Here is a 72089-nt window from a genome sequence, read left to right on the forward strand (position 1 = left end):
TTATCAACCTAAAGTAGAGATGCAAGAAAAATAAAAAAATCCACCAAAAAATTTAGAGAGAGAGAGAGAGAGAGAGAGAGAGAGAGAGAGAGGGAGCCTTCTTTTTTTTTGCGAGAGAAAACTATGCATAGAATAGAAGAGATAGTGACAAATTTATAATAAGAGAGTGTGAATAAGAAGGGACAAAAATAAAGGAAGATGAAGGGAAAGAGAAAGAATGATATTAATGTAGAGGGTAGTGGGGAGATGAAAAGGTAAGGGAGGGAGAAATATTGAAGAAGTAGTGAGGAGATGAAACGGTAAGGGAGAGAGAAAGGTTGGAGAAGTGTAAATATTAAAAAAATAAATGTTAAAAATAATTATAAGAAAATTGGAAAAAAAAAAAAAAAAACGTTGAAACCTGAAGGCTTCAATGTTTTGTTTTGTTTTGTTTTTTCCTTTAAGCTGAAAAGGCTCACACAAAACCCTAAAACTGAACTGAAAAGGTTTTTGGTTGGGCTTAATAGTGGAACTAAATAGATAAGAGGTGGGCTGGATTAATTATACAGATTTATTATAGATTGATAGTGGAAGTAATAAATAAGTAGTGAATTGCATTTATAGGGCTGAAAATTGTAAAAACCATTTTAAAATTGTAGAACAAATTATATTTTAAAAAAGAAAAGGAAAAAAAGAATGACGTGGCAACTGATGTGGCGCAACGTGAGAGCAACAGCATTAAACGCTACGCTTAAGCTTTTAGTAATATATAGATTAGCTTGTAATCTCATACATATGCATGGATACACTTAAAGATATATAATATAATTCCTATATATATAATTTAAATACTATTGATAGTCATTTATATATTTTGTTAACTCTTTTAAAAATTTTGTAAGGATATTATTAGGTATAAAATGTAAATTGTCCATTTAAAAAAAAAAAAAAATTATTGTGAAGCACTCTTCTTTTTCTTTTTTATTTTTACGATTCATTTATTCTATACTTTTTGGTTTTTGTACTTAACAACTCACTTGGATTAATATTTATGATGTGGTCCCACATTTGATTCTAAAATTAAGAAATAAAACTCTTTAAGAATAAATAATTTAGAACACATGACGCAAAATTGAAACTCTAATTTGGAATTCTAATTTGAGTTTCTCTCAGCTTCACCTATTATTATATATATAGACTAGCCGCGAACCCGCGCGTGCGCGTGATAATTATTTTATGGTGGTTTTATTAATTTTTTTTACAATTTAAACTAATTTAATAAATAGTAATGTATTTCGTAATCATATTTTTATTCATTATAGGGACAATCATAAATGTAATATAGGAACAATCATAAATATAAATTTTATCGTATCAAAATGAAAACAATACAATTTTTCTCAAAGATTCAAATGGCAAGTTAACGAAAATATTCATTTTTTAATAAAAGTTATTAACATTTTGTGAATCATTAAAAAAAATATAAAATTTGGAAATTATTCTTTTAATTTCATACAAACTTTCTTAAACCTTTTTTTTTTCTACCTACAATCCAAAACACTAAAAAATGTAACTAAAAAAATTAATAAAACTTAACAATGATTAATTGGACCAATTAGGAAAACAATTTCTTGTTGATAATCTATTAAGGTTATTTTCTTTGCATAAATTTTAATTTCATCAACCCAAAACATATTATCAAATAAACAATTATTAGCAAAATCTAAGAATTAAATTTCTATATATGCATTGTTATTAAAAAAAAAAAAAATTGCAAAAGCTAAAATTTGTCACCTATCAAATTATTTTCATTTGGCTAACCTTTTCTTTTCTCTAAATAAATGGCATTATATAATGTACTTCTAATACAAGTATTAAGAGTACTTTGTCCACCACAAAAGATTAAAAAATAAACAAAAATTAGTAAAGTCTTATAGTTTAACATCTAAATTAAGCACTATAAAAATTCATGATATGTAATAGAATAAATACCAAATTATCCAAATCATACTATATAATAGAATAATATTATATTTTTATATGCTATATTTAATTCTTTATAACGTAATAGGATAATATTTAACAATCAAAGAGAACCAAAAAAATTTTTTTTTTTTTTTAAATAAAACTAAATCGCATTAATCCAAAGTAGAGTCTTAAACAATATAAATAATTATTAACATAAAGTAGAGATGTAAGAAAAATAAAAATTCTACCAAAAAATTGAGAGAGAACCTTTTTTCTTTTAGGGAAAACTATGTATAGAGTGAAAAAGAGAGTGACAAATTTATAGTAACAGGGTGTGAATAAAAAGAGACAAAAATAAGGGAAGATAAAGAGAAAGAGGAAGAATGATATTTATGTAGAGGGTAGTAGAGAGATGAAAAGGTAAGGGAGGGAGAAAGGTTGGAAAAGTAGTGGAGAGATGAAAAAGTAAGGGAAAGAGAAAGGTTGGAGAAGTGTGAATATTAAAAGGGATAATTACAGTAAACCCACCTGAGATTTGGCCCGTTTGCACTTTGCCAACCCATGGTTCAAAACTTATCACTTTGCCCACCTGTACATCAATCTGTTACCCCCTGGTTACCCACCTCACTCTTAGACGTTAGAAAAACACCCTTTTATGCCAAATTAGAACATAACACGGATCAAATAACACGAACTCACTCTCTTTTCCTCACGAGCCCTAGAAACGCGAAAATTCCATTCTGCATCTAATATTGACATAGTGCTGCAAGTGTAAACTTAGACGAGCAACGGGTTGTTCGAGGGACTAAAATCCTGGTAAGAAATAATCACTGTTTGGGTTTTTACTTTGGGCTTGTGGTTGTTTTATTTTTTTTTGAGTAATCAATCAATGGTTAATGTTACATGTAATGGAATGAGAATATTGGTTGTGTTTGTTGATGTTTATGAAAAATGTGACTACCTGTTTTTTGGATTTGTGTTTGTTTATGGGCATTTTGTCTGTCATAGTCATTGTGTCTCACAGTGAACCCAAGTTTCTATTGGGTTTAAATTTTAGTGTTTGCATATGCTATTTAGTAAAACAGAATCAAAAGCAAAGCAGAAAATGTGGTCCCTCTGTGTGTGTTGCATCCCAAAAGCAAAACAGAAACATGCAACTGTTTACTCTTTTGTTGTTTACAATTCTTTAATTGTTTATTGTATACGTGTCAACTGGTAATTTGTTATTATAGATGGATGATGAAGAAGTGAAATTGGAGGTACATTATGGGGGTACTTTTTTGTGGAACCCTAGTTTAGAATACTTTGGTGGGAAAGTTGAAATAGTGTATAGGGATCCTGATTTGCTTAGGTTTTTTGAAATAAAAGATATATATGAGGAATTGGGGATTGATGAACTGTGTAGGGTTCATTATTTAGGTCCTGGGGGCAACTTGGAGGAAGACTTGAGGCTCATAGAAGATGATCAAGATGTGGTACCCATGTGCAAGCCTAATGAGGGAGGGCCAAGAGACACCATCATACTGTTTGTGGAGAATGGTAATACTCCACTTGCAGTTAAAGTTCTTGATGGTGCAGGGGTTGGTGTAGGAGTTGGTGTAGAGGCTGCTATAGGTGGTGCAGGGGTTGGTGTAGGAGCTGGTGCAAGGGCTGCTATAGGGGGTGCAGGGGGTGGTGTAGGGGGTGGTGTAGGAGTTGCTACAGGGGGTGATGGTCTGGAGGAGGAGTTTGATTGGTTGAATGAAGGTCTAGAAGGAGAAGACTTTGCTGATGACATTTTTGGTGAGTCTTCTCCACCTCACACAGTGCCATATGAGCCTAACACTGTTCCAACCATTGATACACTTCATCCAAACACTGATACACCTCAGCCAAACACAGATGCACCTGGCCCAAGCAATATTCCTCCTCCAAACATAGATTTAGATGAAGAGTGGGCTGAACCAACTTTAGATGATGATATTGCAAGTATGGATAGTTCTGATGATGAGCAGGGGCCTGGCAATTTGGAGTTCAATGAGAGGAGTGATATGGAAAATGTTAGGTTGGCAAAAAGGATGAAGTTCCCAAACTCCCAGGTGTTTAGGAAGGTTTTGAGGGAGTATGTGATTCAGCATCACATTGATGTTAAGTGGAAGTTGAATAAGAAGAAGATTTCTATACATTGTAAGAACAATTGTGAATGGAGGCGTTATGCCTCAATGGTGACTGAAGAGTGCACATTTGAGATCAAGACACTTTATCCTGAGTGTACCTGCCCCCTAACATTTAAAAATGGGCAAGTTACACCAGCCTATGTGGCAAAGAGGTATTTGGAGGATTTTGGTAAGAATCCTAATTGGGAGGTCTCAGGTGTTAAGCACCATGTGATGCAGAAGATTTCAATTGATTTAAGTCTTAGTCAGGTGTAGAGATGAAGGAAGGCAGCTAGGGAGGTGATTATTGGGAATGAAGAGGCTCAGTATGACCTACTTAGAGATTATGCAGAAATGATATTAAGAACAGATGTAAGAAGTAGGATGATTTTGCAAACAGAGATGGAAAATGAGAATGCAGAGCCCAAGTTTAAAAGGATGTACATTAGGTACAATGCTCAGAAGGTTGGCTTTCTAGGTGGTTGTAGACCCTTTGTTGGGCTGGATGGATGCCACTTGAATGGTAGGTTTGGTGGGCAATTATTATCTACCACTGTCAAGGATGGAAATGACAATATATTCCCAGTGGCAATGGCTGTGGTTGAGCAAGAGAACAAGGATAGCTGGACCTGGTTCTTGGAGCAGTTTGTAGATGACATTGGTAGGCCAGAGGAGCTCAATTTTGTATTCATCAGTGACAGGCAGAAGGTATTATCATCTAGCTTATGTTCATGACTTCATTACATGCTTACCTTTTTACATGCTTACTTGCTGACATTGAATACTTACTTGCTTACTTGATTGCAGGGCTTTCTACTTGCAATGGAGACTCTATTCCCAACTGTGGAGCACAGGTATTGTGTGAAGCACATATACAACAATTTCAAGGTTAACCACAAGGGCATGGAGTTGAAAAGTGTATTGTGGAGGTGTGCTGGCACAACATTAGCCAGGGAATTTGAGAGAGGGATGGACCATCTTAAGAGTTTGGATGAAGAAGCTTGGAAGTACTTGGCTGATATAGAGCCTGCACAGTGGACTAGATCCCACTTTTCTTCAAGAGTTTTGACAGATTATATGGTAAATAATCTGAGTGAGAGTTTTAACTCTACGATTGTGAAGGCTAGAGACAAGCCCATCTTATCAATGCTGGAGTGGATCAGAGTTAGGCTTATGAGCAGGATGTATATAAAGAAGACTGGCATAGAAAAGTATGGTGGCAAGTTGTGTCCAAGCATACAAAAAAAGATGGAGCAGTTAAAATTAGAGTGTAAGGGTTTCTGTGCAGTTCCTTCTGGGAGGTTTGTGTATAAGGTTGACAATGAGAGGCAAAGGCATGTGGTGGACTTGGTAAATAGGACATGCAGTTGTAGAGTATGAGACTTGACAGGAATCCCCTACAAGCATGGAGTTGCAACCATTTTTCTGAATCGTGAGAAACCAGAAGACTACACCCATCCATGCTACTACAAGGATGCTTATGTAGAGACATACAAGACACCCATACCTCCCATGCCTAGCCAGTCTGAGTGGATGTCAAGTGGCTAACCCAAGCCTGTTGCACCTATTGTCTATAAGCCACCAGACAGGCCACCCATGAAGAGGAAGAGAGATGCTGATGAGCCGAACCCTTATAAGGTGTCTAGAGCAAACAGGCCAGTGAGGTGTGGAAGGTGTCAACATGAAGGGCACAATGCAAAGGGATGCAAGACCAATGTCACTGGTGAGACAACATGGGAGAGGAGGTAGAGATTGCAGAAAGGGAAATCTGTAAGTTTTTACAAAATTTTTTTTTATTCAAATGCAAAATGCTAATAACTGACATTGTAAAAACATGCTCATATTTGGTTGCAGGGAAGTGGAATGCCTTCTACACACAGACAAAGATCCCAGGCCCCATCTTCATCACAGACCCAATCCTCAGCTCAGCCTTTACCAACACATCAACCTTACATTATGGCCTCATCCTCATCCAACCAGACAGCAGGGTCACAGCCACAAACTCCAGCTCCACAGCCACAAGCTCCATGGTTAGGGCCACCAGCTCCATGGTCATAGAACCCAAGTCAATGGTACTTTTTAGACTTCAGGTACACAGTTAGAGGAGTTCCTTAGTTCTCTTCAAGCCAGCCAATACCACACACCCTTGTAGAAACATGAGACAGTAGAGCACTATCATCACAGGTACTGTAATGTTAGGTTTGATGTTTTATTCATAAAACTGTGATACTGGTAGCTAACATGTAAATTCTTGTACTTTGTAGCCTACAAGACTACCTGCCACCAGAGGAGCTGCTTTGAGAGAAATGGGTGATGCAGCTAGGGCTTAGAAATGTAGAACAAGAGGTGGAATGGCCAGCTGTGGTGGGAGAGGCAGGGGCAAGGGCAATAAATGAAGACTAAGTTAAGACACTTTTGTTGCTATGTATAATGTATTAGGGTTATGTAGTGTTAAGGTTTTATGTAGTTTGTAGACAATGGCAGGGCAGACAATGGCAATGGCAGGGCAGACAATGGCAAGACACTTTTTTATATAGCTGTTCAAACACTTTTTGTATTTTTGTAAGTTTTGTAAACATTGGGCAGCTGCAATTGTTTTGGTTGTTGTACTAAATGCCTTATATTTATTGGTGGTTGATGAAAGACTATTTAATGCCACCTTAAAATATGTATACAATTTCCCAACTTAATGACAGGTGTTCAAAATTATTATTCTAATTATTGCAGTTTGTCATATGAGTTATTATTATATGAGTTTGTTTATGTGTGCAGGGTGTATGTGTTGAATAGCAGGTGTATGTGTTGAATAGCAGGTATATGTATGCATTTGTTGTCTTTTCTTGCAAGTTGACAGATTGTCATGCACTTTAAATTCACTTTCAACACAATTGTCTTCACATAATGCACTTTATGCACAAACCAACACAGCTCACAACATCCAACAAAACACCAACACCAACAGCTTACAGCTCATAAGTAACCAATTCACTTTAAACAAAAATACCAACAGCATCTAACATAAATAACACTTTATCTTAAAAAGGCTTATATTATTAAGTGGCTTCAAGCCAATAGCATCTACCACCTTACATAGTTCTCATTCTCAAAAAATTCTTTCATAGTTCTATTACAATACAATTGAGGACCAGCTTATATTACAACCCATCAGGCAGGCTCAATCTCATCATTCCAACATTCCCACTTGAGCCAAAACATGAAAACAACATAACCAAAAAAAAAAAAAAAAACCATGACAGAATTAGTGCAATTCTACACTTTCTCTCTTGCTCTAAAACTCTCACTGCTATCTCCTTGGCTTGAACAGAGGAAGCTTGAAACTTTCTCTCCCTCTTAATGGCTTTTGCTGCTCTGTCTTGAGCAATTTCTGCCATTTGGGTAGCTTCTGCTGCTGTCTGGGTAGCTTCTCTTTCCCTTTCATGTGCAAGTTGCAGCTCACTCTAAATCCAGCTTTTGTTGCACCAAATGGGTAGCTTCATTCCCACGCATGCAAGTGGGATTATCAATCCATTTAAAGAAAGGGCACTTGGGACCAACTTGTTCATAAATTGAATTGAACACATCACATTCCAATCTCACGTGAATCAACTAGATTAAGTAAAAAGTATACTTACCTTGTATCGGCTACAATCCAGAAACCTTCTCCCAAAATTATCCACTGTCAGATTTGTTCTCAGCACACAAGTCTCATATGTACACATATGCCCACTTGAACCTGAGTAATTTCCACTCGAAGAAAACATTGATTATCAACTTCCTATGAATCAAAACTACCATCAAAACTTGAAACCCCAGCTCAGAACCATAAAGCAGAAATGTCGTACCTGGTGATGATCTATCTTCGAATATTCAATGCCTCAAGACAACCCAAAGTCAGAACCTCACCCTCACATGAAAGCACGATAAGAAAAATCAAAACCCCAGCTCAGTTACAGGGATTTTCGCGTCTCTAGGGCTTGTGAGGAAAAGAGAGTGAGTTCGGGTTGTTTGATTCGTGTTATGTTCTAATTTGGCATAAAAGGGTGTTTTTCTAACGTCTGAGGGTGAGGTGGGTAATTGGGGGGGTAACAGATTGATGTACAGGTGGGCAAAGTGATAAATTTTGAACCACGGGTAGGCAAAGCGCAAATGGGCCAAACCTCAGGTGGGTTTACTGTAATTATCCCATATTAAAAATATAAATGTTAAAAACAATTATAGGAAAATTAGAAAGAAAAAAGATAATGACGTGGATGTTGATGTGGCTCAACTGGAGCGTAGCAACAATAAATGTTATGCTTCAGTTTATATGTATTGTAGGGACACGGTTTGCAGCCCAAGCCCAAGATGTATGAAATCTTGGCCCAATGAGCCCAGTACAATAAATTTGTAGAGAGTGGGTCGAAGAACTAGGCCCTAATGAATTTGACAACGGCTAGTATGGATTTAAAAAATAATCAAGCAAGAACAAAGAAAATAAAGCTAAATGAATTTACTGTCTGAGGAGGTATTTTTCCATACAAATCAATAACAATTGGGTACAAGTATAATTTTGATTGCTATAATATTCTTTCTCTATTTTTTCGATCCTCATCTCATGGAGGGTCTCTCACATTATATAACTCCTTTTGGACCATCTTGATCCTACACTTGTTGATCATTTAAGCCCTTACTTGAGTGTCTGTCCCATTAGACACCCTCTTTGGCTTTCTGTGAGTTGTGATAGCTAATACAGCACTGTGCCAGAAAAGTAGCTGCAGTGCATTTAATGCGGTGGTAGCAGTTTTCCTTTAGATATTTTTGGGTTTCCTTCCTTTTCGTATATTCATGAGGCACATCCCTATCACTGAAGCTTCTTAGAGGGTCACTCTAATTGTTGGAATACATACTTGAGCTGCATTCATCATATCCGAGGAGGAGTTCCTCCTCAGACCATCTTCTATTCATTCCTTACTCATGAGACTTTAAATTGGAACCTCTTATAACTATTTGTCCCTCCTCGAACCATTTAACGTCCTCAGACAAAACCCAAGGCCCAATATATGATTTTGGACCCTTATCCCTACATATATATATATATATATATATATGAAAAAAAATGAAATAGTCACCATCCAAATTAGATACTATTGTTGACGAGGAAGACATGCTCAAATATTTTATGGCATTTGACATAGCACCCTGTGGGCCTGCTGTGTTTAAAGCAGTTGGAGGAAGTCAAATTGTGGTCCCTCAACAAGGTTGAAATGTGACATTATTCATTCATTAAAAAAATGAAATAGTCACCATCCAAATTAGATACTCAATATCAAATTGATTGACTCTCTAGCCCAAAATCAATTGTTGACGAAGAAGATATACTTAAATATTTTATGGCATTTGACATAGTACCCAGTGGGTTTGTGTTTACAGTGGTTATAAGGAGTCAAATTGTGATCTCTCAACAATGTTGAAATGTGACATTATTCATTCATTAAAAAAAGAAATAGCCACCATCCAAATTAGATACTCAAAATCAAATGGATAGACTCTCCACCTCAAAATCAATTGTTGACGAGGAAGATATACTCAAATATTTTATTAGATTTGACATAGTACCCTGTGGGCTTGTGTTTAGACCCGTTGTAAGACGTTAAATTTTGGTCCCTCAACAAAGTTAAAATGTGACATTATCCATTCATTAATATATATTTTAATAAAATAAAATTGAGTACGCCATAATAAAAAAAAATTAAAGTAATCAATCAAATTAGATAATCAAAACCCAATGAATAAGTCAGGATTTCTTGATATTTATTTTAATGTTTAAGTTTGAACCTAACTAAAATTCAAAACTCTTCCCAAAAAAAAACTAGTTTAAAACGAAACGAAGGTCTCTTCATTTAAAATTGCTCTCTTTCCTAAATCAGATTAAATATTATGGAGTACTATAAAAGTATTTTTTCCTTTTTTTTTTTTTTTTTAAGTTGGTATCATGTACAATTTTAGATTTAAGAAATAAAATTTTAAATGTACAATACATCCAATTGACAAAGCCTTTTTCACTTGATAACAAGGGCTCGAACAAATGGTAGACTTCAGATGCATGGGAATTGGTCGGCTTAATTTTAAACGAAGCCACAAGAAGCCATTCAACTCTTAGAACAAATTTCACTCCCAAAAAAAAAAACACTTAGAACAAATGGACTCAACCAAGGATTGAAATATTCTGAGTTATTCTAGGACCAAAACTAATCCTACATCCATTTTTTTGTAACTATCCTTTGTGGCATACCATGACTAGACTCATAGCTCTTTTTTTTTAATTATTAACAGCAGTCATATTGGATAGTTGGGAAAATAAGTGTAAAATTAGCTGTGATCTTATAATTTATAAAAGCTTTGTGTTGGGCAACAGGTTGGCATTAGGCCTATTTTCCATGTTCAGATCAGAATCAAAACCTGGTTTTGAAGTAGAATTGTTTAACATAATCATTTCTGTACATTACAAGCTCCAAGGGAAGTAGACGTTGCAATGCTAGAGAGGTGAAGAAATATACCAATAGGTATAAATATAATCACTCGCTCTCTGTTCGACTAATAAGCGGACTAAGCTGTAAAAGTTAAGTGTAAAACGCCACACCCACATTGTGTCAACCTCAATCCACATCCTGGTCAAAGTACCTAAAGTCTCAGCATGACATAAAAATTCTCGTTATATGCTACCACAATCATGAGGGTCACAATAATTAGTTAAGCCTAAAGAGGCCAAAAAAAATTGATCCTCCATGTGAGCCTAAATACACCCACAATGAGAAAGAACTCAACACACAGTTCCTTTTTACTCTAAATAAGAGGTAGAATGAAAATAGGATTCAAACTGACAATCACTTATTATCCCAAAAGGTTGCCACCAAGGAGAGTAAAATAAGATTAAGAATAAAACTTGATATAACTTAATTAATTCTGATAATCACTTATTATCCAAACTCAGGGTTGCTCTGCAATCATTGCATTAAGCCAAACTGTCATTTGCTTTTCAATCAACCAGTCCAGCTTTGCGATAGCTTTCAACGGAATCAGTTAGAGTTTCCTTCAATGGCCGGAAACTCCAACCCAATTTTTGCAATTTCTCAGAACTTAACCTTCCTTCTTCTGGCACTTCGGTATAGCTGCCAATACAAGCAAAGTCCAAAATCAATGAGTTGAGACAGGCAAATATGTTACGTAAACGACTAGCAAAGGAAAAATAGAGGGGATGATCGTTAGTTGTTCACCCTTTTGCATGACCACATAACCATGTTGATCAATAAATATATACCACTTTGAAAAATCACCTTAGTAATAAATAGCATCAATAGAGAAACTTACTTCTTTGGATAGTTATAGTTGGGGTATATACTCTTTAGCAAGTCAACCACATCCTTTGCCTTGATTGTGTATGCCATGCATATGTATCTTCCTTCAGCCTCAGGATTCTCATAGGCCAGGATTAGTGCCTCAGCTACATCACGTACGTCTACAATATATCGAAGCTTGTTTTCCAGTGATTCACAACCATCTGCGTGTTAATTATGTGGTAAAAGATTAGAGAAGTATACCCTTCATTACAAATCAAAAAGAAGCCATGAGCCCATGACTTAGGAGGAAAACTAAATTCTTTAATATATTAATCAGAATCACTAGAGCCACTTGTGGCAAAGCAAGGTACAATGACAGGGATGGAAATCAAAAGAAGCAGGAATCCTAGAAATATGGACCTAAGTCTTAAAAAAATAAAAATAAAGCATGAAACATTAACTTGAGATGTTAATAGTTTGTTCATAAATACATGCAGAGAGTAAGATACACATTTTCACCAGTATATAAAATTATAAAAGGTGACATGTATTATATACATATTTATATTTATTAACATTCATACATTTAAAAGGCTGGAAAGATTACAATAGAGATAATATGCTACGGGCTAGTACCTTTTAGAAGTCTCAAGATAACCAAGCTACTTGCATTCACTGTACGCTGCAGCATTGGCCCCAATATAAGGGAAGGACATACAGTTACAACATCAAGCCCACTTCTTTTTGCAAATTCTAAGGCCTCACTTTCTGCTTCCGTTTTAGAAAGACAATACCAGTTCTGGAAAAATTTAGAACTAGATCATTGAGTATACAAGTAGATACAATTTACCCAATCTATATTTCAGAATTGGTATGCAAGTAATTTTACTAAATTTGTATTGGAATCACACGATGTACAAAATAGAGCTACAAGCTCAACATACAATTGTATTTTGTGGTCAGTTACCTTTGTAGTTCTACAATATTCCTTGTCAGACCAACAAGTTTCATCAATCACTTGATCCTTGGGCCAGCTTGGATTCATCACAAGAGCAGCAATAGAGGACACAACAACAACCCTCTTAACTTTTGCTTCAACACATGCTTTCAGTACATTAAGTGTGCCCTTTACAGCAGGCTCAATCACTTCTACCTTTACAAAAGATATATGAAAAGAGAGTGAAAATTAAGGAAAGCAAAAAAAAATTTCTATGCATAATATATTAAACAACTTAGGAAGGCAATATAATTATATTATTAAGGGTGTCTTAGTAGATTTGTACTAATTGATGCAAAACTATTTGTTAATGGGGAAAAAGAAGTCATAGTTAGGTATTCTTGCCTCAGGGTTTGGGCCTGTGGTATAAGGAACTGGACTAGCAACGTGGAATACTCCAATGCACCCTTCAACTGCAGAACATATGGAGTTGTAATCCAGTAGGTCTGCCTTGAATAGTTTCAAGTTTGTGGATGCGTTCTCAAATTCACTCAAGTGAGCATACTTCACATCTCCTGCACACAATTTCCTAGAAGTTCATCTTAAGAAGCATCCAAAAAATGGTTTAGCAGCAATTAATTATAGTTCTCCTAGATAGAGGGGAATTTTTTTAAAAATTTTGTTTGATACAAATTTGCTCTAAAACTAAAACTGAAAGTGGAAAATGGCATTTATAGTTTAAAGTCCGTCCTTTTGTTTCTTAAAAGTATTTAACATGATTATATTTCATTTCAAACAAATAGAACATGTAGAAAGCTTGAGTCTATTCCATTTGCAACAGATATGAGAAATGTCCGTTTCTCTTTTTTCTGATTAAAATGAAATTCCTCCACACAAATAAGTGGGTTAAGTCAACAGCCCAGTAAGTTTATTGCTGTGAAAGTAGTAGCAAAATTTTATATTAGAAAGGAAAAATAGAAAATAAAATTGTACATTAGCATATTCTGTTTCTATTTTTATCTATAATTCATTTTGTATTAGCAGTTTCATTTTGTATTTCTTTTCCCTTAAGAACCGACCGGATACTAAACAAAGATTACATCATGTCACAAGCTGTAGAAATTTATTTCCGAACACTTAATTATAAGATGAAAGTTGAAACAATATAAAAGGCAATTGCAAGATCGATGAAACAGTAATAGCACTAGTTAATAGGCAAAAGCAATCCCTTTTCCTTTCCCAAACTTTTAACTGTATCAAAAAAAAATACATAAAGAAGAAAAGAAAGAAGAAGAGAGAAGGCAAGGGAAATGAGTTACCGGGTTGTCTAACGGTTGTGTGGACAAAATAGTTCTTGGAGAGAAGTAGCTTAATGACCCATGAAGCAAGGAATCCTCCTCCTCCTGTTACACAAACTCTTCCCTTCTCATTCTCAGCTGCCATTTCCAAAACCAGTTTCCAACACTCACCCACCTCAACAAGTTAACACGCAACAGCACTGTTCTTCTCTCTTTCTTTTCTTCTGTGCTCTATGACCCTTCCCAATGTAAGTTTTTAGTTTTTTTTTAGTGTTCTTTTCACCGAAAGGAAGAACCAAGGGACTATAAAAAGGCCTAAAGGAACCACCCCATGTCCCCATCCCTAACCTAACCCAACGGTGTTGGAGGAGATAGATGAGGAATAGTCCATAGTTCCTACCCTGACCAGGGAAAGAGGCAGCCCAAGCGGTTTTTATGGGCCCAAAAAATGGCTTGTCTAGGTGTACAATAAAAATCCTATCCTACAAAAGATTGAGAAATACAAGAAGGTGTAGTCAGAAGTAAGAACACAAAATGACACATTTGTCAATTTAAACATGCGGCAAGTAGTGATTATCCACTTTCCACTAGTTGACAAATATGTAAATTGTGGAAGGGGAAATGTTGACAAGCACCGTGCAGTGTTTGTTACGATATTCCTATAGGGTCTCACTTAAAAAAAAAAAAAGGGAAAAAAATTGTCAAAAAAGATAAAAATAATGTCAAAAGCTCCCAAATAAATTATTGTTATTGGCAAAAGCTGCCAAAAAAATTGTTGTTAACGGGTACCTTACACAACCCATTGTAGAAAAATGTGTCATTTCGTGGATCAAAAGTTTTGACACTTTTGTCAAAAACAAACTCAATTATGTTAAAAAAAAGTTCATAACCTTGAAAGACCCAAATAAGGACTTGATCAAGATCCAACTACTCATGTGAAAGCGTATCCAACTACTCATGTGAGAGCGTGGTGTAGTTGACTCCACCAAATTTATCGGTTGTGTGATGCCCCAATTTGATTGATTGTGTGATGTATGTGGGTGTGTGATGAGTCCCACATCGGGTATTTACTGGGTTGAACTGGGCTTTATTAACAACTATAAGGAGCCTCAATTGTGACTAGTCCTTTTGAGGTATAGCGCAGATGTGGCTAGCGTTTTTCCTTGGATCGTTACATATGGTATCAGAGCCGGTCCAGTAATCCTGTGTGGGCTCGGAGACACTACCCCACAAAGTGGGCCCTAACGATAGATCTGGGTTTTATTAACATCTACAAGGAGCCTTAATTGTGACTAGTCTTTTTGAGGTATAGCGCAGATGTGGCTAGCGCTTTTCCCTGGGTCGTTACATATGGTATCAGAGCCGGCCCGGTAATCCCGTGTGGGCTCGGAGACACTACCCCCACAAAGTGGGCCCTAACGAGGACGTTAGGGATTTAAGTGGGGGAGATTGTGATGCTCCAATTTAATTGATTGTGTGATGTGTGTGTGTGTGTGATGAGTCCCACATCGGGTATTTACTGGGTTGAACTGGGCTTTATTAACAACTATAAGGAGCCTCAATTGTGACTGGTCCTTTTGAGGTATAGTGCAGATGTGACTAGCGCTTTTCCTTGGGTCGTTACATATGGTATCAGAGCCGGCCCGGTAATCCCATGTGGGCTCAGAGACACTACCCCACAAAGTGGGCCCTAACGAGGACGTTAGGGATTTAAGTGGGGGAGATTGTGATGCCCCAATTTGATTGATTGTGTGATGTGTGTGGGTGTGTGATGAGTCCCACATCGGGTATTTACTGGGTTGAACTGGGCTTTATTAACAACTATAAAGAGCCTCAATTGTGACTAGTCCTTTTGAGGTATAGTGCAGATGTGGCTAGCGCTTTTCCTTGGGTCGTTACAGGTTGGTAGTAAATTTCACGCCCCCAACCGAAGAAGATATCTCTTGTTTTTATTGTATAATGAAACTTTTACAACATATGGGTCTCACACCATTTTATGCAACGAGTCTTTCAAAACATGAATTATGAGAGACTTGCAACATATAACAGAAACATGAGATCCTTTTTCCTCCAACCATCTGTTCAATTCGGGTGATGTATTGATAGGCACATTGATCCCAATCGACAAGTGATCACCATCAATAGGAGGGCTTAATTAGGAAAACATAAATCTTGACTAGTTGAATTGGTTTTTCAATTTGTATACTATGGTACTGGTAAAGCTAATTAAAGTTTTAAAAGTTTTCCCAAATATATATATATATATATATGATTTTTAAAAATCCCTTAATTGCTAAAGACAAAAATATTAAAAATTTCTTGGATAACTTTAAAACTTTTCTTCTTTATTTAAAAAAAAAAGGGTTTTAGGCTGTGCTAGTGGCTCACGTTGTTGGTCCCAGATGAAGTTCATTGAATTGAATTGAATTTGACAATGCTTTCTTAGAGTTAAATTCTCTATTCTGGATTTTGCAACTAGTAATAAGAGAATTTTGCATTGAACAGACCGAGGCAAGAGATTTTGTCATCATCAAGTACGGAACTAAGTTAAGACTTAAGACCAAGGGCCAAAGTATTAGAGCCTCATGCTCTGAGTTGGGCAAGAGGTAGGCATTCTGGCTATTTTCCAGGTTTAGATCAGAATTGAAACTTGGTTTTGAAGTAGAATTGTTTAACCGTCAATCTTTTCTATAGGGTATATACTACATGCTCCAAGGGAAGTAGATCTTGCAAAGCTAGAGAGAGAACTCCTCCATTGCCTTATGATTCTTGCTCCGGATGCAAGAGTTCGAATCTATCATTGGGTTGGTATTAGGGAATTCTTCTGGGAGGATTGTGGGCAGTTGCCAACTGAGACTTTCAGTCCGTTTAGATACAGCTTATTTTGCTAAAAACTGAAAACACTATAGCAAAATAATTTTTAAATATGTAAATAGTACCGTGAGATCTATTTTTTATGAAAAAGTTGATGAAAAAAGAGATTTGTGGGTCTTGTGAACTCTCGTGAACAGTGCACGGGATCCACTGGTGTGCACTGTCCACTACTTATCTTGCTAGTGTAAACAGTGCACTGGCAAACAAAGTCAAAAAGATACGCGGGTCTCAATAAAAAAAAAATTAAAAAAAAAAAAAAAAAAAAAAAACTAGGGAAATGCTGGACGTTTGGATGCGCAAAACGCTCTCCAAACGTATACTTTGTGACAATTAGTAGACCAAAGAGAGAACAAATCAACAATGTTTTTTAAATGAATTGAGAAGAAGCTGCTAAGTTAATTTCTTTAACATCTAATACCACCACAGGTAGAACCCAACATGTAGAGTTCCTTTTCACTCTAAATAAGAGATAGTAATCACTTATCCCAAAGACAACCACATAAAAGAGAATACTAAAAAGTAAGATTAAAATTTGGAATAACAGACTTAATGAAATAGTGATATGTAGACACATGCCAGAAGATATGCGGGTCAAACTCAGTTTTGCTTTGAAATCATTATATTAAGCCATAACTGTTGCCTTTATGAAACCTATACTTAGTTAGGAAGATAAAAATTACAATCCAATGTTTTCAATCAATGAGTCCAGCCTTGCAATAGTTTTCAACGGAATCAATTAAAGATTCCTTCAATGGCCGGAAACTCCAACCCAATTTTTGCAATTTCTCAGAACTCACCCTTTCTTCTTCATGCACTTCGGTAAAGCTGCCAATACAGAAATCATGAGTTGAGACAGCCCGATATGTTTATATAAACAACTAGAAAAAGAAAGATACTAGAGATGATTATTGGTGCTTTATTTGTCCTTTTGCACAACCACATTGATCCATAAATAGAAGCAACATTGAAAGATCACCTTTGTAAATAAAATAGAATCGAATGAGAAGCTTACTTCTTAGGATAGTTATAGTTGGGGTATATACTTTTCAGCAAGTCAATCAGATCCTTTGCCTTGATTATGTGTGCTATGCATATGTATCTTCCTTTGGCCTCAGGCTTTTGATAGGCCAATAGTAGTGCCTCAGCTACATCACGTACATCTACAATCCTTCGGAACTTGTTTTCTAGTGATTCAGAACCATCTACGTGGTAGTTAAGTGGTAGAAAACGAGATAAGTATACCTTCATTACAAAAAAAGAAGAAGAGAAGACATACATTTAAAAGCATGGAAGGATTAATGGAGATACTAATCTTACAGGCAAACACCTTTCAGAAGTTTCAAGATAACCACGCTGCTTGCATTCACTGAAGGCTGTAGAATTGGCCCTAAAATAAGGGAAGGACATACAGTTACAACATCAAGCCCACTTCTTTTTGCAAATTCCAAGGCCTCACTTTCTGCTTCCGTTTTAGAAAGACAATACCAGTTCTGTAAAAATTTAGAACTAGATCATTGAGTATACAAGTAGATACAATATACCCAATCTATATTTCAGAATTGGTATGCAAGTAATTTTACTAAATTTGTATTGGAATCACACGATGTACAAAATAGAGCTACAAGCTCAACATACAATTGTATTTTGTGGTCAGTTACCTTTGTAGTTCTACAATATTCCTTATCAGACCAACATGTTTCATCAGTCACTTGATCCTTGGGCCAACTTGGATTCATGCCCACAGCAGCAAAAGAGGACACAACAACAACTCGCTTAACTTTTGCTTCAAGACATGCTTTCAGTACGTTAAGTGTGCCCTTTACAGCAGGCTCAATCACTTCTACCTTCAAAAAATATATATGAAAAAAGTGTGAAAAGGAAAAAAAAAATCTATGCATAATTTATTTACTACCTTAGGAAGGTAATATAATTATATTATTAAGGGCATCTTAGTAGATTTGTACTAGTTGATGCAAAACTATTTATTAATGGGGAAAAAGAAATCATAGATAGGTATTCTTGCCTCTGGGTTTGGTACTGTGGTTTTAGGAACTGGAACTGGACTAGCAACATGGAATACTCCAATGCACCCTTCAACTGCTGAACATATGGAGTCATAATCCAGTAATTCTGCCTTGAATAGTCTCAAGTTTGTGGATGCGTTCTCAAATTCACTCAAATGAGCATTCTTCACATCTCCTGCACACAATTTCCTAAAAGTCATCTTAAGAAGCATTCAAAAAATGATTTAGCAGCAAATTAATTACAGTTCTCCTAGATAGATTAAAAAATTTTTGTTTGATACAATTTCATTCTAAAAGACTAAAACTGAAAGTAGCAGTTAAGAGCATTATAGTTTAATTGACACTTTCTAGTGTTTCTAATGAAGATGTCTAAGGTTCAAATCCCCTAGGACCCCCACCATCCATTGTAACTATTTATTCATCCCATCGAAATAAAATTCTTAATATATATTGACGAATACAAATTCTCTCTACTACTTTTTGTGTTCTGCTTTATATTCCACCATGTGTCTGAATTTTTTCCCACATTTAAAACTTCATTTATTTTATAAAGAAAGTAAAAAAGAATACACGACAAGTTATGATTGCTAGATTGATAGAGTACAAAGTGGAACACAAAAAGTTCTATAGAGAATTTGTATTATATATTGACTTTTGATAGTTCTTTAAGTTAGTTCATTTGTTTTTGAAACTATTTGACATGATTACATTTCTTTTTCTTTTCTTTTAAAAAAAATATTTGACATGATTATATTACATTTTACACAAATAAAACATGTGGAAAAATTATGTCTATTCCAATTGCAAACGATTACAAAAAATGTCCTGGTTGAAGTAAAATTCCTTCTCTCAAAGGCCCTGTATCTCATTGCACTGAAACTAATAGCAAATTTTACATTAATATTTTCTGTTTCTATTTTTATCTACTAGTATAATTTGCTTTATATTAGCATTTAATGCATTTTCATTTTCATTTTCGTTTCTTTTTGTTTTTCTTTTCCCTTAAGAACCAATGACATATTAAACAAAGAAAAACACCATCAGATCACAATTCACAACCTATATATATATATATATATATATATAGGAATTTTGTTCCAAGCAATCATAAGCTGAAACAATATAAATAGTCCATAGTAGGACTGATGAAACAGTAATACTTAAGAAGTCAGACGTACTAAGTAAGAATCAAATATACAAAAGAAATCTAAAATCCCTCCTCCCTTACTTTAAATGTATCAAAAAAGAAGAAGAGAGAGATAGAAAGGAAAATGAATTACCGGGTTGTCTAACTGTAGCGTGGACAATATAGTTGTTGGAGAGAAGTAGCTTTACGAGCCATGAGGCAAGGAACCCTCCTGCACCCGTTACACATACACTTCCCTTTTCGCTCTCAGCGGCCATTTCCAAACACAAGGATCACCCACAAACTAAAGTCAATCCCACTGTTTTTCTCTCTTTCTTTTCGTCTCTGTTCTATGAACTATGAAGATTCCTACTGCTAGTTGCCGTTTTTGACATTTTGTTTTTGTTTTTGTTTTTTTTTTGGTTTCAATTTTTTTAATATCAAAAAGTCCAAAGGACCCAACTGGGGTTGGAGGAGATACCCTGACCAAAGCAAGAGGCAGCCCATGAGCCCAAGTTGTTATTTTTGGGGCCTAAAAAGTAGCCTATATCGGTGTAGAATAAATGTTCTTACTTCTTACTTCTTCTTCTTCTTTATTCTTTTTTTTTTTAATAATTTTTTTATTTACAACACAGTAAAATATCAATAGTCTCTGGGCATGCACGTGATGCTCTTTTATTTTTTTTTGAAAAAAAGTTACTCCCTCCGTCCTACTTTGTTTGTCCTCTATTTTATTTTGGAATGTCCCAAAATATTGTCCTGTTTTTAAAAATAAAAATCATTAATTTACTAATGTTCCTATTATACCTCTATTAATTTACTAATTCAAATTTTTGATAAATTTATTTAGGGGTAGTTTTGGAAACTTATATATTTTTAAAAGGTAGACAAGACAATTGTGGGGCCCAATAATTTAAGGACCAAGCCCAATTGCTCCTGGAAAATCCGAAGGCCCAGTTCGAGGAGAGCTGTGGCCCAAGCTCTACAGTACAGAGCACAAAACAACTTTGGAAGGCAGCCGAGGACTGTTTAGTCCTCGGCAGATCCAGAACCCCATCAGAATTAAGGGGTAAAACTGGTATAGGGACGAATTCGTAAGGAGATCCAAAATATCTTGGAGAATTTACCCTTACTACCCTTCCAGATAAGATCCAACACATGACAGAGCCGTACTCTGCAGCCTTATCAACCATACCCAACAATTCTGGGATTAGACTGATGGGACAAATATCAGTCTTGTAAAGATTGACCCTACACGTGGACGAAGGACAATGAACACAGACGAGTATAAGAGAAGAAAGTAAATAAATCTAAAGGAATCCAATCTGACCTCCAAGAAAAAGAGAGATCACATGGGGGAGAACATCTCAACAACACCGGACTTCACTGAAGAAAGTCCGTCGTTGGATAATCGGGGGAAGGCCTCAATGGTCCTCGGATCAACTCCGAGGAGTCCCATCCCATAGGGTGCGACGTCTTAGGGCTTAAATGTTCAGGCCCAACTCCTTTTTCTACCTGAATTCCTATAAAGCCAGGATCGGACATCGCCCCGTGACCAGCGGCTAGCTTTTCAAGTCCACTCTCTACAAATCATATTGTGAGGGATCTTTCGTACGCGAGCCCAACATCCTTATTGGGCCGCCAGAGAATTGTGTCCTTACAACAATAAATGATGTTTCCTTAAAAAGTTTGACTTTTCAAACAGGACAAACAAAGTGGGACGGAGGGAGTAATAATTTGCATCAATTATAATTTGAAATTACTACATTTTCTAATCATAAAATAACTAGGAGTGTGATGAATGTTATTCGTTTGTACCAAATATTAAAATTATTAATCTTTCTCCAGGAGAATCTAGCCTCTTGCCCTTGTTTGGCAAAATATTTGGCAATATGCCCCTGTTTGCAAACTATATAGGGGCGTGCCCCTGTTTTGGTACTCGATGACATTAAAATCGAGTTACTTAAAGAACTCGGTTACCTTAAAATCGAGTTATGCCCGATCAAACTTAAAAAAAAAAAAAAAAAAAAATTGCATAGAACTCGATTTTAGGAAGATCGATTTTATGGTAATTGAGTATCGAAACAGGGGCATGCCCCTATATAGTTTGGAAATAGGGGTATATTGCTAATTTTTTTTTTTAAAAAAAAGGGGTAAAATGCCAGAATCTCCCCTTTCTCCACACAACACTCATCAGATATTTTTATAATTGAAAAATGTAGTAACTCAATTTATAATGTATGCAAATTATTAACTTTTATTCAAAAAATAGAAAAATTTCTGAGTACGCACGTGCTTAGAGGCTAGTATTCCTTAATTATCATCGGTTTTTGGCAATTTTGTTAATGTAGTAATCAATGTTTAAGTGATTGGTAGATAACGCCATAATTTAGTATTGTGTAGTACATATATTGTTTTCAAAATTCTCTAGGGAGAAATTGAGAGAGGAAGAAAGGTGAAGATATGTATTTGTGGATTAACCTTTGATTCTTTGAATCTAATGTTTGGATTAGAATCAAAAGAGAATTGATGAAGAGTAGCGGTTGTTCTTGTATGTTGTAACTACACGGATGATTTGGCAACAAAAATAAAAAACTGATCCGGATAAGATTTTTTATTTTATTTTAAACTCTTAAATAGTATTAATATTTTTATATGAGAAAGGCTCACGATTGTGAAGTTTTTTCTAATTAAATTTTTTTTAAACTGGCAAAATTCTAGTACAAAAGTTTCAAATGCCTAAAAAGACCAATATATATAAATAGTATTAATTATTTTATATGGGAAAGGCTCACAATTGTGAATTTTTTTAATAATATTAATTTATTTATATAGGAAAGGATCATGATTGTGAAGTTATTATTTATTTAAATGAGCTAGAGTTATCATTACATTTTTTTATTGGAAAGCCTCTCATGTTGTCATAGTTTTTTTAGTCCTAAAATGTAGCCACTTAGTACACTTCCATAACAAAAGTTTCAAATGCCTAAAAAAAATAATTTTATTTTATTTTTTATGGGAAAGGCTCTCTCGTGAGCAACAATATCATTTAATTTTTAAAAATTTATTTTTAAATTGTATTTTCTTAAAAAAAGAAAAGAAAAGAAGTTGTAGTGAAAGGCACGATAATTGTTAGGGATAATTAATTAATTTCATAGGGAAGAGATGTGATTGAGAAAAATAAAGCTAAACTATAGGAGTTTCAATTAATGATATGTACATTAATATTCCAAAAAAAAAAATTAAAAATAAATTGAATCCAACATAGAATTACACAAATTGATAAATATAGGCATAGTTAGGATAATTTTTTTTCTTATATACAAAAAAAAGTTTTTAACAACCACTTGATAGATGACTTCCACTTTATGTGAGCTTTGAATTATACAATTATTTTGTAAAGTGTCTCACCCAAACTCATCCAATATGCCCATTATGCAATTCAATAAAATTGTTGATATGTCACCCTAAAAAAAAGACAAAAAAGATAGAGAGTAAGGATTAAATATAACTACTTTCTCTAAGTAATCTATTAACATATTAATTATACTGCAATCTTATCCAAATTGCATAGTTTGTCAAGTTTAATGCTGTTTAAGGTTAACCTCCCAAAAAAAAAAAATATATATATATATATATATATATACTATTTAACGTATTAATTATATTGCAATCTTATCCAAATTGCACAGTTTGTCAAGTTTAATACTATTTTTTCATTGGTTAAGATTGCAATATAATTAATTTGTTCATCTTTTTTGGTTAATAGTAGAGTAACACAGTTTGATACTTAATCCAAATTGTAAAGTTTATTTATTTTATATAAAAACAAATTTTACGTATTGTAATATTGTAATCAAAGAATTTTTTTTTTTTACTAAACAAAGACTTTTATTAAAAGAACAAACTAAGACACAAAGAGAGTATCCTCTAAAGTCCTATGTACGTACTGTAATATTGTAATTAAAGAAAAGCAATGACTATTCCTGAATTGCACAATTTTTTCTTTAAACAAGGTTTTACGTACTGTAATATTGTAATCAATTTTTTTTTCTTAAACAAAGTTCTACGTACTGTAATATTGTAATCAAAGAAAAGCAATGGGTACCGGTATTCCATTTTGTAATCAAAGAAAAGCAATGGGTATTCCATTTTGTAATCAAAGAAAAGCAATGAGTATTCCATTTTGTAATCAAAGAAAAGTAATGAGTATTCCCTTTTTTTAAGGTAACGAGTAGCTTTGACCCACAAATGCGTATCATACAAAAAGAAAAAATAATGATAAGGAAATATGGAAATAAAGAAAAGTACTTCAGAGTCCATATAATTAGAATAAGGAATAGCAAAAGTAACCTACCCAAATTTAACAAAAACCAACTACAAATTGCATAATCCTTATCAATAGACAAACTATTGGTGACCGTGATAAAAAAAAAGTGTTAGAAGACTATTTATTTCTTTATTAAAAAAAGAAAAAGAAAAGAACTATGTACATTGACATACCTGTTGTTTTCCTAAAAAAAAAAAAAGAAAAAAAGAAAAAAAAAACTTGTTGAGATGGAAAAGCCATTTTTATTTGAGCAAGAACAATTAGAAAAGACCTTTTGTTTTTGTAAGTAGAGTTTCTTTTTCCTGTATCTATTTATGCAGTGACTGTAACACTTTACCAACCTTGATAAAAAAAAAAAAAAATTATCACAAAGAATACATATCACGTGTAAATATTTATGTAAAATAAAAATGAAAATTACTAGAAGAGACAAACTAACCAAAGTTGCAGTTAGATAACACATCTGCTATGTAAGTCTCATAGCTTTTGAGCTTAATTAATTAATTATTTTTTTGAGAAACAACTTTCTTAATTAATATGCTGTGGACATCGAATTCCAAAAGAAGTTATAGAACAGTGGTATTAAATAGAATTTGGTGACAGAGAGGTTCCAAAAACATAAAAGCTTAAATTATCTGACATGAATGGAAAGAAAATGATGAGTAAATACCTTTTTGAGTGGCTTCTTCTAGCACGTAGTCACCTATTATCAAAATGCAAAAATGTTTGTTCCTCTTAGTATAAAAACTAAAAAGTAGGGACTTGAGGATGGAGATGGGAAGTATTTTATTTTATTTTATTTTATTTTTTTTACGGAAGAGATGGGAAGTAATTTGATAACAATATAATTACTTAATGATAATGGGGAGATTTAAATTTGTTGGGTAGAAGTTTGGAGTTGTGTCTGACTAAATCATGGGAGTACGGCTGGTTTTTTTTTTTTAATCAATACGACAGATGTGTTTTTACAAAGAAATGTGTGTTTGTTTTAATTTTAATTTTAATTTTTTTTATAAGTGGATAAAGCAATTTGAAAACCATTAAGAGAGTGGTCTTGTTTTGTAGGTAATGTTTTAGTTGAAGTTAAAGATGTATTTTTACAGGGTTGCCTTTTAGTTTTGTCTCTACTTAAACCTAGGGATGTAGGAGTATTTTTGTACAACGAAATGTCCATACCAAACCGGAGAAACCCCTTAAATTGTAGTATAGATAACATTTTTACACCAAATAAAATGTCAACTTAACATATATATAAAAAAAATGAAAAAAAAAATACTGAAACTTACCATAATTCAAAACAAAGATTTTGTAAAAAAGTTATGAGATTTTGTTGTATTTTTAAATTTTCACATCCTACAAAAGAAGTTAGAGAGAGAAGTTAGGAAAACAAGAAGAAAATGTAGCCTTGGATTCTGCACAATTTATATTTCTCACTGTTCGGAGTCCATCAAAACAGAATACTCCACTCATGACTTTTATTAGATGGCACAATTTTCTCTTCAATGTACAAAATCAAAGGGCTTGTTAAAAAATTAGGTCTCACAACAAAACGGGTTGGTTATAAGATTATCTTGTTGTGAAATCCAATTTTGACAATATTTTTAGATAAAATTGGTTGTTAAATAGTTGTAATAGAAACTAGAAGAGTAAGTCTAATATAACTACTCTATAAACAAGTTGTTAAGTTATGATTTTCTAGTCATACTCGCCGATGAAACAACTCAAAAAAACTTGACAATTTTTGAAAGTTTAGATGCCAAATTTCGTTATGGTCATAATGATGAACTCCATTCTCAACATTATTATTATTATTTTATGGTTTTTGAATTTTTGTAAATAAAAATCGTTTACCAACAAACAAATATAATTGATTTTAAAATATTAATGTTCAAAGATCTGAAGTCGAGCTAAGAATAAGCACTCTTCCCATGCTCACCAACAAACAAATATAATTGATTTTAAAATATTAATGTTCAAAGATCCGAAGTCGAGCTAAGGATAAGCACTCTTCCCATGCTCACTAAACTGACAATTTAATTATTGTTTGATAATGATGCTTGATTGCAAAGTCATCTTGTTGATGACGAGCTCAACTTCATCTCTCAACATAACGACCATTCATACTTCAGACATTTATGTGTATATGTGTGTGCACATGCGCCACAAAGTCATCTTTTGCCAAGTGGTTGGTAGATGGCTGAAAATCAACAATCGACTAACTTAATTACAAAGTTGTTTTACTTGTGCTAATTTTTCCAATATTTCTACCCTAACTAATGAATATATTACTAATAAATTAGTCTTCCTTATTTTTTTGGATAGGAAAATATATATGCTTTTTCTAAAGTGCTACGGTTCAAATATTGGGTTTTGCTGATATAAAACCACCTAAACTCAACACAACCGATCTATACCCTATCTATACACTTGTCTCCCCACGTGATTCACCAAATGGATTGTCGCCCCCCATTTTTGACATGCATAAGTTGATGTCAATCTTGAACCCTTTTACTTCCAGTTAACACTGAATCTATATCTCAAGGAACTCCAACTCATTGGAATCATTGTGAGTCTATGACATCGTCACAACCTTGAATTTGGCCCAACTAAAGACTCCATGTTGAGATCCAACTACTCACGTGAAAGTGTGGTGTAGTCGACTCCAACCAATCTTTCAAGTGGTAAGAAGTGTCAACTCCCACCAACCGACTTGTTCAATTTGGGTGATACAATGATTAGGCTGATAGGCATCAGAACCCAAACTGACCCGATTTATCACCCTTAAATAAGAGGGCCTTGTTCTCCACTTTGTATATTACAGGCAAAGCCAAGGATATATATTTTTTTAATTGAAAAAAATTACTTCATTGATAAAGAACAAAATGCCTAAAAATGAATTTGACAATACTTTCTTAGGGTTGATTCTCTATTCTGGGTTTTCCATTTCCAGCTTAGGTGTAATAAGAGGGTTTTGCACTAAACAGACCTAGGCAAGAGATTCTTGTCAACTTCTAGAAAGAGACTAATATATTCACATTAAAAGAAACCCCAAGAAATATGAAATAGTTCATAATTTGAAATTATATGTGGTTACTTCCATATAACAAGACTTCATATTACTGTCATTATATGAGTTTAATCATTAATCATAAATGAACTGCAAGAACAACGGGAGAGGAATGCCAGACAATTTGAAAGCATTGAGAGAACTACGTAGAATTTTTTGTGTGTAACAATACCAAGGCAAATCCTCTCTAATTGTCTGTGTGTGGATGAACTTTTTGGTCATTTGCTGTACAGTTTTACCTTGAAAAAAAAGTTTAAGAAAGAAAAAAAAAACTGTATAAACAAATAAACTAATAAGCTACTACCAAAACTTGGCTCTCAAAACTTTTTTTTATTCATTTTCAGGAAAATTGTTGCAAGCCTAAGAAAGCTTTGGGATAGGCAAGAGGTAGGCATGCACTATGACTACTTTCCATGTTCAGAGCAGAGTAAAAACCTGGTTTGAAGTAAATTGTTACGTCTAGCAGTCTTTTCTACATATTGCATATTGTAAACGATGCAGATGCTGCAAAGCTACAGAGATGAAGAAATTGACCAAAGAAGGTATAATCACTACTTATTCACTCTTGCTCCGTTACTCTGTCTCTGATGAAAAGTAAAACACCACCCACATGGCGTTAGCCTTACGAGTAGTTCTAGTACCACATAAATTGACAAAACTTTTACCACAATTATCTTATGTGTTAGACTGTGACTAGTTTCTTGTAACTTTTATATGGACACACCACTTTTCTCTACCATTCATGGTCTACCACGCGGACAGTTGTGGCACAAGTTGTGCCATTTTGCGTGGTCTTAGAATTTTTCTAGCTTTAATTCACATATTGCTCAAGGTATCTAGTCCTAGAATGACATACAAATACTTGTAATGTTAGACAATAACAATGGCACAGTATTATTTAAAATTTTAATGACATACCAAAAAACCAGATCCACCATTTTCAGCTCTTTGGTCAATGATAAGCTATGAATTATCTCAAAAGCCTAAATTCTAAGGAAATTGAGAATCTAAACTTCCCCTCATGTATAAATTCAAATCTCCCACCATAAGTAATACCAAAAAATGTATCAATATATATATATATATATATACATATATAAAAGTTGAAACATAACATTTATTGTTACTATGCTCCTGTTTATTACAATATTTTTTAATTTTTACTTTTTTTCTTCTCATATTATTTTCTATAAATTTCTTATTATTATCTCTCACATTCTCTCTTGAAGAGTGGTTATTCTCTCTCTCTCTCTCTCTCTCCCTTCATTTTTTTGAAAAACGTAGCATTGTGATTTTTAAAACTCTATTTTGAGTTTATATGTTTTGGTGTTGTATTTTTTTAGTTCTCCATTACAAGTAGCGTGTGTGTATATATACATATATCTCTTATAGTTTTGATTGGTTTGATTTTGTTTGAGTTAATACTTGATTATTTTGGAAGTAAGAATTTGAGTTTATATCAAAACACAATCTTGGCTATGCTAATAACAGATTAGCATTCAGTTCATTTCGGTCTATTTTGGTCAACTTCATCAATTTGGTCTGGTTCAATCTACTTCAGTCCACTTCGGTTAATTTTGGGTCCAATTCGGTCTACTTTGGTCCACTTGAGTTCAATTAGGTCCATTCGGTCTACTTAAGTCCAATACGGTCTATACGGTCCATTCCATCCAATTCGGTCCATTTGTTCTACTTCGGACCAATTTGTCCCATTCTGTCTATCCAGTCCACTTCGTTCCATTTGTGTCCAGTTCAATCCATTTCGGTACATTTTTATGCACTTATATATAAGGAAAAGATATGTTTGGGTTGAAAGTGCTTATTCTAAATCTAAATTTATATCAATATATATATATATATATATATCTCAAACACGTAATATCTAAAATTTTAAGAATAAAATTTATTATTGTTATACTTTTGTTAAGCCACATTAATGTAGCATTTCAGTTCACTTTGGTCCGGCTAAATTTAAGTCAAAGTCTTTCTAAACCTTAATGCTATAAATATACAAATCTAATCTTTTATGCAGTTACTCATTTGTTTTAACGTCATTACTTTTAAATGAATTGCATGAGGTTGATTATACCTTCAAGCAAAATAAATAAATAAATAAATAAATAAAAATATATATATTCATATATGTATGTGTGTGTGTGTGTGTGTGTGTAATTTTTATTTAAATAAATTATTCAAACTTTTCGTTCTCTTAAAAGAGATTATTATGATAATCAAAACTCATAACAAACTTATACTGAATATGTATTATTTATTCTCAAAATTTTATTGTAGATAATTTATTCTCCCTAAAAATTAAACAATTTCAAAAAATACATAATTTTATCATTTTTTTTTTAATGTTTTTGATTGATACTATTCTTTTTTGAAATGATCATATTCTTCTAACTATTTTTATTATGCATTATATTTTCCTAATTTCTTTTGGTACAATTAAAATTTTTAAGTTTTAAAGTTATTATTCAAATTCTCATTCTCTTAAGTAGATTATTATGATGACCAAAACATATCATATAATCATAATTGATATTACACAAATAAGTAATGTTACTCTCGACCCAAACTTGTATTTTTCCATTCTTAAGTAGATAAGTAATGTTACTCTTGACCCAAACTTGAATTTTTCCATTCTTAAGTAGATAGAATAGGACCGAATGGGAACAAAGTGGACCGAATAAGAATGAATGTACAGATTAGGACTAAAGTGGACATATGGACCAAATAAGAACAAATAAGATCGAATAGGACTAAATCAGACTTAATAGGACCAATGTCATTTGAATAGGACTGAAGTGGACAAAATGCATCAAATAGGACCAATATGGACCGAATAGGACGAATGCGGACTAAATAGAACAAATGTGGATTGAATATGACCAATGTGGACCGAATAGAACTGAATTGGATAGAATAGGACCAATGTGGACTGAATGGACTCAATAGGACTAACCTAGACTAGATAGAACCGAAGTGGACTGAAGAGGACAAAATGGACCGAATAGGACTTTTGAATATTTATCACTTTTATTGCATTTTTAGGGATCATATTTCTAATTTATAATGACTATTTTGTTTTTATTTTTTACTCAAAACTAAAGAGCTCAAATATATTAAAATTTTATACTTTTCAACCAAAAATAAAGAAAATAAAAAGAATTTTTGAGCTAAACTTGTGAAGGCAACCTACAAAATGAATCAATTTAAGGCCCAATAAATCCAAAATTGACCGAAATTGACTAAGTGGACCAAATTGGACCAAAATGGATTGAAGTAGACCTAATTGGACTGAATAACAATTGTTTAATTTTTAAGGAGAACAAATTATGTTAAAAAAATTTAGAGAATAAATTATACATTGTATTACAATTACAAAATAATTATTTATTTTCATGCATAGTGTGGGTCTGCGACTAGTATATATAAAAATAGAAACCTCATGTTGAAGAGTATGAGATTGTGCTATGTGGCACATTTGTTAAAGTTCTCTTTATTTAGGCTTCTATTTCAACAAAGTTTGTATTTATATCAAAGTATTAGTTCATTGAATTAGCCAATAGAGTAAATGCATTTATTAATTATCTAAAGTTGTGCATTAATTATTTATATTAAATGAATTTATAAGATTATTTTTTATAAACTCTATATAAGAAATAATTTTTTGTTGGAATAATAATAATAGATATAGAATATGACATTCTTCCTTATGTTTAGTTGCTTTGACAACAATTGACACAAAAACCATTAAAAAATTAAATATTTTTGAATTCACTAAAATTAATCTTAACCCTATAAATGTCCTAAATCATTTTAGTGTAATATATATATGTGTGTGTGTGTGGGGGGGGGGGGATTGTAGCTAATATTTATTCTATGTAATTAGAAAGATAATTGTTAGAGATATATATATTAGTTCATTAGCCTAGGCCCAAGCTTAATTCTATTTTGTCTGCAAGCCAAGTACTAGATATATATTAGTCTAGGGTTTAGTCTATTATATATACCCATGTTAGGACTCATTGTTACACCAATTTTATACTACAATACTCTTATATAATAAGGTTGTAACATTTAAGGGTCTTCTCCATGGAGGTAGGCCGTAAGGCAGAGCCACGTAACATGAGTTCTTATATTCCTATTTTATACTTCTCTCTTTTGCATCTCTTCTAACATATTCAACATGGTATATCAATGCTAATATTTAACAATAACTAATAGAATGAATATGTTTATTTTGTTATATTAATTATTTTAAGTGTAATGAAATTTTAATATCATTTTTTAAAGATTTATATGAGAAACAATTAATTTTTTTTAAGTGATGAACAATTGATTTGAAATATGGTATTCTTACTAAAATTGAGTAGTTTTTGCAACAATTGAAACAATGTCCAACAAAAAGGAAAAAAAAAAAAAATTAGTAACACAAAATCAAGAATGTAAAAAAAATAGTTGAAGGATATTTGCATTTTTTAGTAGACATGAAACATGCCTATCTATATAAGCCACTATGTCATGCAATTTTCAATTTGTAAACATAAATATATATATATATATATATATAGTATGATTAAATCATTATATTATTCTTAGTGTCTTTCTATTTTGTCTATAAAATAACTAAAGATTACCATTTTTTACCAGGAAATTTATTTATTTATTTTTTTATACATTGATAGTTGAGTGTAGGAGTTCTGAATCTTGAATGTCTCTATTGGAAACTGAGGTGGCAACTAGTTAAGCTAAATCTTTGGCACTAGCTAAGTTAAATCTTATTGAAATATTGGATAAAACTAATAATAAGTTGCATGGCACATCGTGCGAGAGTTTGGTTAATGAGAGGTGAGAGAAGCCACATTTCAAACTCAACCACATTCATCCCAAAGACCTACCACAAAAAAGAGAACATACCAAATGCAATTTTTTTACCCAAAAAAAGAAAAAAGAAAAAGAAAGAAAGTATTCTTTCATAATGCATCCAAACGCAGTTTAAGAAGATCAAGAATAGTATTTGATAGGATAGAATTTTAATATGTTTTAAGAGCATCTCCAATGGTGTAGCTAAAAGCAAAATAATCTCTATAATAGAGAATGAGACCAAAAAAATGGTTTCCAATAGATTCTCTTAACCCTGAATTTTTTTTGGCTCATGAACAGTAGCTCATCAAATCTGATGGGCTACTGTACATTAGCAATTGAATTTTTTTTATTAAAAAATTATACCAGCTACTATTGTATCAATTCTTTCTCTCTCCTCCAGATTTCTTTTTTTCTCTCATTCTCTCCGTTGCTTCTTTTATTTTTTTTCTCTCATCTTCGTTGCTTCTTTTTTTCTCCAATCTCCATTGCTTCTTTTTTTCTCTCATTCTCTCCGTTGCTTCTCCAAAAAAGAAAAAAAGAAAAAAAAGAGAGAGAGAGAGAGAGAGTCGGAGAAAAAAAAAGGAGAGAATGAGAGTTGTTGGAATGTTCTTGAATGTGAGGGAGAAAAAGAAAATAAAAGAAGGGGTGGGGTGGGTAGAGATAGGCTGGACACGTGTGTGGAGGAGAAAAACAAGAAAAAAGAAAAAGAAAAAAAGAAATGAAAACGTATGGATGAGAATGAATTGAATGAAAGGAAAAATAATATAAAAAATAAAAAATCTTAATTGAGAAATGCTATCATAATATTTTCACAATAAATTTTAAGTAATAGATTGTTATTAGTTAATATTGGTGAGTAAAAAAATAATTTCAGCGGTGGGTTCAAATTAGAACTAGTAACAACTTTCCACATAAGATTTTGATGTGATTTTTGTGAAAGTATTGCGAAAAATGTTGTGAATATAACATTTTTTTTCATTGAAAAATATAATTGTTGAGAATGAATATAGGAAGAATAAATGATGATAAAAAAAGAATAAATAATGAATGAAGAAATAATATTTAAATGAGATAGAAACTCTATTGGAAAATGTATTTGAAAAAATAGGTAGTTAAAAGGTAAAAGGTACTGTTTATTCTCTAAACAGTACAAAAATTTGAAGAATCTGTTGGAGATGCTCTAGGGGGTCCAAACTTGGGTCTGCTTTACAATCATTTTATTACACTACTCATTATGAAACCCACCCTTATTACTTGGGGAATGAAACCATGGTTGTACTTTTTCAATCAACAATTCCAGCGTTACGGTAGCTTTCAATGGCATCAGTGAGAGTTTCCTTCAATTGCCGGTAACTCCAACCCAACCTCTGCAATTTCTTAGAACTCAGCCTCTTTTCGTCCTGCACCTGGGTAAAGCTGCCCATAGAAGCAAAATCCAGAAAACATGAATTGAGACACCCAAATATGTTATATAAACACCCAAAGATACAAGATATGATTGTTAGAGATTTGTTTATTCTATTGCACGGCCTCATTGATCCATAAGTAGACACCACACTGAAAGATCACCTTAGTAAATTAAATAGCATCAAAGATAAGCTTACTTCTTAGGATAGTTATAGTTGGGGTGTATACTCTTCAGCAAATCGACTAAATCCTTTGCATTGATCATGTGTGCTAAGCATATGTATCGTCCTTCAGCCTCAGGCTTTTCAAAGGCCAGAAGTAGTGCCTCAGCAACATCACGTACGTCTACAAGCATTGAAAGCTTGTTTTCTATTGATTCATTCCCACCTGCATGGAAATTGAGTGGTAAAAGAAGAGAGAAGTACCTCATACGGATCAAAAGAAGCCTGTTTAGGAGAAGAAAAACGGATTTTTCTAACAAATTTATCAGTAACACACTGATACTCATACAACACAAAAAGTTTCCATTGCAGCTACTTGCTTCTAAGCTAAGGAACAATAAGACAATGGAAAGAAAAAAAAGTAGAAATTCAAGCAACGTAGAACTGAGTCAAAATTTTATATATGGTCTTTTAAAGCATGAAACATTAACTTGTGATGTTAATAGACAGCCTCATCAATACATAAACAGAGCTGTATATAAAATTACAATGAGTGGTTCTCCACTGTGTATATATAAATATAAATGGGTGTCTGTGTATGTTTATATTTATGTAACAGCTAGGAACGATACAAGGCTAATATTAACATTAGAGGCAGGTACCTTTCAGAAGTCTAATGATAATTAAGCTACTTGAATTTACTGTAGGCTGCAGAATCGGCCCCAAAACTAGGGAAGGACATACAGTTACAACATCAAGCCCACTTCTTTTTGCAAAATTCAATGCCTCACTTTCTGCTTCTATTTTAGAAAGCTGATACCAGCTCTGGAAAAATTTTGAACTAGACACTTTAGTGAACGTATGGAAACATTTTAACACAATCTATAAATCAGATTGCTATGCAAGAAATATCATAAAAATGTATTGTAATCACACATTGTACAAAATAAAGCAACAAGCTTAACATAAAATTGTATTTTGTGGTAGTTTACCTTTGTGGTTCTAAAATATTCCTTGTCGGACCAAGAAGTTTCATCCATCACTTGACCCTTGGGCCAGCTTGGATTCATCAGCAAAGTAGCAATAGAGGACACAAAAACAATCCGTTTAACTTTTGCTTCAACACATGCTTTCAGTACATTAAGTGTGCCCTTTACAGCAGTTTCAATCAATTCCACCTTCACAAAGTATATTAAATGTGAAAGGAAAAAATTATGTATGTGCATTAATATATCAAATACATTAGGAAGTTAATATCCAGATAACTACACCAACACTACATTGCACACTTAATTGTGTATATACGTATATATGTATTTTATTAAGGAGGTCTCCTGATAGATTTTGAACTAATTGATGGAAAACTATTTATTTATAGGGAAAAAGAAATCACAGTTAGGTATTCTTACCTCAGGGTTTGTTACTGTCGTTGAAGGCACTGCTGGACTAGAAACATGGAATACTCCAATGCAACCTTCAACTGCTGAACGTATTGAGCTATAATCCAGTAAGTCTGCCTTGAACAGTCTCAGGTTTTTGGATGCATTCTCAAATGTACTGAAATGAGCATATTTTGCATCTCCTGCACAGAATTTCCTCAACATTCAGTAAAATTATTTTGAAATGGCAAAACTCTAAAAAACTTTTTTGATACAAATTTGTTTTTTGAAAATTGGAAGTAGTAAATGGCATTTCCAGTATACATGGTCAACCCATAGAAATAAATTCTTACTATGATTTGATAGTTCCTCACAATGAGTCCATTTGTTTTCATAGTATTTGATATGATTATATTTTATTTTACACAAAAAAAAAAAAAAAAAAAAAAAAACCTTGAGTCCATTCTCCCATTGAAAATGATATTAGATTTTCATTTTATTTTTTATTTGTGACTGATATTGAAATCCCAGTATCAATTCACTTAGGAAAACATACACAACTAGGATATAGTCAATGATCCTGTAGTTTATTGAGATAGAAACAACCATTGTGAGAAAATTGGATTCTCAAACCCCAAAAATATGAAGAACGAAGTATCTACTCATAGATTTTTTTTTTTTTTTTTTAATCAGTACTCATAGATTATTCATTGGGAATGAAGATTTGCAACTTATTTTCCAACCAGGTAATATGGAATTAGCACAACAAACTAAGAAGTATGAAAAGCTCTATTTGGCAACATTGGAGTAAAATACAAAAGCATTAAAATAAATGACTAATACAATAAGTCACCATAAAAGTAAAAGCAAAATTGGCCGCAATACATAGTTGGCCCCCGATTTAGACAATGAGTGATTTTAGTCCCTAAAGTTTAAGCAATTGCCTTTAGCTCTTAACATATTTAAAGTGATTGCTTTTAGTCCCAACTATGTCTAACAAAGGGATGATGTGTTAACTTTAAGTTTGGTCACATGAAGTTTGGTCACATGGTTGTTCCGTTAGAAAGATTTAGCATATATTGATAGAAGGACCAAAAACGATCACTTTAAGTTTGCTAGAGACTAAGGTTGCGTTTAGCATTGGTTGAAAAATGCAATTTTTTTTTTTTATTCAACATATTTTTGCTACTATTCATGGGTCCTATTGCACTTTTTGGTACTATTCATGAATTGCACTGTACTATTTCAACTAGTTTTTAGCTTTATCTACAGTACTTTCAGTAAAAAGTTTTTAGTTTCAGCTAAATAAGTTGTTCCTAAATGGACTATAAAAGCAATAGTTTTGAACTTTTAGGGACTAAAATCGCTCATGAGCTAAGTTAAAAACCAACCATGTTCTTTGCATAGCTAAATTCTATGGTTGTTAAAGGGGAAAAAATAACAATTTTTTCATTAAGAAATTTTTTTTTTGGGTGAATAATTAATGATACTATTTTAAAAGTTCAAGTTTTAATTTGAAAACTAACAAAAATATATGATTTAGTGTCTGTTTAACATAATTAATTTTGCTAACTTATTTTACTATTCAGCTTATTTTTGCTATTATTCATGATTCCCATTGCACTTTTTGGTATTATTCATGAGCCCACTATACTATTTCAACTAATTTTTACTTTTATTTACAGTACTTTTAGCAAAAAGTTTTCAGTTTTAGCAAAATAAACGGATCCCAAATAGAACCTTAGTGTCCGTTTGGCATTGATTATTTTTGTCAGCTTATTTTACTATTCAACTTATTTTTGCTACTATTCATGGGTCTCATTGCACTTTTTAGTACTATTCATAGGTCCCACTGTACTATTTCAGCTAATTTTTACATTTATCTACAGTACTTTAAGCAAAAAGTTTTCAATTTCAACTAAATAAACTGTTTCTAAACGGACACTTAGTTTGTAATAGTCTTAAATTTCAGGATTTAATTTGAAACTTTTAAACTATAGGATTTATTTATTTATTTATTTATTATTTTGGATTTCAACTATAGCACCCATTTTAGGCCTAAAATATAGTTTAAAATGTAATTAATAATAATTTTATTTGACATGGACATTTTCAGTTCGTTATTTTTTTCTTCTCTTCCATTAACTATGAACAACCGGCTAGCAGTTAAACAATGAATCGATCGTCTGATCATGAGATGATTCAGATGACAGGGCATTTTATATTTATATACATAGGTTTCAACTTCCAAGCCACAATATATAACTATATAAGTTAAAAATCATTAAAAAAAAAAAAAAAAAACTACAATATCGTGAAACAGTAATCTTCAAGAAGCCAGGCTTAATGAATAAGCACACCAAAATGTACAAATGAAAAGGAGAGAAGGTAAGCATATATATATATATATATAGAGAGAGAGAGAGAGAGAGAGAGAGAGAGTTACATCTGATATAACTTTAAACAATATTATACTATCCAATATTTTTAAATTTGATGTTAATTTTGACAAATCTAATATTCAATTATATTATTTTCGTATATTTTTCATACTTGCAAAATTTCAAAAAAATCAAATATCAATAGTCGTGTCATAATCAATTTTTTAAATTCAATTATTTTGTAATTTAAAATAATATATAAAACATAAGTTTATAGATCAAATGATAAATAACATCCGATTGACATGAAAATTAGCATGCATATTGAGAACATATAAAACATTTAATCGTTGGGATTTTCAAAATACGAAAATTCAATTAAAAAAAAAAAGTTATTTGGGCAACCCTATATATATACACACACATTATTACCGAGATGTCTAGCGGTTGCATGGACAACATAGTTGTGAGAGAGAAGAAGCTTGACGACCCACGAGCCAATGAACCCTCCTGCACCTGTTACACATACAACTCCCTTCTCAGCTGCCATTTCCAAAGTTTCTATGACACTCATTTACAACTACATTCTTCTTCTTCCTTTATATCCCATCTCTTCTATGAGGTAAGCTTTCAACGTGGCATCGACTGGCTGACAGGTATGAATCTCGTGATAACCGATAAATTTTACTGAATTTTAGGTTAATTTACTAATTCAGTAATTTGGTCCTTCATTTTTTTTTGGGTATCCTTGGAGTATTAATTATTTCAATTTTTGGTGCTCAACTTTTAAAATTAATTTCAACTAATGTGACAAAATTAACTGATATGAGCATACATTTTTTAGATTTCGATATGAGCAATTTAGCATACCTTAAAGGACAAAGTTTATCTACACTTTGTCCTACATTAAAAGTGTTATTATAGAAAGTGTAAAATAAACCTTGACGGCTACGGCGCGCTCTTAACTTTGGCCAGTCAACATTTCAAAGAAAAGACACGAGAAATATAAACTAAAGAAAAACGTCACTTTGCTTGTGCTGCCAATTGAAATAAAAAATTGTTCCTGCTCCTTCTGAACGTCGCAAACAGAGTTTTTGGTATCAGAAATATATCCAAAATGGGGTTAGATGTCTTCACTCTTGAGTTAACATGAGAGTTTTCTAGACTTCATTGCAACTTGAGGATGTCGTGGAAATCCTTAAGAAAGACAGACGGCCATATTTAAAATAGTCGGTACAGGTAGGTATGAGAGTTAATTTAGTATTCAAGGCCGTTTTGGTTTGACCAGGAGAACAAAATATTTTAGTATATTTACCATTTAGGATTACTACTTTATATATGTGTGTTTGTATTTATTTATATAAATATGAATTTATTAATTTTTATGTTTATCAGCATAAAATTTATAATCCACATATTTTATAAGCCTAAATATTAGCCTAAGTGCACTAACTCAATATATTAGTTAAATAACATGTTTTTTAACAATTTTTTTAATAAGTTTTTTTATGGGAGAGGCTCACATCCTTTTTTTTTTTTTTTTTTTTTTTTGTTTCACACATCCAGTTTTGAAATCTCTAGTTTCCTCCCATCTATATATATAATAATAGGTAAAACTAAGAAAAAATCTAATTAGATTTTAAATTTTCAATTAAAGTTTAATTTTGCGCCACGTGACCTATCTAATCTAAGTTTTTAAATTTTGTTGCCAAGTGAGTTAACTCAATGTAAAAATAGGATTTCAATTAGAGTTTAATTTTGCGACATGTGTCCCATTTAATTTAATTTTTTTAATTTTTGTGTTAAATGAGTTTAATTTAATGTAAAAAACAAGAAGTCCAATATAAGTAAACTATATAAAAACATAATTTTTGAATAATTTTATATTTATGAGCCTTTTTTTATAGTTTATAAGTCATATATATATATATATATATATGTGTGTGTGTGTGTGTGTGTGTGTGTGTGTGTCCCATCTAATCAAATTTTTTTTTTAATTTTTGTACCAATTGAGTTAATTTAGTGTAGAAACGAGAAGTCTAATATAAATAAATTATAAAAAATATAATCATATATCTAACTCTATATATAAAATTAGAGGAAGAGATAGTTTGAATGATTTTATATTTATGAGCTTTTTTTTTTTTTTTTATAACTAAAAATAATTCAAATTTATAAGTCACACACACACGCACACACACACATATATATAGGTAAAGTTTAGAGAAAATCCAATTAAATTCTACAATTAAAGTCCAATTTTGCGTCATGTGTCCTAAATTATTTATTTTTAGAGAGAGTTTTATTTCTTAATTTTGGAATCAAATGTTGGACCATAATATAAGTATCCATTCAAGTGAGTTATTGTGTACAAAACCAAAGAGTCTAGAATTAAAGAACATAAAAATTTTGGGATGATTATAGCAAACCCACCTGAGGTTTGGCCCATTTGCGCTTTGCCTACCCGTGGTTCAAAACTTATCACTTTGCCCACCTGAGACGCCTCCCGTTAGAGATCTGTTACCCACCTCTCCCTTTGCCCTTAGAAAAACACATTTTTAGAGAAAAACAAACATACAAAGATAAAAAGGTTAGGGCTTTTTATTGCTTAAGAACTTCTTTGAGAACAAAACACAAATCAACAGTATTGCTATTCTCTTGTCCAATGGGTTATTCAAACATGTATTGGTTTGAATCTGTACTCTGAGCTGTTTCTTTGCCTAAAAAGCAATCTCCTATTTATCAAAGGCTGCCAAACATTTCACAAAGCTACCAAACAAAACTTAACTCTCTCTCTCACTCTCTCTCTCTCTCTCTCTCTCTCTCTAAGCTTCAGCGGCGCAGCCATGGCTTCTCTCTCAGCAGCGATCTCACACTCTTCTTCTCATGTCGCATTGGCTCACAACACAAAGTTGAAGAAGATCCACCAATCGCAATGCCGCACTCTTCCTCTTCCTCACCGGTCACCTATTTGCCGGTATACTTCACTTTTCCTTCATTATTTTTTTCCGTTAGTTTCTCAAGAAAGTTGAAGGAATCAATATATAAATCTATCTTTGTTTTTTTCTCACTTCTCTGTTTCTTTTGGCTTGAATTTCTAGCTTTCTTAGTGCTGATCACGATCATGATCTGGGTTGAGGAGCTGCAAGGAGAGTCGTTGGATTTGCTGAGTTGTGGGGTCGTTGGATTCGGTTTCATCAAGTTGCTTATTCAGGTGTTTTGCTACTGTGGCTGGGATTTAGAGTGGGTTTGAAGTTGGAATTGGGGGTGGGTTCGCTATTGTGGTTGGGATTTGGAGTGGGTTTGAAGTTGGAATTGGGGGTGGGTTTGAAGTTGGAAGGTTCCTTTCCTTTCCTTAATTGGTGGTGTTTGGTTGTGCAGAAAAGGACTGAGAATTAGGAGAGGCACAAATAGCACCTAGGGTCGCCACAACGCCACCAAACTCATGGCTGATCTACCACAATCCAAACCCACAGCTGGATTTCTCATTACCTCATTCTTTGGTTGTTGTATCTCTATCTCACTCTTTTTTGTTAATAATGTTGCTGGTTGTTTTGAGATTGTTGGTCTTCTTGTAAAAATTGGTTCACAATTTTGAGTTGTTATGAGATTGTTGATATTGATATAGATTAAAAGTGATTTCATTGAGCATTTGATCTGTGTGTTATTCTTGTGTTTTGTTCTCAAAGAAGTTCATAAGCAATAAAAACCCTAACTTTTTTATCTTTGTTATGTTTGTTTTTCTCTAAAAATGTGTTTTTCTAACGGTAAAGGGAGAGGTGGGTAACAGATCTCTAATGGAAGGCACCTCAGGTGGGCAAAGTGATAAGTTTTGAACCACGGGTAGGCAAAGCGCAAACGGGCCAAACCTCAGGTGGGTTTGCTGTAATTATCCCAAAAATATTTTAAAAATGTACAATTTTAAAATAGATGGGTGACACATGGAAATAAAGTGATCCAACTTTTAGAAAAACCCAACAATTTTTCATCTCTCTCTCGCCTCTCCCTTCACCATCTCTAGTGCCAAATTGATCTACTATACATCACCACCGTTCAACCCAAGACCACCGCTGCCTTCACCACCTCCACAAGGCCTCTCAAATCCCTCTCCGCCGCTACCTCGCTGCCATCAAAAGCCATAGCTATCGCTTGTACAAAACCATCAAGCAATCTGATCCTCCCTTCAAATCTGTGAGTTTTCCTCAATCCCTTCACAAAACCAACACCGTAGATCTCTTCATCAACCTTTAATATGCCAAACCCAAGAATCCGGTCTCCATCGTCGGCCTCACACGTCATCACACGTGACTTGAAATTTCTTGCCGTTGATCCACGTGCCGTCTAAGATTCTCCATTAATTGGTGGTTCGCGAAACCAATGCCACAAATCTCTTTGCCAGCCTCCAATATGCAAAACCCAAGAATCTGACCTCCATTGCCGGCGTCATGTGTTGCCACACATGGCCTAAAGTTTGGTCATCGATCCATGCACTGTCTAAGATTGTCGTCAACTATGGCTCTGAATCCAACGAGTCTAGCCTTCTTCCTGCACTTTTTATCTCAAAAAATGTTTGCTTCTACTTCTATTTTTTAAAACACAAATTGCTTATTTTCTTTAAATCATTTTATTACCACATGTCACTCATCTATTCTAAAATTGGAGGAAACTGGAGATTTCAAAATTAGAGGTGAGCCTTTTCCTTTTTTAATATACCAAAAATACGGGCCAAAACACCTGAAATATCCCTGGTATAGGTTGGTACAACCTAATATTTTATTTGATACATTTTAGAGAAGTACCAGTACCAGTTTAATGGCTAGTACAATATATTTCCTCAATACAATATTGACTTCCTTGCTAGCAGGACTCAAGCATTGGGTAGTCAGATTTATGAGAGGTCATGTTGGTTTCATTTTGTGTAGATTATAGTGATTTGGCAACCTAATTCATTTTGGTGTATTACTATAAGGTGAATGACATCATCTGTAGTTGGTAAATTTGTGGGCACATGGCAAAAGTTATTAATTTAATAAAGCTAGCATTTAATCTGGATTTTTTATTTATTTTATATTTAGATAAAATCGTAAAGATAGAATTTCAATCTATAATGTACATTCTAATACTCCATGATGATTGTTCTTTATTATCAAACCAAAAACACCAATTGATTTTTGGTGTAGGCAGAATTAAGGTTAGAAGCAAAAACCAATTGGTTTTTGGATTTTTGGATTTAAGCTTACAAGTGTAAGCTAAAAATAAAAACATTCCATGTGCATTCGGCCTTTGCACATCACACTGTTTATGGGCTTGGAAAATGCCTCGAAACACATTTGCAAAAAAATATGTATTTTTTTAATTATTTACTTGAAAAAAAAAATTGTTTTGACTTTGAAGATGGTTAGGCACTATAAACAGGCACAAGAATATGGTGCATCTTTATTTACTCAATAATATAAAATTAAGGATTCAAGTGATAGCTCAATTATAATGATAACTTTTGTGGTATTTCACGTCTGTGGTTCAACTACATTCCTCCTCCCCTACTATTTAGCTACATATGGTTGAACCACACGAGAGTTTTTTTTCCAAAGAAAATAGGTAATGATCATTTCAATTTTTCAGCATCCATTTTGGGTGCTCTCATCATCATCAAGGTCGGTTCAATATAGTTTAAGGCTTAAGATGATAAATTTAAGTGAGTTTTTTTTTTTTTAAATAAATTATAATGCAATTCTATTTTGTAATATTTTAATTAAAACATTCTTCTTATTTATTTAGATGCAAAATTACTAATTAAATTTTTGTATTTAGGTTTTGGTAACTTATCCTTTTAATTGAAAACAGCTAATCCACTTAATTTTCTTGTAACATAATCCGCCTAATTAAATGTTTTTCATGGCCCTCTCACTTATTTTTCCTTTTCTTTTGATAGGTCAAGAATGTATTGACCCATTTGGTAACTTAATCAATTAATTAGCCAAGTGAATTAATTAGATTCAATTACATGCAAAAAGCGTGGTAGTTTAAACAAATCACCAACTAAATTAAATGTAGCAAAAAATAAATTTGATACAAGTGATTTGTTTATGAATGGGGAAAACCACCGAGGGAAAACTCCACCGGGTGAATTTAAGGTCACCACTCCCGAAAATCCACTATTATTAAAACAAGTGGTTATAAGTGTAAAGGGGTGGGCTGTGCTAGTGGTGTTGGGCTACCTCCTGTTGCACTAAGCATAAGTTTTCTGGATAAGAGAGTTAGGACCGGCCCAGCTTCAGCTTAAGTTGGTCTGGCTTGTGCGCAAACTAGACCAATTCTGCCAGGGACGTGTTCACGGCAAGCGAAACTATTTCAGGAAAATCGTGGCAGACAGACATAATAATAATAAAATAAACAGAAAATATTTAGCCACTTAATGGGGAATTGACCAAACAGCCCTTAAAATCAATTACAACAGCAATACTTAATCATTTTCTTTGTGGAAGAGAAAAAGCATAACAGAGGATATCAAATATTAATATGCATGGGTTAGTCAAAATATTAGGGAAATCAACCAAAATTTAATCCGCAGGAGCAGAGCCACAAAGGGAAGAATGTTCCTTCTCAACACAGTCAATCTCTCAGGAAAGAGTCCTGCCGTGGAGATTAACCGCCCTGAGGGAAACGGGCCCGAGTGGTTTTTCTGCGCAGATACTCTCGAGGTTTTCACAGAGGGCCGAATTTCATGAGGGAGAGAAGGGACCAATCTACCGGTGCACGTCCACCGTTCTAATTCTCACTATTTCTTTCTTTCTTGTGGTTTCCTTTCTTTCTTTTCCCACTCATTTTCTTTGCTATTTCTTTTAAGTTTTCTATTTCTTAGTCAAAGTTCTCGTTGTTCCTCCTCCCTCTGTTCACGGTAAGACCCTCCTTTTATAGTGCCTGTCGTGACCAGATTTTACTGTTTTAGCCCTTAACTCCCTTTATCTGGTCTGGGTGTACTGTCCGACCATCACTGTTCCGTCTGTGTGTCGCCCTCCCATCGCCAGACAAGGAAGAGTATTTTGTTTGCTAGTCTGGCGTGGCACCCTTTCCTGCTACGGTCTGGGTTATTTCTCTCTCCCTATCCCTCATGGCATGCAGCTAATGGTTCTAACTCAGCTTACCTCTTTTGGGTAGTAAGCCATCCCAGCAGGACACCTCCCTGAAAGAGCCTAAGCCGGAACCTTCAAAATAGATTTTTCCCCTCTCCCCACCACTAAACCATGCCCTCTGAATCTCTGACCCTCCGACCTCACCATGCTTTGTATTGGCTGGGTACAAGCTGATGGTGCCTGGGCCTTGCGCATGCCTTCATTCCATATGTGTCCAAAACCTACCTGCTACCCATTCGTCTGCCGTGGTCTGGAGGCTCGCCGTCCGTGTTTTTTGACATTTTATGTGGGCTGCTTTTTGTTTTCCAGCTCCTCTCAGGAGTTGGGCTTTATTTGATGATGGACCTTACATTTCTTTGGCCCACTCCTTGGTTTTCCCTTATTTCTTGCAATATCGTTCTGTTATTCTTGCTGTAATGATTTAATCCTACTGGGCCTCTTTTAGGCCAGCTGTTTATTCCTTCTCCCAGTGGCTTGGTATGGCCACTGGTTTGCTTTTATTTATAGGCTCCTATGTCCCTTTTGTCTTTCCCTTGGGCATCCTTAACTCGTTTACTTTCTTTGGGCTTCCTTGGCCCTTTTGCTAATTCTGCATTCCCATGAGCTTTTAATAACTTCATTGGGCTTCCCCGGCCCAATAACCTTATTCTCATCCTTGGGATTTATGGGCCTGCCATAAACCCCTTACTTTTTTAGTTTGCATTACTTTGGGCCTATAGCGGCATTTTCTCGCTTTTCTACCTCATACACTGCCCATGAGATGTTATTTCTTTCTTTCCGGGCTTCTTTAAGTCCACTTGCCTCTTCAAGGCCCATTTGTTTATTTCTTGGGCCTATGATCCATTATTCCTGCTGCTTGGGCCTAATGGTTTTGCTGTCTGCTTTGCCAATTTTTTGCTGTCCTTGTTATTGGGCTTTCTTTCTTTTCATCTGGATTCTCACAAATGGCCCTCAACAATAAGTAAAAGGAATCTTAGTACCTAATACCAACTTACAGTTGAACCCTTACCTCAATACCCAGTTGGACTTGTAATGTAGTGGCAATCTCTAATTTCAATGCACGAATCCCAATAATGGCTAACCAATAATGCACAGATCCCAATACATGACTAACACATCAACTTGAGGAAGATATTGACTGCAAAGTTCTTTAGTTCATCTAACAATGAAGATCAGGAAACTCCTTGGTCACAAAACCCTTGGCCTAAAGACGCAGTAGCTTCTAGAGAGAATATGATGAACTAAGGCAAATTCTGTCTCCGGTCACAATTTGCATGCACAATGACTTTTCATCAAGTTGCATCACTTTGCATCACCTTTGACGGCCCTTAAAATAATCTTTATATATGTCTAAGGTTGTGAGAAAAGAAATCCTACACAAATACACATGGATATGCGTGAAATCAGATTTAGAAATCTGAATTTCGTAATTCTCGATAGATACAGCTTCTGTCGAGCTGTTGTCGAGCATCAGCATTAAACCTCGATAGATATGATCTGTCGAGCTTTGATAAACAGCACTTCTTCACTTGTTTCTTGGACAGATTTGCATGACTTCAATACTAAACTTGAACTCTTATTCATTGAAGTATTAAACCCATCCTAGATCGACATAATTACAAGTAAAGTGTGTTTTATCAAAGGATTAGCCAATTTACATAACATATGTTGCTAACAATTACCACATATGTCCTAACATCTTTATTGCATAGTGCACGTGGGGAAAAGTGTTGCAGCTTAAGAAAGCTTTGGGATAGGCAAGATGAGGTAGGCACTAAGGCTATTTTCCATGTTCAGAGCAAAATCAAAACCTAGTTTTGAAGTAAACTGTTATGTTTAGCTGTCTTTCTCGATATTGTATACTCCAAATGATGTTGATGTTGCAAAGCAAGAGAATTGAAGAATTGGAACTAAACAAGGTATAATCACTCTTACAGTCACTCCGCCATTCTTTCTCCGACAAAGAGTAAAACACCAACCACATATTGTCAGCCTTAATCCACAAAGAGTAAGATTTCCAGTATTTTCTTTATAGAACTTTTCGTTTTTTCCTCAGAATGCCAAATTATTTTTTCCAAGATTTTTTACTACAACAATAATTCTTAACAACACCTTTTTCCAATGATCTTTCTCTTTGTTAATTTGTTCTTGTAAATCTTTATCAATTGTTTTATTTTTCAACAATCTCATATCTAAATCAATCCAAGCATTCATGTTAGTACCATGCTCTTTGCTTGTTTCATGATTTTAATCTTATCACTAATATTTCTCCAATCATTAGTTCCTTTGTTAGTAAGTTGATTTGTACCACTACCATGTGTTGTTGAATTAAACAACTTGCAACAAAAACAAAATGTTTTATCTAAATATTTTGAATACACTAACCATTTTCTATCAAATTTCTCCCCATGGGTAATTTTTAAAAATAAAATGTAGTAGAAAAATTTCTACAATCTTTATCTATAGTAAAATTTAGACCATTGTCTCTAATTGGACCCTTTTCTACTAATAAAGATACAAAATATTGATACAAAATTAAGAAATTTATTAGTAGAAAATGGTCCAATTAGAGACAATGATCTAAATTTTCCAATGGATAAAAGATTGTTGACATTTTTCTGCAATAAGTCTATATGATATCAAAAATCCACACCAGGCTCTTGAAAGGGCCAGTACACTGTCAATGTCGAATGACGCGCTTAGGAAACAGAAGTCATACAATCACAGCCACAAACTTGACTGCAATAATTTTAGTGTCTGTACCCTTAACAGTTTCAGAGATGATCCTACCAACTTCAGCTTTGTATTATTCAGAATGTGTGGACATTGGTGTCATAAAGAACGCAACAAATTGAATCAAATTTCTTTTCAACTTCAGACATTTTCTTTATTGACAAGATGAACGAAAAGAGCTTCTTGTATTTACACAGATAATATCTGTAGCAATACTTTGAAAACATGGAATGTTTTTTTTTTTTTGTTGGGGGATGTATCATTCATGTACGTGAAACACGCTCTGCTTGGAATTTTTGTTATTGCTCTTACCACTAATTTAGTTGTTCTCAAGTGCTTGTAATAAACTACTTATTTGAATTTTCAAAATAGAACAACTAGGATTGAGTGGAAGACTTCAAGTCAATTTCATTTGTTCGTTTCCAACCTGTTTAACCAAGACATAATGCAATTCGTGTTTTGAGTTTCCATTGATTGACTCTCAAGTCTTAAGGGCTTAGACTATAAAATGGTGGGGGGAGAGGCAGAGAAAGCAAAAATGGAAGGAAAAAGGGAGGGAGGATATAGAAGTCTTAAAAGTCTTAAGTAAAATGCATAAATAAAGCGGCTCCAAGACCATGACTAATGTATGAAAGGATGATCAAGGAGGACCTCAAAACGGCTTGACATTCATGTCTGGTTTACATTTCTCTATACTTTGGAAGTTGAAACCAGTTTATTAACAATATCAATTTCAATAAAGTTAGCCCCTAGAGTGGAACTCTACAGGATTTGGTAGGTAACAACTAAAACTGTTTATAGTCAAGAGCCTTTTAACTCAACTGATATTTTATAATAGTTTCAACAAATATGTCTCCAAGACCATGACCATGACCATGACTAATGTATGAAAGGATGATCAAGGAGGACCTCAAAACGGCTTGACATTCATGTCTGGTTTACATTTCTCTATACTTTGAAAGTTGAAACCAGTTTATTAACAGTAACAATTTCAATAAAGTTAGCCCCTAGAGTGGAACTCTACAGGATTTGGTAGGTAACAACTAAAACTGTTTATCGTCAAGAGCCTTTTAACTCAACTAATATTTTATAATATTTTCAACAAATATGTCTATACTCAAACCTTGCTCCTCAATTATTGAACTAACAAAAAAGCCAAACAAAAGAAACTAACAAACTATGCCTATGCATTGTTCATTTTGAGACATCCAATAAAATTAGAACAATGGTATTATCAATTAGATTATCTAAGGAGGATTATCTAAGGAGTTGTCATCACTGGTTTACATTTCTCTATCCTTCGAAAGTTGAAACCAGTTTATTAACCGTATCAATTCCAATAAAGTTGGCCCCTACAGTGGAACTCTATAGGATTTGGTAGGTAACAACTAAAACTATTTATTATCAAAAGCCTTTTAACTCATCTAATATTTTATAACATTTTCAACAAATATGTTTAGATTCAAACCTTGCTCCCCAATTATTGAACTAACAAAAAAGTCAAACAAAACAAACAAATTAGAACCCGACTTCTGTCCAATGGCCAATGTCACTGAACACATTGGATTGCGGACACATGTCCAAAACTAGACACATGTCCATATCCTGACAGAAGTTGAACCCAACAAACTATGCCTATGCATTGTTCATTTGGAGACATTCAATAAAATTGGAACATTGGTACTATCAATTGGATTATCTATGGAGGAGTCATTTCCACTACGATACTTCGTCCTTTCCTGCCACGGACTCAATTTGTGGTTGTCTATCATCCTCAAAATGTCGGCATTGGACATGAAAAGTCCAATATGATGTGTTTGGTATTGGTAAATAAATGTGACCAGTTTTCCAAAATTTGGCATAGGATGCTAGCAACTCATGGTATCTGCCGCAATTTTCGTAAGGGTAGGAAATAGCCTAGCTTTTACTACAGAAGAAAAAAGTTTTACCGCCATTGCTGGAATGAGCTAGAAAAAAAAAATGCTTTTTAAAGTTTAAACCGATCCCTTTTAACTTTAATAGATGTGAGAGAAGGCAAAATGCAGATCTTTAATTAAAGTTAGTTAAGTGCGGTGATTATCTGATGTGATGGCCCCAATTCCAGAACTGGCACGTGACTTTCGTTTTACTGAAGAAACGCATTTCTATTCATTTTCTTATTTAAAATTTGGATGAGAGGATAAAGAAAAGGAGAGGAGTCTCTGCCCAATAGTAAGGACAAATTTATTTCTTTGGACTTTTTTGTTGGAAATTTGTAGCAAACCTTTGTATTTTGATCCTTGGAAAATATACATTATTTTTTTTATTAAGATGTTATAAAACATCTATTTAATCAAAACTAGAAAAAAAAAAATCCGTTATTTGAGTTAGACCATACAAAGTATTTTATTTCTGTGTTATATATAAAATTAAAAAAAAAAAAAATCGGTTATGCAATTTCATATATTTTCATGGAAAATTTGATTTTTCCCAAGTTTTTATTTGTGGACAAGGAAAATCATAAAATGAGTTCCATGAATGCACCACTAACAAGTTGGACAAAATTGCATGACGTATATTAATTAGAACTATAAAAGATAATATTAAGAGGAGTTTAATAGTAAATTAGTAATATTCTATGATTGTTTTATTTTACTAAAAAAATTGGATTTGAATCTTCTATCCGAGTTTAAATTCAATAAGCATAAAAAAAATGTTTAACACCCTTCAACAATGGCGGAGCCAGGATTTGAGTTAAGGGAGGGCAAAATTTATATATGATACACACACTTACACACATTATGTGAATATATAATACTTGAGACCAATTTAAAAAATTAAAAGCTATTCATTTAAATACTAAGTGATATTTAATGTAATTATACCAATAAAAAAACTCTACAAAAAAGGCTTATCCATAATATTGTATTTATCTATTGAGATATTTCTTACATGAATGATCTATTTTTAATTTTTTTTAGAGCCAAAATTCAAGTTATAAATGAAACTATTAGTAGTTAGATAAATACTGAGTATAATATATGTGAATCTCTATTATTTTGGTTAATGTGGACCCATAAAAGGTTCAAATTATAATATGGTAGGAACAAACTAAAAAATTCAGTGCAAGACATATCAGTGGAGGACTTAAGGTTCCTCAATAGTTCATTTAGAAGTTGTGCTCTATTTCAAGACAAAAAAACAAAGTGACATTTAATAAAGCCAAAAACAAAAAGTAGCAAGGGTATTTAATAAGTATTAACTATAATAACAAAGGGTATTTTTTGGGCGGGTTCCCCCCCCTAGCTCTGCCCCTACCCTCCAATAATGCTATATCACATCAAATATATTTATAACTTAAAGTAGTATACATCTCTACACACAATTCTATCCTACAAAACAAATTAAAATTAGAAAGAAAAAAAAGAATACAAAAGTGAAGTTAAAGTATGGGGTTTGGTGGGCATTGCTAGACCGTTGGGCGAATTGTTGCGCTTTTGAGTTTGTACACTGTAGTGTTGTGGTCATCCTCATCGTCCTTCTTTGGTTTGATAGGGCGTGGGATATGGTGGGGATCGGTGAGTGTGTGTTTGTTGTAACGAATGATTGTGGTAGTGGAGGAGAGGACATGGTTTCGAAATTGGACTAGCGGTTGTGTTCTCCATTTGGATTCGGTAGTGGAAGAGTTAGTTGATGATTGTTGGCCATGGTCAGTGGTCACATGGTGGTCTAAGATTTTGATGAGTGTAAATTTTTTTTTTCTTCTTTCTATTTTTAATTTGTTTGGTAGGATAGAATTGTGTGCAAAGATGTCTATTTCTTGACTTTAAAATATTTGATGGGGCATAACATTGGAGAGTGTAAACATATGTTTTTACACCATATTTTTGTTGAATTTAAAATCCAATCCTCTCATTTTGGAGGGAGGGGGAGGGGGGAATTATGGAGAACCAAGAAAAAATTGGTAAATTATGGTCATTATTTAAGTTTTCAAGGTTTGAAGAGAACAAATTATAGATATGATTATCTGAATAATTCAAATCTTGAGGAATCCGGATTTTAAAGATCTAGATTTTTTTTTTTTTCAAAAATGAACATTCAAATTCCACTTTTTTATATATCCAAAGGTGAATCAAGATATTAAACATCCAAATTCTATTTTTTAGAATATTTTTCTTTTAAAGTGAACAGGATATTCAACATCCGAATTCAACTTTTCTCTCTTTATTTTCACCTCTTTATTTATTTTTAATCTCATTCGACAAAGTGAGATCTCTCTCTCCTCCCACCCATTTAGTCCTCTCTCAATCGAGCGCCACTAAATGTTGCTTGTATATCACCAATATTTGCAAATCATTGTTGCATGTAGATTTTTCACAACTCTAGTTACCAGTGATGTCCGCAATTTCAAGCAGAGCAACCTTGATCGGTGTAGGAGAAAATTGTATGGGAATGAGGACGCCAGTTGTGCTTGGAAACCCATGAACTTGCAAGAAAAGAACCTAATAAGAAAGTCTGAGTCTATACAAAATTGAAATAATCATTGATGCTGGAGGGTGTATTCAAAATGATAAGAAGTTGAAAGATAAAAATGAATTTGTAACAAAACTTAGCGCACGGTGAATATGCTCTATTTTTATTGTGGTAAAAATTATGTGACTATGTATGCTCTAAAATAAGTGGAAATTTAAGACATTGTATGAAATCATAGGCGTACTTTGTAGCTTGCATCTTGGGTGGTCAATAAGGATTTAAGCTGTAATGAGTCTCACATCCTCTCTACGATTTAAAATACACCATGCATTGATGCATGGTGTATGTTCTCCCTCGCTAGAATACAATTAGGTGAATCGAGTCACTGTGTCACAGTCACGTGTAACTCACGTATCTAATGTTTTGTATGCAACAGGAATCTATATCTACAGTGGCAATGATGAAAAAAAATGGCAGTCACCACTACCAAACACCTATGGCATAAAAACAAGGTGTTGTTATCAATTACTATTAAAACATACCGACATAGTGAATGCCTAGTTGCCTTCAATGTACCCACAAATGTTTTAACTGATTTCAGACCTACATAACCTTATTCAATAGGGAGTGAACTTCACCACCATTTTTGTTTCAAAAGTTATCTTGCCAAATGTTTATAATTTAGCTTTTATAGCTGTTAAGAGGCATATGCAATTATGCATCATTGTTGGGTGTAGTAATGATCTTCCTTTTTTGTATACCTCTGTTCTAGATTCTAGCCTTTCTATGTTATCTTGAGTATAAATTTTTTAAAAATGTATTTTATTTATTTTTACATGTTCTATGGCCATGAACTCTTGAATTCCACAAGAAGTTTAGGTCGTAGGTACATTCTACTTGTACTTGTTTGGGTATCAAATAGGCGAAAATCTATCATGCATGCGCCTCATGTGAGAAGGTAGATACATGCACTTAATGCATAATAGCCTCTGAGCACGTGCTCAAGCGCGTGCTCAGAGGCTCTTCTATTTTTTGGATAAAAATTAATAATTTGCATATTATAATTTAGGATTTATACATTTTCTAATCACAAAAAAAAAAAAAAAAAAAAACAACAACAACAACAACTAACTAAGGGTGTGATAAAGAAATTATTTCCCCCATAAATGCATAAATCAATACTACCAAGAATTTTGGAAGATACGTGTCTGCTCAACGAATGGTTTGAGTCTTGATTGCATTTGCCAATCTCAATTCCAAACCCCGTAAAATGTGTCCCTAACATCAAATTCATTGAAGTCATCAATTAGTTGCTAAAGTTTGGCTTCATTTTAAAAAATAACCATTGAAAAGCACAAATTGAACAAATTGTCAAAAAAAATTTACAGAGAAAAAGAAATATGAGATTGATGAGAATGAAACTTGGCCTTCACAAATATAAGATAAATATAAAATTGACTAACAAACGTGGAGGTTAGTGATAATAAGGAGATCGTGAGTGAGAAAGTGAAAAACAAAAATAAAAGATTGAAAAATTACATAGTAGTAACTGCTTTTTAGTGGAGATGTTAGGATGATAAGGATGGATAGAAGTTATAGTACTGGTTTTATAGTATGAGTCTTTTTTTTTTTAATAAAAAAGAAGAGATTTGGGAAAATAAAATCGTGAGATTAGAGTAATGAAATTTTTTATAAAAAAAAATTGAAAAAAAGGGGACAAAAGAAACAAATACATCGTAAAAAAAAATAATAAAAAGAAAAAGAAAAAAGAAGAAGAATATGTGGCGTGAGTTTTGTAGATTGTAAGAGTTTTAAAACTAACAAAAGAGTGATCCTATTTTGTAGGGAGTTAGTGAGTAGAAGTAGGAATTTAAATCAACGTAAAAATATGAGTTTATTAGAAGAAAGAAGGCATTTCAATGTAGAAATAGGAATTTATTATTTTTGTCAGTTTACTATTTTAATCTCATTTTTAAGTTTTAAGTAAGGGTATTTTTTATAGTAAAAAAAGTAATAACTAACTTTCTTTTACCAATTTACAATTTTAACCCCATTTTTAAGTTGTTGGTTAATTAATTTAGGACTATTTTTGACAAAAAAAAAAGTAATAACTAATTTTCTAAATCCTCTTAATATATACAGAAAATATATACAGATAATTATATCTTATTAATTAGTAATTGGAGTGCTTTAAGTGATCCATTCAGTGCTTTAAGTGATCCATTCATGTATAAATTGATCACCAATTGACGCTCAAATACGTTTGTGACATGGGTTCTTATTAGCTCAATTAGTAAAGTCTCTGATAATTGTATAAGAGATATGAGGTTCAATCCCCGCCTACACCAAAATTTAATTGGTACGCCATAAGTTAAAACTCTCTTTAAAAAAAAAAAAAAAAAAGGTTTGTGACAAAATGTATGGTTTAGGACAACTTTGAATTCCACCCACACTAATCCATGGAATTTGGATTTGGATTTTTTATTTTTTTAAAAAAAAATCTTGTAAACGAGTGTCGTAAGGACAAACATTAAAAATTAATAAATACTCAATTATAAACTATAATGCACACTTTAAAAAAAAAATACACATGTTTAATGATTCATTAGCTTACACGCACAGATTCATTATGGCTATATGTGTTTTTTTTTGGACATATATGTATAGTTTGACTTTATTTTTAAAAATGTATAAAAGCATTATTCAATAAAACATTAAATATATCCTTACCATTGCCCGGGGGGTGGGTATACACAATCAACTACATCAGATAGTTGTGAAAATGAGTGTACTTTTATAATTTTTTATAATTTTTTTAAAAAGAGAAATATTGCGCCCACAACAAATCCTAAGTAAAAGATCTTTTTTTTTTTTTTTTTTTTTTTTTTTTTTTTTATATATATATGAAGATGATAAAATATAGAGCCTGATGGGCCTACCTTAATGGGCCTGACGGATTGGAACTGTTGGGCCTATGTAAAGATAGTCCCACGCGCTTTGAAGGCCCATCGCTGACAGACATAGTGAGGGCCCATGATCCGAAATCTCTATCGCCTAGAAAAGCCCTAAGATCAAAAAAGGGAAATCCTTGCTCACCACGCTTTGGAGAATTTGTATTAGAGTTCCACATGGAAAAGATTTGGAGATTAAGAAGAAAAGTCAACTCTCCACCACTATAAAAGGACTAACATTTTCGCAAATCGAGGTACGATTAATGGACTCTCTCTAGCGCTCTAGAAGTGAAGAGACGAATTTTGACTTGACTTTCGGAGAGTGTTTGGCCAACACCACATCGGTGCTCTCTAAAGGTTTTCTTTCGATCGTTCTTGTTGTGCAGGTTCGCTTTGAGTCGCGAGTACGGTGTGACCTATTGGTGACAATTTTCAACGTCATCAATATACAAAATAGAAATTCTACTTTAGAATAATCTAAGTGTATATATGTGTGATAAAAGAGTAATTTCAATAATAGACCATTAGACCAAGATTTGAATTAGTAATAACTCACACATGATTTGTTGTGGGAAAATATGGTAACCTAACATTACTTTCTTTTTATTTGGTAACGACTAACGAATGAGCAAAAGGAGGTAGCACGTGCAAAGTGGTGGAAAGTGAGCTGTGCCTGTGAGAGAGGCCAATGTCTGCTTCGAGGACAGTATCTCACACGCGTGTAGAGTCGACACCCGCTCACTCTATTTAAACCAACTCAAGTCCTAAACCTTCGCTAAGCCTAAGTAAGACTCACCAGTCACGCCCTCTTTTCCGCCACTTCACGCACTGTGCCTCTCCACTCTCCTCTCTCTCTTTTTTTTTTTTTTTTTTTAAATTTAAATTTCCTAATTTATAAAAAAAAAAAAAATTTATTTACTTAAAAGTATATTAAAAAAAAAAACTAAGTAAAAAGATAGAGAAAAACAAACAAAACTCACTTTGTTTTTCTCAGCCGGTGAATAAAATGGATATCAGCCGGCGGGCCCCGAAGCCGCCACACCGGCCTCTCACCACCACCGTGCACGACAGCGGGACCCTCCGCCGCCAACAACCAAACAAACCGTCAACCCCAAAAGCATCGGACGCGTTGCCTTTGCCACTCTACTTGACGAACGCCGTGTTCTTCACGCTCTTCTTCTCGGTGGCGTACTACTTGCTCCACCGGTGGCGCGACAAGATCCGAAACTCCACGCCCCTCCACCTTGTAACGCTCCCGGAGATCGCCGCCATTGTTTCCCTCATAGCTTCCTTCATCTACCTCCTCGGTTTCTTCGGCATCGACTTCGTCCAGTCCTTCATCTCACGCGCCTCTCACGATGCGTGGGACCTCGACAACCACCACAACTTCCTCATCGAAGCTGAACGAGATCCCCGCCGTACACCACCGCAACAACCACAACCGGCACCACCCCATCCTGAACCGTTGATTTCAACTCTCTCCTCCGAAGAAGACGAGGAGATCGTCAAATCGGTCCTCGTCGGCAAAATCGCTTCGCACTCGCTAGAATCACAGCTCGGTGACTGTAAACGAGCCGCCTCGATTCGACGCGAAGCGTTGCAGAGAATCACAGGTCGGTCAGTCCAGGGTTTGCCTCTAGAAGGGTTCGATTACGCTTCGATTTTGGGCCAGTGTTGCGAAATGCCAATTGGGTATGTTCAAATTCCGGTGGGTATTGCGGGACCCTTGTTGCTCGATGGGTTCGAGTACTCGGTGCCCATGGCTACAACCGAAGGGTGCCTTGTGGCTAGCACAAACCGTGGCTGCAAAGCCATTCACGTGTCAGGTGGGGCCACTAGCACGTTGTTGAGGGACGGAATGACGAGAGCACCAGTGGTGAGATTCGCCTCTGCTAAAAGAGCTTCAGAGTTGAAGTTTTTCGTGGAAGATCCAGTCAATTTCGATGCTTTGTCTGTTGTTTTCAATAGGTCTGTTTTTCTGTCTTTTCAGGTTTATTTAACACTGGGTTTTCATTTGCTACTCCTGACTTGATTTAATTTGATTCTTGCTTAGTTGTCTTTCTTTATGGTTTTTTGTTTGACTTTGATTTTAATTTATCTGTATTTTTTGTTGCCCACAGTTTTAATTGAAGAACGATGATGTTGATAGGTTTAAATACCTGGACACGTCTATTTTGGTTTTTCGGTGATGGCTTGCTTTGTCAGTGGTTATTTATTTATTCTTTTGGTTCTGTTCTGAGAAAAATTATTACTGTTAGGAAACCATAATTTTACAATTTTGTGTCCAAGAAGAGAGAATATTGGAGTGAAAGTTAGAACCACTTTCTCCCTTGTGTGTGTGTGTGTGTGTGTGTTTCTCAAGAAAAAAGTATTTCAAGAAAAAAGTATTTGAGTGAAAGCTGGTGGTTTATCTGATCCTACTAATAATTAATACTATTAAACGAAGAGCCCCTTTTCATAGCAATTGAAGGGAGTATTGATTTTAAGGTTGTTCAGTGATAGGATTCTCAAAAAAGGATAAAAAAAGTTTTTCAGTGACAGTGACATTGGTTTAATTGATTACAGGTCGAGTAGATTTGCGAGGTTACAAAGTATTCATTGCTCTCTCGCTGGGAAGAATCTGTATATGAGATTTACTTGCAGCACAGGTGATGCGATGGGAATGAACATGGTGTCGAAAGGGGTTCAAAACGTTCTTGATTTTCTTCAAACTGATTTCCCTGACATGGATGTAATTGGCATCTCCGGTGAGTTCCATGCTCTTTGCTACTATAAAAGCTGAGAATTTACAGTTTAGTGGTTGGTGAGACTGGTTTAGGCTGGATATATTTTACTGCTATGTGTAAGATATTTCTTGGGCTTGTTTTACCCCCCAATAATGAATTTATCTTCTGTCTTGAATTGATGTTTAAATTTCATTACCGTGGATATTTGTCAACATCAGTCCATAAGAAATTGTGAATTCAACTGATTTGACAATACTTCAAATTAGATCTGTATTAATTCGATGGACTAATAAGTTTGGGTTTATTGTCCTCATCTATGTCGGTACTGTCTTTCAAAATGTTTAAGACCTTTAACACCAGCTTATTGTTTGAGCTCTATCTTTTATTCTAACTTTTTTTTTGGTATTAATTACTGTGGTTAGGTCGACGGTGAACGTAAAATTTTGTTACTTTATTATGAATGGTTTTACTATAGAAATCCACAGTTGACCGTAAAATTTTTGGATTAAGGTTTAGTTGTTGTTTCTATGAGTAAAAAATTGTGGACTTCTAGTTGCAGTAAAATATCAAGTTTGCTATTTCAGTAATTAATGTGTATGCAAAAGCAGATTCTCTCACATGACAACACTTGTTTTATTTTTGGATACCTTCATTTTTGGGTCTGTTTGGATACCGTTTATTGCTGAAAATTAAAAATTTATTACTGAAAATACTGTAGCAAAATAATTTTTAAATGTGTGAATAGTGCCGTGGGACACAATTTTAAAGCAAAATTTGTTAGATTTTGTACTTGTGGATCCCGTGAACAGTGCACAGGATCCAGGAAAACGCAAACTCAGACCAAAAAAGCAGTATGCAAACACACACTTTATCTTGAAAAGAACGCTATGTGTTGTTTAAGCACCGTATCATGTGCATACTTGGTGAATTATTAGCACCAACTCTGGCCCCTAAATTGTGAATGAATTTTAAAATATTCTCTCTTTCAACATCATGCTGCAATTCTTTTTAAGAACTTCATTTCATTTGGACTCCTCTTTATAAGCAGTTGTCTTATTAGAGATGTTAGAGAAATTTAACAAAATGGAATAAGAAACTAATTCCGTTGTACTTGCTGACTATATAGATCTCTCTTTTCATATGGATGTACGTGAGTTAATTTCCTAAGGCTAGGCCAATTTATTTATATTTTAAAGAAACCGTATTCATTGTGTAAATGTCTTTTTAAAAAATAAATAAATAAATAAAAGAATCGAGCTTGGCAATATCAGTTCAGTTTGTTGTTATTTACGCGTTACGTAATTGACCAGGAAATTTTTGTTCGGACAAGAAACCTGCTGCTGTAAATTGGATTGAAGGACGTGGAAAATCTGTTGTTTGTGAAGCAATAATCAAGGAAGAGGTGGTGAAGAAGGTATTGAAGACCAATGTAGCAGCCCTGGTAGAGCTCAACATGCTTAAAAACCTTGCTGGTTCTGCAGTCGCCGGTGCTCTTGGTGGATTTAATGCCCATGCCAGCAACATTGTTTCTGCAATCTTTATTGCCACTGGCCAAGATCCGGCACAAAATATTGAGAGTTCTCACTGCATCACCATGATTGAGGCCCTCAATGATGGGAAGGATCTTCACGTCTCTGTGACTATGCCTTCTATTGAGGTAATCTGGAATTCCCTAGTTATAATTAATTGAATTATTGATTACAAACTTGATGGCTTATTTGATTTATGTTTCTGTCAGGTTGGTACCATTGGAGGTGGGACTCAACTTGCTTCTCAGTCAGCTTGCTTAAATTTGCTTGGTGTGAAGGGTGCAAGCAAAGAGTCCCCAGGATCAAACTCAAGGCTCTTAGCCACCATTGTAGCTGGTGCTGTTTTGGCAGGGGAGCTCTCCCTGATGTCTGCCATTGCAGCTGGGCAGCTTGTCAGGAGTCACATGAAATACAACCGATCCAGCAGGGACGTGACCAAAATATCATCTTGAAGAAAAAAAGGCAGCCCCAGCAATTGAAATGAACTAGAAATAAAAGGAAAAACAGGCTGGGAGGAGAGATAAATAGAAGCCAGGTGGGGGAAGAGCAAAGCAAAATTAAGCAGTTGGTGCCCAACTGCCCATGTGAGATTGCTTTTGCTTTCATTAGTGTATGATTTCATATTCTGGCGACCCCGTGAGCTTAAAAGCGCCCCCACCAAAATAAGTGGTCTGTGTTTGTGTCCTTAATTGTCGCTTTAGTCTCTGTTCCGTGTTTGTTGTTATTTGAAATTAAATGCTTGTAGCTGGGGACCAGGTGGCCTCTTTGCTCCTTACTAGTCTCGTGGTCTTTATGTTTTTCCTATTGTCATCTGGTACAAAACAATGGCGCCTCCCCAGAAATTGATTAGAAGAATAGATTTTCTATTTTGGTTACTGCCATGTACTTATTTTATTTGCCTCTGTATACTGGACTTATTGTAATTTTCTGCGCCATTGCAATATCTCTTGCTGCATGTGTCAGATTGCTCCCGAAACATGTAAGAATTACCCATATATTAAAGCTAGGTACCCACCTCTCTCTCTCTCTCTCTCTCTCTCTCTCTCTAAACTTTATTAAGCAGAGACTTCTTTTGTTGTTTCCAGGGGTGTGCAGCCAACCCGCTAACCCACCAAAACCTAACCAACCCAACCCAACCCGCCAAGTTGGGTCGGTTTTTAGGACTTGGTGGGTTGGGTTGGGTTACAATTTTTTTTTTTTTTGATAGCGAATCGTGTTGGGTTTGGATCATAAAATTCCAAACCCGCTAAACCGAACTCGCTGACCCACCCATATATTTAAAATATATTATATAATTAATTATTATTTTTTAAATAACTAGCTCTTCATATCCTATATAAAAGTCAATTAGTTCACACAAACCTTAGTAAATTACTATTGTTATTTAGTCATTAGTGTTATTTGCTTTTAAGAAGTTACATTGATACTAATTTTTGGGTTTAATATATTTATATTTATATATTTTTTCTATTCAATTTAATAATAATAAAATTTTCCAACCCATGGGTTCAACCCGACCCATGTGGGTTGGGTTGGGTTAGGTTGGATTGAATTTTTTTTTTATCCACCATGGTGGGTTGAGTCAAAAAATCCCCTTAACCCAACCTAACCCGATCCATGCACACCTCTAGTTGTGTTAGCCAAGAACTTTCAACTGACTACCAAATAAGCACCTGGAACACAACTTGTACACAAGACTACCCAACTTTCACAAACAAATCAATCTACACTAACTTGACCTCACTGACTCAGACTATTCTTTCGAAGTACAGAAAAGGGAATTACCCCATTTACAACATAAGCACCGTGCGATGCTTGTTAAGATTTTTATATATATGCATCCTACTTAACAAAAAGGAAAAAAAATTATTAAAAGAGTTGTCAAAAAGGGTAAAAAACTACCTACAAAAAGGGTCAAAAATGACAAAAAGTTGCAAAAAGTAGAAATAATTACCTACAAAACCCATAAATAAATACTTGCTCCCAAGCAAGCCGGGTCCCATTTTGAACATCCTCTCTCTCTCTCTCTCTCTCTCTCTCTCCAAGGTTGCATTAACCACCAAAAGTGAAATTATTTTTATGGTATACATGATGTTTGAAGTTTGGATATTTGAGTCTTAGGGGAAATTATTGTGTACTCCCGGACTACCCAACTTTCACAAACAAATCAATCTACACTAACTTGACCTCACTGACTCAGACTATTCTTTCGAAGTACAGAAAAGGGAATTACCCCATTTACAACATAAGCACCGTGCGATGCTTGTTAAGATTTTTATATATATGCATCCTACTTAACAAAAAGGAAAAAAAATTATTAAAAGAGTTGTCAAAAAGGGTAAAAAACTACCTACAAAAAGGGTCAAAAATGACAAAAAGTTGCAAAAAGTAGAAATAATTACCTACAAAACCCATAAATAAATACTTGCTCCCAAGCAAGCCGGGTCCCATTTTGAACATCCTCTCTCTCTCTCTCTCTCTCTCTCTCTCCAAGGTTGCATTAACCACCAAAAGTGAAATTATTTTTATGGTATACATGATGTTTGAAGTTTGGATATTTGAGTCTTAGGGGAAATTATTGTGTACTCCCGGAGTACCATAAATGTATACTCTCTCCTCTCACATGAATGGTGGGTCCCACTAATTAAATTCATAGTGGGGCCCACCATTTATGTAAGAGGGGGAAATACGCATTTATGGTATTCCGTGAGTACCTAATAATTTTCTGAGTCTTAGAGGCTTGAAATTAATCATTATTTTCTAGAGCAACATATTTAGTGGGTCTTGAAGTAACGATCTCTTCCTTCATTTGCATCATGGAAGGAGGAAGTAACATCAACTATGAATTTTTTTTTTTGGTCAAGTTATTTGTGATGTTATAATTTTGCCATAGTTTTGTCTAAGAGAAAACATTGGGTCAGGAGCTGGCGTAAAACACGTAAACCTGTGTTTTACGCTAGCCAATCCTGACCCGCCACGTCACCTTTTTTTTTTTTTTTTTTTTTTTTTTTTTTTTTCCAGCAAAAACATAATCCTTAAGCCTCTCTCCCTCTCTTTCTTTTCTCTCCTCACCTGATCTCTCCATCTTCGAATCAAACCCACAACCTCCATGGTCGGGGCTTCAAAGCTCAACACAAGCCACTAGTCTCGCGGCCTGAGTTTATTGCCCAACGACTCTTTCTTTTTCCCTCAGCCTCCGCTCTCTTCTCTTTCCTTTCTCATTTCTCTTTTTTGTCTTTATTCACTCATGTGCTTTTTTTTGTGCTTGGTGGTTCAGTGATTATGGTTCGGCGATTGTGGTCAAGAGGCACAGTGGTGGTTCGGCGATTGTAGTCATGAGGCACGGTGGTGATATGGGTCTAATTTGGTGGGTTTCGTGGGCTGATTTGGTGGGTCTTGGTGGTGATTGTGGTCCGACAGTTCGTGGGTTTGATTTGGTGGGTGAGTGGGTCGGTGCTAGTAGGTCTTGGATGTTTGTATCGGAGGTGCCTCGGCGATGGTGATGATGAGTCTCGATGCTGTTATTGATGGGTTAGTGGCATGGTGGTTGTTGATGGGTTGTTGAGAAGTGGAAGAGGAAATGGGGCAACAATGGAGGTATTTTTGTTTTGTTTTGTTTTGTTTTTTTTTTTTTTGGCTGGGGCTGGATTGTTGATGGATTGTTGGGGCGATGGTGTTGTGGGTTTTTTTTTTTTTTTTTTTTTTTTTGCTACTATGGTTTGTGGTTGTGGCCGATGGTGGTTCAAACTCAGGCTGCGAGATTGGTGGCTTGTGTTGAGGTTTGAAGCTCCGACCATGGAGGTTGTGGGTTTGATTCAAAGATGGAGAGATTAGGTGAGGAGAGAAGAGAAAGAGAGGGAGAGAGGCTTAAGGCTTAATGTTTTTGCTGAAAAAAAAGAAAAAAGGAAAAAAGAAAGGTGACATTGCGGGTTAGGACTGGCTGGCATAAAACACAGGTTTTACGCCAGCTCCTGGCCCAATGTTTTCTCTTTGTCTAATACTCTCCATTTGTTCGCAATAACCATATTATGTCATTGCTTTCGTGTATAAATGTTAGAAATCGTGTACATATTTATAGGGTCGATTAAATTTGTATATCATATTATTGACAACGAATATATTATATATGTTTTTGTTTATGTTGGTGTTTGCTTCTAGTGCAATACAAACAAATTCATTGCTTTAGAACCCTTACATAATGAGTACATATCAATGGTCCCGGATTAAGATGGCGATCCTATGAGGGTGATGTTATTATGTTGCAATACTTTTTTTTTTTTTTCTAATACTCTCTATTTCTTCATAATAATCATATTATGTCATTCTTTTGTGTATAAATGTTAGAAATGCTGGACATATCTATAGGATTGATTAAATTCTTATATCATATTATTGACAATGAATATATTATATGTGTTGTTGTTTATGTTGGTGTTTGCTACTGGTGGACTACAAACGAATTCATTGCTTTAGAACCCTTACACAATGAGGACGTATTAATGGTCCCAGATAAAGACGGTGATATTGTAAAGGTGATGTTACGTACTATAATAATATGTAGTTTGCTATTTAAAATAGCAATAATAATAATAATGTGTAGTATCCTAATTATAGAAAAAACGTCTATCATTCATCAAAAAAGAAAAAACGTCTATCTGTTCATAAAAGTTCTCAAACCTACAACGAGTTGTGCCTTTCCTTACAGTTGCAACAAGAGATGAACCATATTGGGACCTTGGCCCCAATACCCCCCACCTATTTATTCCCCAAATTAAAATTTATTTGGTAATAAATATATTAATATAAATATTTGAAGTTTGGCTACTAGTAATTCAACTAGTTCAAAGAGTGTAAAAAAGTGTCCGCTTGTGCCTATAATGTGTGGCCCTCCTCAAATTAAAAAAAAAAAAATATATATATATATATATATATTTATATATATAATTAAATATTTTAAATATTATTTTCTACAAAGTTGGTGTTTCTCGCAGTTAAAATCTTTTAGTAATCAAAATATATTATTTTTTAAAGTTTAGCTATTTGAGTCTTAAGGGCTTGACATTTTTTTTTTTTTTTTTTTTTTTTGTTATGTGAGAGAGAGAGAGAGAGTTAAGTTTAAATTACACTTGGTGTAACTTTAAGTAATATTATATTACTTAATTTTTTTAATTGGATGTGATTTTTGACAAATGCACCGTTGAATTATATTATTTCCGTATATTCTTCGTACTTGCAAAATTTCAAAGTAATTAAAGATCAATTCTCATATCACCAAATAATTATTTAAATTCAAGCTTTTATAGTTTAAAATAATGCATAAAAATGAGTGTATGCAAAATTTCAACATCTGATTGGCATGAAAATTGGCGTGTATGTTAAGAACATATAGAATGTATAATCTAACAGTGAGATTTTCAATATATATATATGGCAAGTTATACATGGTTTAATTCTAAGTAATGTTACACTACCCAATAATTTGTTATTGAATTCATATTTTGAAAATCTCATCGTTAGATTACATATTCTATATGTTCTTAACATATATGCTTATTTTTATGCCAATCAGATGTTATGTACCATTCACTCTATAAAGTTATCTTTTATGCATTATTTTAAACTACAAAAATTTGAATTTAAGCAATTGATTAATGATATGGTTATAAATCTTTGATCACCTTGAAAATTTGCAAGTATAGAGAATATACGAAAATAATGTAATCTAAAGATGGATTTGTCGAAATTCGCATCCAATTAAAAAATATTAAATAATTATACTAAGTTTAACTTGAATCTAACCCATATATATATATATATATATATATATATATAACAAAACAAAAAAAAAAACCCCAAATGTCAAGCCTTAAGACTCAAATATCCAAACTTTAAAAAATATATATTTTGTTTACTAAATGATTTCAACTGCGTGAAGCACCAATTTTGTAGAAAATAATATTTTAAAATGTTTAATTTTAAAACTTTTTTTTTCTTTGAGGACCACAAATTATAGGCAATCCGACCTTTTTTTACACTCTTTGGACTAATTGAATTACTAGTAGCCAAACTTCAAATATTTATATTAATATGTTTATTATCAAATAAAATTTTTTGGGGAGAAAATAGTTTGGGGGCATTGGGACCAAGGTCCCAATGTGATCCATCTCTAGTTGCAACTGTTAGGAAAGACCTAACTCGTTGTAGGGTTGAGACCTTTTATGAACTGATAAATGTTTTTTCTATAATTAGGATACTACACATTATTATTATTACTAATTTAATCAGGACACTATGTATTATTATAATTAGGACAATACATATTATTTTAGAGCAATGTATTTAGTGGGTCTTGAAGTAATGATCTCTCTTTTATTCCATTATTATAAAAGAAGGAAGTAACATCAACCATAAGAGGTTTTTTTTTTTTTTGAAGTTATTTGTGATGTCATAATTTTGCCATAGTTTGTCTAATACTCCATGTTTCTTCATAATAATCATATTATGTCATTTACCCCGTGTATAAATGTTAGGAATTGTGTACATATCTATATCTATATGATCGGTTAAATTCTTATATCATATTATTGACAACAAATATATTATATATGTCTTTGTTTATGTGGTGTTTGCTACTAGTAGAATACAAACCAATTCATTGCTTTAGATCCCTTACACAATGAATACATATTAATGGTCCCATGTAAAGATGGAGATTTTGTGAGAGGGTGATGATTACTTACAATAATAATATGTAGTGTCCTTGTTAAAATAGTAATAATAATAATAATAATAATGTGTAGTATTTTAATTAGGGTCGTGTTAACGGGCACCATAAGGTGCTGGTTAACAACTTTTTTTGCAGCTTTTTATCTTCTATTTGTAGCTTTTTATCCTTTTTGACAATTTTTTAGCAGTTTTTTTTTTTTTTTAAATCCTTTTTGACAACCCTTTTAATAACTTTTTTGTTCTTTTTATTAAGTTGAACCCATATAGGGAAATCTTAACAAGCACCGCACGGTGCTTGTTAACATTTCCCTTTTAATTATAGACAAGCATCTTTTTTTTCTTTTTTTTTCTTTTTTTTTTTTTTGAGAAGGAAGAACTTGAAGTTTTTTTCAGTAGTAGGCAAATCCGCCTGATAAGTTGCAAAAATTTAGATAGGAACATCTTCCATCCAAACTGAAAAACCAGTGACTAGCTAGGTTGTAAGCAACATTATTCCCTACTCTACCAACATGTTGGAAGGAAATACAAGTAAATAAATGTGCCATCAATTGGGCATCCCGAACTAACAGACCATATGAAGCTAGTGAAGGAGAAGGGTCCCTCAATGCAGCCATGACGATCATCGAGTCTCCCTCAAGAATTGCTTTGTCGAAGCCTAGCTCTAGGGAGAATTCAAGTGCTTTACATGCTACCAGAGTTTCCAAGTTTACAACTGAATGTGGGAGTGTGATGTTTTGGGATAAAGAAGCCATGACCATGCCTTGGCTATCTCTAACAACCACGTCAATACCTGCTATGTCTTCATCCTTAAATACCGCTCCATCAAAATTAATTTTAACACGGTCCATCGGTGGAGGCTACCAACATATTTGAGCTGGTGTTGCTTTAATGGGCTTCCTCGGCTGTGCTAACTGAAACTCCTGAAGGGACTGATATGCTTGCTGAGCTATCTGGTCCAAAGGCCAACCTGGTGGAGAAATCCTAACCTTATTCAGTCGAAACCATATATTCGAGATGAGCATTGCGAAAAGGTCACCACTGCAGTCCGATTCCAGCACATGATAGAGGACTTGAGGAAAGGTTTGGAACCTGGTGGTGCTCCTAAACGCCCATTATTATTATTACTATTTTAATCAGGACACTATATATTATTATAATTAGGACACTACATATTATTTTAGAGCAATGTATTTATTGGGTCTTGAAGTAATGATCTCTCCTTTATTCCATTATTATAAAAGAAGGAAGTAACATCAACCATAAGAGTTTTTTTTTTTTTTTTTTTTGTGAAGTTATTTGTGATGTCATAATTTTGCCATAGTTTGTCTAATATTCCATGTTTCTTCATAATAATCATATTATGTCATTTACCCCGTGTATAAATGTTAGAAATTGTGTACATATCTATATGATCGATTAAATTCTTATATCATATTATTGACAACAAATATATTATATATGTCTTTGTTTATGTGGTGTTTGCTACTAGTAGAATACAAACCAATATTCATTGCTTTAGATCCCTTACACAATGAGTACGTATTAATGGTCCCAGGTAAAGATGGTGATTTGGTGAGAGGGTGATGATTACTTTCAATAATAATATGTAGTGTCCTTGTTAAAATAGTAATAATAATAATAATGTGTAGTATTTTAATTAGGGTCGTGTTAACGGGCACCGTAAGGTGCTGGTTAACAACTTTTTTGCAGCTTTTTATCTACTTTTTGTAGCTTTTTGTCCTTTTTGACAATTTTTAGCTGTTTTTTTTTTTTAATCCTTTTTGACAACCCTTTTAATAACTTTTTTGTTCTTTTTAGGCGTAAATGCACTTTTGGTCCCTATGTTTTGGCTTTTTTCCATTTTGGTCCCTACATTTTATTTTTTTCACTTTTAGTCCCTAAACGAATTAACGCGTGTTTATTTTCGTCCTTTCCGTCAGTCAACCAACGGAAATAGCTGAGGTGGCAGTCGGAGGAATTAAAATATTATAAAAATGCCACATCACCCATGACACATCATCATATAAATTTAAAAAATTAATTTATTAATTTTAACAAAATTAAAAAACATAAAAACAAAATTTAAAACATAAAATACAATGTTATAATTGAGATCTAAGAACCTAAGAACTTATTCTTCAATGTTCTTCTTAAATCAAGAAATAAACCCAGCAACAACATCAAACCCAAAATCAAAGAGCAAACCCAGAATAATAGAACATGAACATCAAAGAACATGAACATCAAACCTACAGGAAAAAAAAACGTGAACACCACCAAATCAAAGAGCAAAGAAATTTCGAAGAACATGAACATCAACCCAACAACTCATCCACTCCCAAACCAAACCATAATCAAAGAAATTTCGAATACCACAACAAGTTAATAACTCAGAAAACAAAAAGAAATTTCGAAATGTGAAATTCCCAGCAAACCCCAAACCCCAAATGTTTAGAAACGATCATCGATCAAACCAACAAACCCTGCAATCCCAACCAACGAACCCAGTCGAACCTAGCACCCACCAACATCTCTTTCTCTAAACCCAGATCCGATCAAACCCAGTCAAACCCACCAACAATCACCGATCAAAGCCAAAGAGAAATCCCAGATCCCAGCAAACCCAGCACCCACCATCTCTTTCTCAAAACCCAGATCCAAAGAGAAAGCTAAAGAAGTAAACAAAAACCGAGCCGGCGAGCTAGAGCTTGGGATCATGAAGCAAGGTCTCGCCTTTCACTATCTTCTTAATCACGAAGGGGATCCAAACCAGGGTCGCGACCATGATGAAGCCCAATTGCTTGGTGAAGAGGAATGGAGGCCGGTGAATCAAATGGACGTTGAGCTTGGTCTTGGCCTGGACGAAATCGGCCATCGACTCGGCGAGTCGCGAAAAACGCCCTGGTCCATCTACTCCGATTGCTTCGAGGACTACTGTGGAGTGATGAGGCAGATGTGGAGGATTTTGAGCTGGAGCTCCGACTTGTCGTGGAGCTGGGTGGCGTCGAAGAAGATGAGGAGGTAGTAGGGTCTTGGGGTTTTTGTGGAGGTGAGGTAGAGATTTTGAGTTTTTGTGTGTTTGTTTCTGAAGAAAAATTTTGGGTTTTTTGTGTGTTTGATTCAAATCTGATGTATTTTTATGTTTTAAATTTTGTTTTTATTTTTTTTAATTTTGTTAAAATTAATAAATTAATTTTTTAAATTTATATGACGATGTGTCATGGGTGATGTGGCATTTTTATAATATTTTAATTCCTCCGGCTGCCACTTCAGCTATTTCCGTTGGTTGACTGACGGAAAGGACGAAAATAAACACGCGTTAATTGGTTTAGGGACTAAAAGTGGAAAAAATAAAATGTAGGGACCAAAATGGAAAAAAGCCAAAATATAGGGACTAAAAATGCATTTACGCCTTCTTTTTATTAAGTTGAACCCATATAGGGAAATCTTAACAAGCACCGCACGGTGCTTGTTAACATTTCCCTTTTAATTATAGACAAGCATCTTTTTTTCTTTTTTCTTTTTTGAGAAGGAAGAACTTGAAGTTTTTTATTCAGTAGTAGGCAAATCCACCTGATAAGCTACAAAAATTTAGATAGGAACATCCTCCATCCAAACTGAAAAACCAGTGACTAGCTAGGTTGTGAGCAACATTATTCCCTACTCTACCAACATGTTGGAAGGAAATACAAGTAAATAAATGTGCCATCAATGGGGCATCCCGAACTAACAGACCATATGAAGCTAGTGAAGGAGAAGGGTCCCTCAATGCAGCCATGACGATCATCGAGTCTCCCTCAAGAATTGCTTTGTCGAAGCCTAGCTCTAGGGAGAATTCAACTCAAGTGCTCTACATGCTACCAGAGTTTCCAAGTTTACAACTGAGTGTGGGGGTGGGATGTTTTGGCATAAAGAAGCCATGACCATGCCTTGGCTATCTCTAACAACCAAGTCAATACCTGCTATGTCTTTATCCTTAAATACCGCTCCATCAAAATTAATTTTAACCCGATCCATCGGTGGAGGCTGCCAATGTATCTGAGTTGGTGTTGCTACAATGGGCTTCCTCGACTGTGCTGATCGAAACTCCTGAAGGGACTGATATGCTTGTTAAGCTATCTGGTCCAAAGGCCAACCTAGTGGAGAAGTCCTAACCTTATTCAGTCGAAACCATATATTCCAGATGGGCATTGTGAAAAGGTCACCACTGCAATCCGATTCCAGCACATGATAGAGGACTTGAGGAAAGGTTTGGAACCTGGTGGTGCTCCTAAACGCCCGTTGTGGATCATCCTCCCAAACCCGAGTTAGACCTGGACATGACCACAAAGAGTGTAACACATCTTCTGGACTTTGTGAGTAAAGGGAACATGTTGAGTCTTCAATAACACAGCGACGCACTAGGTTGGAGTTTGTTGGACTAGCATTTCGACAAGCTCTCCAAACAAAATTCCTTACCTTACACGGGACTGCCAGTTGCCAAATCCTTTTCCACAGTGATTTTGTTTGCATTGAAGCTTGATTCCTTGGTGGGGCTGACATTTGGGCTTCTGTTTTAAGGAAGTAGTACCCGGATTTGGCTGAGTAAATTCCAGACCGCACATATGGCCAAAACAGAGCATCTTCACTGGGCTGTTGGCTAAGCTAGATTTTCTAAACTTCATTTACTTCATCTTGGCTAAACACTCTAGACAGGGTGGATGAGTCCCACAAGCGTGTGGTTGGATTTATAAGATAGCTAACAGTGGCTTCTTGTAACTCAGCTACTAGGGGTCCTTGCAATGATGTGTGACTAAGAGAAGGTAACCATCTGTCCCCCCACAATTTGATTGACTCCCCATTTCCCACCCTCCACTTTGCCCCTTTCCGAATAACTTCCCTTCCAATTAATATACTCCGCCATGCATACGAACCCCCTTGACCCTCCTTAGCTTCCATGATAGAACAAGTTGGAAAGAATTTTGATTTAAAAACCCAATAGAACAAAGAGTTTTTATTATGTAAGAGTCTCCAAGTTTGTTTTGCTAAGAGGGCATTATTGAACAAGGATAATTCCTTAAAACCCATGCCACCTTCCGATTTTGGCTCACACATCTCCTCCCATTTCACCCAATGTATCTTCCCTTTGGCCCCACCAAAACTTTCAAATCAAACCCTTAATTTCTTGACAAAGACCTATAGGGAGTTTAAAGCAGCACATTGAATAGGTTGGGATTGCTTGCACCACGGCCTTAATCAAGATTTCTCTTCTTGCTTGAGACAACAATTTTTCTTCCCATCCTTGCAATTTTCTCCAAATTCTTTCTTTTATGTAGTCAAAGCTAGCTTTTTTGTATTTCCCCACTAGTGATGGCAGCCCCAAGTATTTGTCAAATTGCTTAATCTCTTGAATTCCTAATACTTCTTGAATCTCCAACTTCATAGCTTCATTGGTAGATTTAGAGAAAAAGATGGTTGTTTTCCCCTTATTTATTTATTGCCCCGATAAGCTTTCATATTGTGCTAGGATCTCCAACACCTTTTGGCATTCAGTTCTATTAGACCTGCAAAATAACAAACTATCATCCTTGAAAAGCAGATGTGTTAGTTTGGAGCTTCTTTTGCTTAAGCCAAAACCGGCTCCCTCCCTTTCCGCCTTAGAAATTAGGCTATGGAGGCCTTCCGTGCATAGTAGGAAGAGGAATGGTGATAGTGGGTCACCTTGGTGAATCCCCCTAGTAGGTCGAATCAATCCCTTCGGTTCACCATTAACCAACACCGAATATGATACAGTTTTCACACAAACCATCATGAGGTTTATCCACCTCTCACTAAACCCCAATTTCCTCATCACCCTCTCCAAAAAAATCCACTCCACCCTATCATATGCCTTGCTCATATCCAATTTCACTGTCATATAACCTAATTTTGTAGATTTATGAACATCCATGCTATGTAATGTCTCAAAAGCTACTAGAATATTATCAAATATCAAACGGTTTTTTGTAAAAGCACTTTGTTGCTCGGAAATTATATTTGGTAAGATTTTTTTGAGGCGATTTGCTAATACCTTAGAAAAAATCTTATATAGCACATTACAAAGACTAATGGGGCGAATCAGAGACAGAAATTGGATTTTTGATTTTTGGAATCAAAGTCAAGAAAGTATGATTCAAAGGGTGGGGTAAAGAAGCTGAATTAAGGTAAGATAAAATAGTTTTTGTGACATCACCACCAACAAGTTCCCAATAATTTTGGTAAAAGAGTGGAGGCATACCGTTCGGGCCAGGAGCTTTCAATGGAGCCATTTGCTTCAAGGCAGCCTGCACTTCCCATTCCATGAATTCTTGTGAGAGCTTGGAGTTCATTTCGTCACTAACAATACTAGGCAATGGGTCCAAATCCTCAACACCAACCACCGGATTTGATGAACCAAAGAGTTCTTGGTAAAACTCTATGAATGAATCGACTACCTCATCTGGATTTTGAACCATCAGCCTAAAGAGTTGGTGATTCTATGAATTCTATTGCGCCTGCTTCTCTGTGTTGCTCGGCTATGGAAGAACTTGGAGTTTTTATCACCACCATCCAACCAGAAAATTT

The 72089-nt window shown here is 34.2% G+C and overlaps 4 protein-coding genes across 4 annotated transcripts in view; 1 reads left to right on the top strand and 3 right to left on the bottom strand.

Annotated features, from left to right (window-relative positions):
* Window positions 1-11097: 11097 nt before the first annotated feature.
* Window positions 11098-20015, bottom strand: LOC115960105. The gene is made up of 12 exons (XM_031078811.1): window positions 19812-20015; window positions 18531-18706; window positions 18166-18351; window positions 17835-17997; window positions 17520-17709; window positions 17203-17332; window positions 13655-13817; window positions 12741-12910; window positions 12366-12551; window positions 12035-12197; window positions 11430-11619; window positions 11098-11230 (listed from the first exon to the last, which is right to left on the bottom strand). Exons 1-12 carry the CDS (start codon window positions 19933-19935, stop codon window positions 11098-11100), a joined length of 1974 nt encoding a protein of 657 aa, XP_030934671.1. The 5' UTR covers window positions 19936-20015.
* Window positions 20016-33212: 13197 nt separating this feature from the next.
* LOC115978281 (cinnamoyl-CoA reductase 1-like) lies at window positions 33213-37807 on the bottom strand. The gene is made up of 6 exons (XM_031100304.1): window positions 37690-37807; window positions 34907-35079; window positions 34490-34675; window positions 34160-34322; window positions 33534-33723; window positions 33213-33345 (listed from the first exon to the last, which is right to left on the bottom strand). The coding sequence occupies exons 1-6, from the start codon at window positions 37805-37807 to the stop codon at window positions 33213-33215; spliced, it is 963 nt and encodes a 320-aa protein (XP_030956164.1).
* Window positions 37808-55276: 17469 nt separating this feature from the next.
* LOC115974715 (3-hydroxy-3-methylglutaryl-coenzyme A reductase 1) lies at window positions 55277-59807 on the top strand. The gene is made up of 4 exons (XM_031095204.1): window positions 55277-56494; window positions 57092-57273; window positions 58563-58909; window positions 58991-59807. The coding sequence occupies exons 1-4, from the start codon at window positions 55533-55535 to the stop codon at window positions 59231-59233; spliced, it is 1734 nt and encodes a 577-aa protein (XP_030951064.1). The 5' UTR covers window positions 55277-55532; the 3' UTR covers window positions 59234-59807.
* Window positions 59808-71979: 12172 nt separating this feature from the next.
* The window catches only part of LOC115960112, a 1149-nt gene continuing 1039 nt past the window's right edge, over window positions 71980-72089 (bottom strand). The window contains exon 2 of the mRNA XM_031078825.1: window positions 71980-72089. This exon is cut by the window's right edge and continues 502 nt beyond it. Within this exon, the coding sequence (XP_030934685.1) occupies window positions 71980-72089 (110 nt within the window).

This window comes from Quercus lobata, chromosome 2, assembly GCF_001633185.2.
Source record: "Quercus lobata isolate SW786 chromosome 2, ValleyOak3.0 Primary Assembly, whole genome shotgun sequence".
Lineage (NCBI taxonomy): Eukaryota > Viridiplantae > Streptophyta > Magnoliopsida > Fagales > Fagaceae > Quercus > Quercus lobata.

Coding starts and splice junctions, on each gene's coding strand:
- LOC115978281 (XM_031100304.1), bottom strand. CDS start 37,807: ATGGCAGCTGAGAAGGGAGTTGTATGTGTAACAGGTGCAGGAGGGTTC. Junction 35,080..37,689: donor TGCAACCGCTAGACATCTCG/GTAATAATGTGT, acceptor AATTCTGTGCAG/GAGATGCAAAATATGCTCAT. Junction 33,724..34,159: donor TATCATTAGACTTCTGAAAG/GTACCTGCCTCT, acceptor ATTTCCATGCAG/GTGGGAATGAATCAATAGAA.
- LOC115960105 (XM_031078811.1), bottom strand. CDS start 19,935: ATGGCCGCTGAGAGCGAAAAGGGAAGTGTATGTGTAACGGGTGCAGGA. Junction 12,198..12,365: donor AATATTGTAGAACTACAAAG/GTAACTGACCAC, acceptor AAATTTTTCCAG/AACTGGTATTGTCTTTCTAA. Junction 11,231..11,429: donor AACTATAACTATCCAAAGAA/GTAAGTTTCTCT, acceptor TTGTATTGGCAG/CTATACCGAAGTGCCAGAAG.
- LOC115974715 (XM_031095204.1), top strand. CDS start 55,533: ATGGATATCAGCCGGCGGGCCCCGAAGCCGCCACACCGGCCTCTCACC. Junction 56,495..57,091: donor TTGTCTGTTGTTTTCAATAG/GTCTGTTTTTCT, acceptor AATTGATTACAG/GTCGAGTAGATTTGCGAGGT. Junction 58,910..58,990: donor TGACTATGCCTTCTATTGAG/GTAATCTGGAAT, acceptor TGTTTCTGTCAG/GTTGGTACCATTGGAGGTGG.